Source organism: Candoia aspera, chromosome 1 (assembly GCF_035149785.1).
Source record: "Candoia aspera isolate rCanAsp1 chromosome 1, rCanAsp1.hap2, whole genome shotgun sequence".
Taxonomy (NCBI): domain Eukaryota; kingdom Metazoa; phylum Chordata; class Lepidosauria; order Squamata; family Boidae; genus Candoia; species Candoia aspera.
In genome coordinates, this window is record NC_086153.1 from 191,718,902 (window position 1) to 191,790,990 (window position 72,089).

The 72,089-nt window shown below is 40.0% G+C and overlaps 1 protein-coding gene across 2 annotated transcripts; it reads left to right on the forward strand.

The window, feature by feature from the left end:
- The first annotated feature begins 2,005 nt into the window (after positions 1 to 2,005).
- Positions 2,006 to 27,516, forward strand: SP3 (Sp3 transcription factor). Of its 2 annotated transcripts, XM_063318172.1 has the most exons (7): positions 2,006 to 2,132; positions 2,567 to 2,718; positions 2,954 to 3,055; positions 12,557 to 13,910; positions 24,818 to 25,010; positions 25,341 to 25,537; positions 25,784 to 27,516. In XM_063318172.1, exons 1-7 carry the CDS (start codon positions 2,126 to 2,128, stop codon positions 26,098 to 26,100), a joined length of 2,322 nt encoding a protein of 773 aa, XP_063174242.1. In that variant the 5' UTR covers positions 2,006 to 2,125; the 3' UTR covers positions 26,101 to 27,516. The 2 variants fall into 2 exon arrangements, with proteins under 2 accessions (XP_063174242.1, XP_063174241.1); XM_063318171.1 differs by lacking the exon at positions 2,006 to 2,132 and having other exon boundaries at positions 2,398 to 2,718.
- The last annotated feature ends 44,573 nt before the right edge of the window (positions 27,517 to 72,089 follow it).

Sequence of the window (72,089 nt, forward strand, 5' to 3'; positions counted from 1 at the left end):
TACAAAAAAGTGTATTGTTATCATCAATCTATTTCAAGGTTTCAGCTCTATCCACAAAAATCAGCCAAAAGAAAATTCAATCAGAATTTTATAGCTGCATAAACTGAAATGGTTCAAGAAGGCATTTAGATCAACACAAAAATTTGGCCAGCTACAAATGGACAATGGAAAAATAGAAATCTCTTCTATACTAAATATGCCTATCTCCCAGTTCTTATGGCAAAAAATAGCCAATACAGGTGATAAGGCACCCTTGTTATTTTCAATAAATGAACAGGACATATCCAATTTATTCCTGACACATAGTCCGTTAACTAGGTAAACTAATCTTATGTATACAGTACTATCAATATATCACTATGCCCTAATTTTACTGCATGGAAAATGTTGGCATTTCCTCAAACAAAAACATGCCTGCGGTGATCCTATGCATGTAAGAGAACAAAGGATGCAATATAAAAGCAACATAGCAGGAAATTAACACCTAAAAAAAGTGGGTCTTTCTTTCAAATTACAGGTTTAGAATTAGACTATGACCCATTTAATTCTGAGTAAACATGCACAAGGCCACACTGCAGATTGAGATTTCAGTGTTAACTCCAAGTGAAATTCAGCAAGATTAACTTAAAAAATGCCTAAAATGGATGTTGTGGTATATTTTGTAGAGTGGGAAATAATTGGGATCTCTATCAATCGAAAAAGACAATATAGATAGAAAAATGTAATTTCAACAAAGGTTCCATAAAACTGATTTTCACTTCACTGGAGAATTAGCCACAGATCAATTAGAACCAATGGTTATTCCTCCAGTTTTCTGTGAGGTGCAACTGCTTCCCAGAGGAACAATTCAGAAGTATTAATCCCAATGGAAGTTTTGCCATTCCATTTTAAAATGTGGATTAGGCCATTTGTTTTTTTAAGCTAGTTCTTTTAAATAAGCTAATTTTACTGTACGTGCTTTACTACACTCTTTACTCAGGCACCAAGATCTAACTGGGGGAACTGAAAATCTGAGAACTAAGGCGTTATTTTAAAAAGCAATGGCTAAAGGAGGATGGAAGGGCCAACACCGTTAGAGAACACGCAGAGAGAAACCGACCCCATGGGGCCTCAGTCAGAGGCAGATCGGCTTGAGCCCAAAATAAATTTTAACCGGGGGGGGGGGGGGCTGGGTTCGTGCGCGCCTCTGCGTGTCCCTTCCACCGCGCAATTGCTGCGCGGCCTCCACTTGTTCCCTTCGCCCTGGGTCCGCTGTCACGAGCCGTTAATGGGCAGCCGGGACGAGACGGGTTTCCAATCTCTCCCCACGCAAACTGAAAGCGGATGCGACCCGCCGAAGAGCCCGGCGCACCTGGCCCTTCCACAGGGCGAGGGAGAAATGAGCGGCGGACAGAGAAGCGCAGGGCCTCCGCCGTAACTGGACACTCGGCATCAACCCTACGGCCTGCTTCGGAGGAGAGCGGTCCCGCCGGTCCCGCTCGTGCCCATCTGGCGACCTCGCGCCGGGAGGCAGCCCAGGCCCGGCCTCGCTATCCCGCAACGCGGACACCTCTGAGCAGGCCGCGCTCATTGTCTCTCACACAAACCCTGGCAAACAGGAAGCCACCTCGGCAAGGGAGGAGGGGGGCACCCGCAGCGCAGGAGCGACAGCCCCGGCCAGCCAGTGACAGCGCAGAGCGCGGCGCGCCACAGCCAATGAGTTGGCGGGAGCGCCCTAAGAAGGCGGGAGTTCCGGGCTGGCGGGCAAGGCGGCGGTGGTGGCGGAGTCGGCCGGGCCCCCTCTTCCCTTGCTGCAAGCCCCACCTTTCGGCTTCCTCGCACCGTCAATCAAAATAGGGGAAAACCCCGGAGTGGGCTCCAGGCCGCCGCCACCACCTCCACCAGCAGCACCGCCGCCGCCGCCCGCGCGCACCATAAGCATGTCCCCGGCAGCAGCCGCGGCCGCCTCGCCTTAGTGGCAGCAGCAGCGGCGGCGGCGCAAGCGGGGCCTGCGCGCGCCGGAGGGAGAAAGCCAGCCGCCAGCCAGCCAGCGCTCTCTCGCTCTCCTTCCTTCCTTCCTTCCTGCCTCTCTCGCTCCCTCCCCGCCTGCCAAGTCGGCAGAAGGCGCCGCTGGCTCCTCCACGCCATGACGGGTACGTACGGGCCGCGGCGGCGGCTCCTGCTGCTGCTGCTGCTGCTCCCGGGTCCGGCGGGCGGGCGGGCGTCTGCTTGGGAGTGTGGCTCGAGCGGCACTGACTGAGCAGCAGCAGCAGGAGGAGCAGAGCCAGGGGGAGGAGGGAGAAGAGGGGCAGGGGCAGCGGCGGCGGCGGCAGCACGGAGGGAGGAGGAGGAGGAGGAGGAGGGCTGCGCTTGGCGGGCGGGAGGAGGAGAGCAGGGCGGGCTCCTCTGCGCGGGAGGGAGCGCTGGGGCGATGGGGAAGGGAGGGGGCAAGCGCTCCAGTCAGTGACTCTCCTCCCCTCCCCCTCCCCTCCCCCGCCGCCGACAACCGACCCACCCCCCCCACTCCCCGCTTCCCTCCGCCTTCCTCCTCTCCCCCCGCGCCTTGTCTTCCCCGTTATGCCCGCAGCTCCCGAGAAGCCCGTGAAACAAGAGGAAATGGCTGCCTTGGACGTGGACAGCAGCGGCGGCGGCGGCCCCCACGGCGACTATCTGCAGCACGGAAACGGGGCCTCGGCAACCACTTCGGCCGACGCCTCTGACGAGGCCGGAACTCCCCAGGTAAACGCGGAGCCGGGCGGCTGCCCGACGCCTCCTCCCTCCCCCGCGGCGCCTCCCCCCGTCCTGCCCGGTGACACGTCGCGAGCGCAGGACTCGCAGGCGCCCCCGCCGCCGCGCGCTGTCCAGAGGGAGGAGGGAGGGAGGGAAGAGGCGGCGAAGGCCGGCGGGCGGGCGGGCGCCCGACTAACCCCCTCCCGCTTGTCTGTCCTCCGTCCCCGGCCTGCCCGCCGCGTAGGACACCCAGCCGTCGCCGCTGGCGCTGTTGGCGGCTACCTGCAGCAAGATCGGGCCGCCGTCACCGGAGGAGGACGACGCCGCTTCTCCATCTGCCGGAGCGGTAAGTGCCCGCCCCGCCGCGCTCGCACGGCCTGCCGGGGGGGAGAGACGGCGCAGATCGCCCGCCCGCCCGGGGGGAGGGACGGGGAGACACCGCATCGTACTGCCCGCCCGCCCGGGGGAGGGACGATCGCAAGGCCGACCTGCCGGAGAGGGGTCCCCAGGCTCCCCTGCCTCTCCAGGAGGAGCCGGTCTCCCTGAGGGAGGAGGAGGCGGCGCTGGGACTTCCCCTCGCCTCTCGCCGCGGCGCCTTTCCCTGCTTCCCGGCGGGGGTGGGGGGCGGGCGGGAGAGAGGCGGGAAGACTGCGGGCTCTCCCCCTCCCCAGCAACTGGGAGGTAAACTGCTTTTTTGTCCCTGAAAGGCGAACAACCCCCTTTTCCCTCTTTCACCCTGGACGTCAGCTGTCATTCCCGGAACCCCACAATAAGACAAAATGAAGGCTGGGCTGAAAGACAGGATGCACTTTACGCGTAAAATGGCTGTTTGAAAAAAGGAGTCGGTACTCCCTAGCGGAAGCCAGCTGCTTTGAAGGCTGTTTCTGGGCTGGGTCACTGTGCATTGCAGATCGTGGAAAAAAAAAGATAAAGTAGTCAGAACTTCTTTCTTGGTGCATCCTCTTTCCGGTCTTTGGGGATTCCTTTGAGAGAGCTTTAGGTTATTAGGAACATCTGAAAGTCTTCTGGGAAAAAGTTTATTGTGTAGCCAACTTGAATGAGGAAAGGATTAAATATGATGGGTGAAATAACCTATGATCATTTCTTGGTGGATGGCTTGTTTAGTTCATGTTCTCAGAGTGCTTTAAGGAATTTAGCTGTATCAGAACAGCAGAAGTGGAGACTTCTTTTAATGTTGGAATCTTGTAGTGATTTCACTGATCCTGAATTAAAGTCTGCATCATTTTTTAGTTTTCTGATTCTCTTGTTAAATCTTATTTAAAGTTTATGTTCAATGGGGAGAATAATTGTATCTTCTATCAAACTTTGCAATCTTGTGTACAAGCCCCTGCACAAGCCCCATGGAATTTATTGGGACATTTGAATAAATATACACAGGAAGTATGATCCCATGTCAGTTTGTAACTCTAGCTTATATTTCCACACATGTGGAAAAAAGTTAGAATTCTAAAATATACAGCGTTTTGGAAGGAGTGTGACAATGCTATGTGCATATCATTTACATTCTGTTAAATTTTGAACACACTGAGCTGGAGGATTAAACACTAATAGTTGATCACAAGCATAACAATTCTATTATTTAAACCCATTTTCCCCCACTATATAAAGTATTTACAGAAAACCAGAAATAATTGTATAATAGCTTATGAAGTTATAATTAGTGTTATAATAGTTATAAAAGTTATTGCTTAGTGTTTCTTAATTTAGTTTATACACTTTTTGTAACTACCCTCTTGTGTGCTTATAAGTTACTTTCAACTTCACTAATTTAAAAACCACACCAATGGATTAATGTAGTAGCTTCAAGTAGCAGAAAATATTATCTTCTTAGCACAACAGAAAACTAATACATGCTTCCAAGTTTATCATTTCTCCACAGCTTCTGTGAGTTAATGCTAGAGCCTGGAATAGAGCCAGGTTTTTTTTACATGCTCATACATGTCCTTCCAAATATGACATAGTGTGGAAAACTAATACAGCAGCTTCAGATTTTTAGGCAGCTGAAGAATCTGAATTAAGATTCTTTGGCATGAGTGAAATTTTTCATCCCATAATGTGGTCTTGGCCTATGAAATTAGGTATGATTTTTAAAAGAGAAAAATGGGAATTTATTATGTGAAATATAGTCTGAGGCCCAAGAGGTAGGAACAGGTACGTGAGGCAAAACAATCAGGAAAAAATCAGAAAACCATTGGCAAGTTTGTAAAGTTATTTCTGTTTTTTTGTAAATAATTTATATAGTGGGGGAAAATCCTCCAGCTCAGTGTACTCAAAACTTAATAGAACGTAAAAGATACATACACAGCATTGTCACACTCCTTTCATAACACTAGATATTCTAGAATTCTAACTTTTTTTTTATTCTGCAAATACCTTCAGAATACAACAATTATTCTCAAACTTCATAGTGCACTTAGGTTTAAGTGATAGATACTATATTCCTATAATCAGTCATTGTGTATTGTTGTCTTTTGTTTCTTTCTGGTTACGCAAACCTTATTTCTAGCTTACAGTTTTTTGTCACAAATACGTCTCTATTCCCTGACCTAATGCCTATTTAGTCAGGCAAGGATCTCTATTGTTGCTAGGGTGCTTTTTTTTTTTGGTATGAGCTGTTCTCCTTCTGGTCATACACTCATTCTTTCCATCATACATTCATTTGCAGTACAGCTTGTTGTAAAATTAAATTGAACAACTGTCAGTTACTACCTTTTGGTTTGTTTCCCATTTCAGCTAAATTCTATAATTCTAATGAGGAGGCAAAGTTGTGTAAGCAATTTTAATGATAATGGTTGATAGAAACCATGAAGGGAGAAATGAAGTTTATCTCAGATCCTGATAATCTTTGTTTACCATTACATCTGAACTGATAAAAATATATGTCCCTGACTGAAAGAAGGGTAATAAAGTAGTCAATGCAAGTCTTTATGTTACAGTTTTGGGGATGTGTGAGTCTGAAGATAATCCATGGCAAGAGGCTCACCATGAAAATTTATGTTCTTGCCAAATATTTAAAATGTTATTAACCTTTGTCATTAGATTTATAACAGTCCCAAGATGACAGGTTGCCCCATTCTGTAGATGCTTGCTCAGTGCAAATAGTTAGTGAACAAAAGCATTGTTCATCCTGCCTGTTTTCAAACAGTTTTGTATTTCTTGGTCTCTACTGATTTATCTGGGGTATCATCACTATAATTGCTCTTTTCAGTGCTGAATTTAGGGGTAATTTCAGGGTCTGCCTGTAATAAGCTTAGAGGTGTTTGTGGGAAGGGTGAAATGATAATTAAGAGAGTTAGACAAGCTTCACTGATCTTATGTAATCTCAGCTAGTTAAAAAACATTTATTTATTTTAAAAATTATATGTCATCCTTCAAAACAAAAGTACTTGCAGGGTGGTGTGCAAAGCATTTTTTAAGGTACACAATATGTAAATCCAACTAAATACTAATTAAAACAGCCTCTGGGCAGCAGAAATAGGAATTTAGAGAAACAGGTGTTCAGTCTGCAGTGGACAGGTTTTCAGTCCAGTTAAACACTCAAGCTTCTGGATTCAGCTCTGGAGTTGTGTGCCTAGCTTTCATGATGGGTAGCAGTAGCCAGTGTTAGTGAACCCACTATGACTGATCCTGCAGATGTTGTACCTAATCATATTGATGTATGCCTTTCTTTAGACCCTGTTTTGACTATTATTAACTTGGCTAATTTAGAAAGCTAAGCAGGATTTGTCTTGGTTAGTACTTGGATGGGAGGCCATCTGGGAAATCTAGGGCTGCAGGCTGACTAAGGGGTCAAAAAAGCATCCCAGAAGAAGGCAGTGGCACACCACTTACATGTCATGCGAAAAAACTCTGTGGATGTGACCATGTAAGTCACCAAGAGCTGAGACCAACTTGAAGGTGACTTTATTTTTTAAAATACTTTTTGTGTGGGGTTTCCTTTGCAAGATGTCTGGAAACGAACAGCAAGAAGCATGTGACTTCCTTTCTAAAACAGCTGCACTGATTACTCATCTATATCTGCCTTTGTAGACATGCTTGGTCCACTGCTGAATTAGAGATTTATATTGGTTGCTTGCAGACAGTTTTGCTGATATATTTTTAATGGTGTTATTTTGTTTTTATCTCCATTTTTTAAAAAAATAATTTGGGGTCAGGTTGGAGTGTGTATGTGTGAGCTGTGGTGCATGGTATGTAGCATTCTTTTTGACAGTCATTTGGGAATTCAATAAAAAGGGTGATACCAATATAATATAATTAATATAATGCACACACATTTATAGCAGCTCAATTTAACTGTTTCTTTGTGTAATTATTACTAAGTATTAGAAAAATTAATAGTAATTTTTACTGTTAATTGCATTAGTTGTTTGCATTTTTTAAATCAAACCACTCTATATACTTTTTCCTATAATGGCTTTTGCTGCCTTTGTTATTTTTGTTGATTATATATATATATATATATAGTGTTATAACATAACCTAGCTTTCTGTCATACTTACAAGTAATTAATCTATTTCATTTTTTCTATTGCTTACTTCCTATACTGATACTTTTTCTTATCTATGCTCCCTCCCCCTTCTCCTCCTTCTAATTTCAACTCCACTTGAGGGAGGGTAGAATTTTGTACATTTTGAAATTGTGCGTGAGTTATTCATGCATCTGGGTCAGAGACCCTTAAGGGCTGGATGCAGGAGAACTGTAGAGTAAGCGAAAGCATCCCATCCTACAAGTGGAAGTTTGATTTCCCATTAATGTTATCAATAAGGGAAGGACAGTATATCATTTACATGGTCTAACCAATGTATTTACAATCTCCTTGCATTGTGATTTAGGATCACTTAATAAGATAGTGAAGTTCATTTGACCTTGATGGGATTTGCTTCTAATTAAATACATTTTGTTTGGGAGTTAAATCTAATAATGTTTACAGTACACTTTAATTCTGTGCACTTGTCCCAATTACATAGTGGCAATATGTGGCAATTTTAATTATGCATTCTTACAAAGAGACACTGGGTCACTGAAGATTGACTGCTTAAGTCTCTACTATGCCTTTGGAGTCATGATTCTGATATAAACATACCAGAATAAGTGACTATCAGAATAATGATTACTGGTATCTTGTGTAAGTTAAACAGCTGACTTAGGTTCTGACATAACAATTCATAACTCTTACCTGTGTTTTCTTAATGTGGCTAAAGCTCTTCGTTTGAAGTAGCTCCTCATGCCTTGATGATGTTCATTTTCAGAGACAAAGAGTTGATGTAAGATTGTTCAGTGTACTGTAGAATCATTTTGTTTAATATATTTTCCTTATGCCACAGTATTTCAAAGTACTTCTGCAAAATAAACACAAAAAGTGTTTTTGTTTATTTACATTAGGGCTCTTATTTCTTCTGGACAATTTAAGTTGTGCATGAATGGATAATTCTTCATTCTAAATCAGCTAAGCCAAAGCAGTTATTTTTATGCAAATGAAACTTTTATTGATCCAGCTCAGAATATATCAAAAATTGTATTTTGATATTGATTGGTTGAACAAGAATTAGAATTAATTATATTTTTTTGTTTGCATAAGTAATAGGAAACTAAGTAAAAAATGAAATCATTTTTCCTCTTACTGTGTGAGGAAAAAAAGATGCAGTTTTTATGAACCCAAGGCTCATTCTCTCATTTATGATAATTAAAAACAAACTGGATGGGGTGGAGTAGGGGCAGTATTCTCAGGGATGGGAGAGAACCGCTCAGATTCCCCTTTTCGGAAGAGATGGGCGGTGATAGAAATTTGAAAAATAAATAAAATAAACACCCCCCCACTTCCAAAAGGTATTGGGAGACTATGAATGGCATGGCAGTGATGTCACAAGAAAAGGAAGACTGTAATTTTCAGCCTTTTAGGAAGGGAAAATGGATGTTTTTTTCCAAAGTAAAAAAAAACAAACCCTCATGGAGCCAAAAAGGGAATGTTTTGGGCCTGGTGGACTTTGGATTGGCTAGTTACAATTAACATTGTGGTCTAAACCCTGGGTGGGTGATGTACATCTCGCAAGTTATCTGATTGCTGCCCCCCCTGCAGTCCCCAAAAGGGTAACCCCTTTGGGTGAGGTCCCCGGTGTGAGAGTATACTCCTGATAGTCCACTGATTGGAAGACTATAGTAGAGTCTCATACATGGTGTAGAATGCCCCTAACATGATCCCATATCCACTTGACAGCTTTCTGGGGAAATAGATTATTGGTTTCCTGCTGCTAGTAGTGAATAACAGCATGTGCCTGGTATACTGAACCAAGGTCACTAGAATGGAAGGAAGGTAATATGGCTTCTCTTTTCCTTCTAGCAGTCTTGCTTAGGACATTTGATGTGGTAATGGAATGCCCACATAAATATGATTGAGATGATTTCTGAACTGGGAGAAGGTATACTGAATGGATATAAGAACCTCCTAAAAACAAAGTCAATGACAAATAAAAGCAAGTGTGTACTGTATGTCATTTCTTGCCTTATGCATACACATTCTCACTTCTTACATGTAAACAATTCTAGCAAATCTTGTACATACATCACCACCTCTACAGGTAGAAACAAACACATTTTTTTTAAGAAAAAGGAAAATACCAAGTTTCAGAATTACTTTAATTTACATTATAAAAAACATTATAGCATAATAATTGCTACTGTGTTCTTTAACTGTGAGTGAACTAAAATGGTAGTTACTGGCTGGCAATAGCAGTTCTGCCATTTTGAGAAGGGAATAAAAAAGCTAAGTCACGATGCTGCTTTAGACCAATAGCTATGAAAAAAAGATACGGTGTTTTCATTTGTATATGAAGCACATTGTTAGGAAAGGCAAGCAGCTGCACGTGGAAGAAATTGGCAAAGGTTACCTGCATCTATAAGTAAAGTAGATACCCTTCTGGTTACAGAATGTGACATCTGGATTCAGCCCTATGTATACTGATACTTTTAACATATGAAGACCTTTTTATTTTGCTTTGCATTTCTGTGAACATTTTTGTTAAGGTAATTATACATTTCTCTTATATCCTTAGTTACCTATATCTGATGTGTCAAAATGCATCGTATTTATTAGTCTTTGACATACTTCCCTCTACTTTTTATTTTTGTTTTTGTTTTACTTCATAGTATTTTCCCTTGAACACAGAGTTAGAATCAACCATACAGTACAGTACATCAGTAATTCCCAACTTGAAGTAATCAAGGTTGCTCATAAGTCTCATTAAATACATACGTGCATGCATGCATGCATGCATGCATACACACACACACATACACACACACATTTTTGAGAGATCTCCAAATCAAGCAAGAATGCCAACAAAATTTCAGATGGGAACACCCATAAGTAACAAATTTAAATTAGTTTTTATTTAATTTTGGAGTTCCCTGGGGTGCCATCTGTGGGGACCATCTGTGTGATGGTGTGCACAAGTGCCACAATCCAACCCCCGGCATATTAGATGGTCCTGAAACACTTTAAAAGATGATGGAATGGATTGCATAAAGGAAAAGATTAAGAAGGGCTATTATTCTTGCCAGCAACTCTTTGAAACCAATAAGAATTTGTATCTCACACATGTAAGAGTTGTTTCCATTGTTTTTTGTTGCATGAACATAATGAGAAGTGTAGGGTTTTTTTTTTAACTACATTTATTACTACTGTGTGTTTTTTAAAAATCTTTTTCACATTCTGAAATGAAGTTTCAGGAAACACCTGGAAAATATGGCTAAAGATGTACAACCTTAGCGTGTCAGAAAAGTTAGAAGTAGTTAAAAACTTCTGCAGTAAGAAGATCATAAGAATCTTGGAAGATGTATATCTTAATAGAATCTGACCATAGAAAAAACATGATGCTGTACAACTCTGCTCCTGGTTGCTACATCTAAGAGGAAAGTCTTGTGTTACAAGGAAGTGCCTTTCAGGACTTAAAAGGAAAGAGAGACTGTCTCTTCAGTTTTTGAAATTGTGCACAGAGCGTGAGAGAGAGAGAGAGAGAGAGAAGCTCTGCTGTTGCTTATTCTTCTTTGGCTTTGTCTGTACATCAAATATTTTAAAAATAACCATGCAGGAAAATTCATGTAAAGGAGAAATGTAAGCACATTGTGATTCAGAAGAAGTATACACATGTAAGGCAAAGACTAGAAATCATGTATTATCTCCAAGGTTGGACATAGGTATTCTTTTTGGAGAGTTACTTAAGTGGGGAATGATTAATAGTGTGAACTGTAAGGAAGACGGTCTTTGAAAATTCAACTGTATTCTGTTTTCAAAATTTCTCCAAAACGCTTCTAATAGCTGAGTTACAGTGGCTGCATCTTTTGTACCTACCTTGCATTCTAATAAATGCAACAGCTAGTATTAAAAAGAAGCGAAGGAGCAGTGGTTTTATGTTAGATTTGTTCACTTTTTTTCATTGAGTTTTTTGAATGTCAGAAAAGTTAGGCTATTTGGTCGTATTATTTCCATAATTTGCAGAGCTGTATTTTGAGGGGAAAAGCAGCTAAAGTGATTTAAGATTTACAGTTGAGAGTAATAAACTGAAATATCTTGCCTTTCTATGACCTAAGTCAGGCTAACAGCACCACAGGAATGGGTGGAAAGTACTGTATTGCAGTCTTGCTGCTATTTGTGCAGTGTAGATTCTATCTGAAAATACAAGCATATAGTACCTACTTTGGTTCTCCTGTAGGTTCCTGAAGCATTTATATATTTCTTAATCTCCAAAATAAATCATCGCCACCTTTTAATGACCATGAGCATCTTTTCTTCATTATGCCTCTGTCTCAGAAATATTGATACTTTAAAAATGTGAAATTAATGTAAAGGTCAGCATTTCAATACTGACCTAATTTTTGCTAAGGATCTACATGTATAGGTGGATTTTCTCTCTAGAGCTAGTAAAATGGATTAATAAAGTCTGAACTGAAAGGGCTTTATAGATATTTGACACACCACAGATGTGGCTAAGAACCTTTGGGGAAGGCAGTATCCTAATGCACACATACAGAATTACTTGATCAGAATCATAGAGGAGATCTCTCCTGACTCTTACTGTAGGCAGTCATAATCTTGGCTTACTAAACCAAGATATGAATAAACTTTGGCCTGCACTTCTGGGCAAGTTGACAAACAAATAGGGTGTGTCCTACTAATGATAGTTTCCCTTTTATTTTAATTGAGAAATTATGATTAACAATTTCAGAACCTGACAGATTATCAAACTATCCACAAACTTTGGTTTAGTGTTTCAGAGCTGTTAATTATAGTTTTCCAGTTCAGCTAAAGCAGGTATTAATAGATAATAGACATTTTTCTAATTATGTTTGCTGACACATGTGGAAAAATGAAGGAACTGAATTGATGGGATAAACTTGTTTGCATCCTGGCATATCACGTCAAGATCTGATCCTTGTTCTTCAGTTATTCAAATATATGCATTTAAGTACACAATTTCTGAAATAGTTTCTTCTTAAAAGCCTACTGTTTAAACAAACTGAGTGTACTGAATTAATAGAAAAGCAGCAAAAATAATTTACTTTGTATAAATTGCTGCTTGCTTGTTATAGGTGCTATTCTACAATTAACATTTCCCAATCTAAATTCATGTAAGTAATTAATAGTTCTAAAGTAGTTAAAGCCAACAAAGATTTCTTTGTGCTAAGGCTGGTTGAAATCCATTTTTTCATTTAACTCTGTACCACATTAAGGTTGTACTAGTTAGCACGTTATGTGTATATCAGTAATGTATTGCTTGTATGTAGTTTGCATAGATGTTTTAATCTGGTTTTTGTTTTTGCTTTTCTTTAGACAGGAGATTTGGCCTCTGTACAGTTAGCAGGAACACCAAATAGATGGGAAGTGTTGTCTGCTACACCTACAACTATTAAAGATGAAGCTGGCAATATAGTACAAATCCCAGGGGCTGCCACAGTAACTTCAAGTGGACAATACGTTCTTCCCCTTCAGAGTCTGCAGAATCAGCAGATATTTTCTGTTGCACCTGCTTCGGATTCATCAAATGGTACTGTGTCCAATGTCCAGTATCAAGTAATACCCCAGATACAGACAGCTGATGGTCAGCAAGTTCAGCTTGGTTTTGCAGCCTCTTCTGATAATGGTAGTGTGAATCAAGAAACTGGTCAAATTCAGATCATTCCTGGCTCCAATCAAACCATTATTGCCTCTGGTACATCTTCTAGTAACATTCAGAATATTTTATCACAGACTGGCCAAGTCCAAGGGGTAACAATTGGTGGTTCATCTTTTCCTGGTCAAGCACAGGTAGTTGCTAATGTTCCCCTTGGACTGCCGGGAAACATTGCATTTGTTCCCATCAACAGTGTTGATCTAGATTCTCTGGGACTAAGTGGTTCTCAAACCATGACTGCAGGGATTAACGCTGATGGACACTTGATAAGTACTGCACAGGCAATGGATAGTTCGGACACTTCTGATAGGACTGCAGAACAGGTTTCTCCTGAAATGACAGAAACAACCACTGACACAGACTTATTTGTGCCAACATCGTCATCCTCACAACAACTGCCTGTAACCATAGACAGCACTAGTATATTAGAACAAAATTCAAACAGCTTGTCCACTACTAGTGGACAAGTCCATAGTTCAGATCTTCAGGGAAATTACATCCAAACATCTGTCTCGGATGAGACACAGGGCCCGAATATTCAGGTCTCAACAGCACAGCCTATTGTACAACATATACAGCTTCAAGAATCTCAACAAACGAGTCAAGCTCAAATTGTACAAGGTATTGCGCAACAGACAATCCATGGTGTGCAAGCCAGCCAAAGTATATCACAACAGGCTTTGCAGAATCTTCAACTTCAGTTGAATCCTGGAACTTTTTTAATCCAGGCACAGACAGTGACCCCATCTGGGCAAATAACTTGGCAAACATTTCAAGTCCAAGGAGTACAGAACTTGCAAAACTTGCAGCTGCAAAATGCTCCTGGCCAACAAATAACATTGACACCTGTGCAGACACTCACTCTTGGTCAAGTTGCAGCAGGTGGGGCCTTGACTTCGACTCCTGTTAGTCTAAGTACTGCTCAGTTGCCAAATCTACAAACAGTTACAATAAATTCCATAGACTCTGGAGGTATTCAGCTGCATCCTGGAGAAAATGCTGACAGTCCTGCAGGTATTTAAATTATTATAACTGTAAAAGTAATCTCTCTAATTGAATTATGGTAAAAGTTAATCATATTTTCTTATTATTGAAGCATGCAAAACTTTGTTTTATTTCAGCAGTCAAAATAGATTTCACTTCATACAGTGTAAAATTTTGACACTTCCTTGGTTAATTTGTGATTTGTCAAGTTCATCTTTTAAAAATTACATTTTCCAAATTTTTGATTCCAAAGAATTTTGATACCAAATTTAGACATACATGTTCCATTATTTCATCTCATTTTGATAAGTTTATAAAAGCAAGCTGTTAACAGCATAACTTGATTTTAGAACTGAAACACTATGAATTGGTTCTGGAACTGAAAAGAGTCCAGATGTGTTTTTCATTTCACCTCATTTCATGAAACCACACGGCAAATTTCTTTTGAAAACAAGTGGGGTTTCAAAAACAGTGCTCTGGTGTAGGGACTTTAGGAAAAGAAGTAATATGAATAATTTTATATGCACTGTGGGATGGGAAGAAAGTGAATAGACTTTTCTTCCCTTTCTCCCAATAATACAAACCAGTGTCATGCAGTGAAGCTCAGTGGTGGAAGACTTGGGCAGGCAGTAATAATTGTTACATGTAACAGATACTTGAAGTGTGCAATCTGCTTTGCTGGAGTTAGCTATTCTTTTAAATTTAAATTTAAATTTTACCCATGAAGTGGCTGCTAGTTATGGTGGCTATATATTGTATGTCCCCAGGATCAGAACTAGCACATTTCTGAATATATGTCATGCAGAATAAAAGTGGAAGTGGGCTGTTGCATTCATACCCTCCTTTTGAGCTATATTATTGGCTTCTGTGGCAAACAGGATGGTGGACTACATAGGCTTTTGATCCGATTCTTCTGCACTCTTTAAGATGGGATGGAATAATCTTTTTTGTCTTGAGGTTGCATGCAGCATACTTTTATTAGGGATTATGCATGCACACCTGACACTTTTCACTAGGAAAGAGGATATACATGGATCTGTTTCATCAGTGGTAGTAGTTTATCCTTCTAAAGAGGTAGCGCTAGAGCTTTCCCAGCAACCACCAATCACCTAGTTTGCTCCTACCGGTCTCCGGTTGAGCTGCTGGTGAACTGTAGAGAGCACTTTGGAAGAGAGGATGCTTTCTCCTAGCTTGATAGTCTTGCAAGACACTTCGGTCAAATCTTAAACCAGCACCTGTATATAGAAGTTGCAGTATAAGTCTGAATGGCAATTGTTGAACCTTGCATAGGCCATGACCTAATGCAGTGAAGCAGTCTGTAGTCGAAAAGGATTTGCTGTAAAGTCAAGAAAAAAGCAAACATGAAACTATTAGTGAGGTACAGATGAAAAAAAAATTCTGTCCCACCCTTTTCCAGATCGCCCTTTACTGAATTTTGCCCTTTACTGAATATTGTCTACTCTTTGAGTCTGCAACATTTGGTTTACCTCTTATGGAAGCAATAAAAGCAAATATGGGACTGCCTTGGGGAAGGGGGAAATGAGAGCTGTGAAATCCATCTTAAAATAAGGATGAACGATTTTTTCATATCCACCCTTATTTTAAGGGTGAACCATTTTTTTCATAGAAAAGTACATAAACTAGGATATTTTTCTTTTTTGAGAAGGTTACATGAAGAATGAGATAACCATCTTTGGCCAAGTTTCCTTAATACATTTTTTAGTGGCTTGACTCCTGATTAGTACTGATACAAAGATGATACCATCATGATTGTTGTTTTGCTTACTCCTTAGTCTTCCCTGTTAAAAGGATGGGAGTCCAAAGGGCAGGAGATGTTATATAATCTTTTCTGTCAATATATGACTTTGGGAAGTAATGGAGACTGTCCATCTTCTAAGTCCTATGGACCATTATTTAGAAGCCTGAAGCTGAAAGATGAGTGGTCTAGAAACAGGATTATTGATTAATCCCATTGATTAAAGAGCTTTCAAAAACATACTTTTTATAACTGAATTTTAGATTATCTAGGTTTCTAACCATAAGCATTTCTTTATTAGTTGTATTAATTTGCCTATCCACTTGAACATTCTACACCTACCTAAGAAAATCTGAGTGATATTTATTTACTTATTTATTTATTTTTAAAATTTCTGTTACCACCCATCTCTCTCAAAAGGGGGACTCTGGGTGGTTTACAATAAAATCAAAATTAAAAGCATATAAATTACAATATAACAGGCCAATAAATAAAGATAAAATAGATATAAAATCCAAGAGGTGAAGATCTTATTCATTGGGGAGAGATCTATGGTACTAGCTACCCCCAAGACGAACTGGTGCCCCTCCCACCCCAAGAAGGTGGCAGAACCAGGTTTTCAAGTTCTTCTGCAAGGCCAGGAGCGGGAATGAAGGGGCCTGTCTCACTTCCGGGGGCAGAATGTTCCAGAGGGCAGGTGCCACTGCAGAGAACGTCCACCTCCTGGACCCTGCCAGGTGGAATTTGTTGGCAGAGCGCTAGAAAGCCTTTGGCCCAGGAGAGATCAGAAAAGTCACATACCAGGCATTTCTATACAAATAATTTTATTTACAGAAAACAAACTTATTTAAAGGCTGTTTGCTGAGAGGAGAGATTTCTCTCAGCTGCATATTCTCTGCAAGCCTGCACAGAAGGGAAAATGAAACTAAAACAAGTTCAGGCAAGTTCCTCCCTTAGGCAATGCAACCATTAACACGTGAAAAGGGGACAATTAAATTCAACCTCTTCACCCGGCCAAAATGATTAGTTACCATAGCAACCTTAATCTGTAGTAGAAAACATACTAACAGAATTCCCTTTTTATACTACAGAATAAGATGCAAACAAATTTTCTTTGACAACTCTGTATGTCTTTCCATTCACAACATTGTAACATTATCTCCCCTTTGCTTTAACAGAAAGCTACCATCCTTCCTGTGTATTTCCAAACCTAGGTAATTTGTTACAGTTCCAAGGCTTTTTAATGTGAAATGGCTTTTCATGTAGGCTTCAAAATGAAGCCTTTGTTTTTCTGTTGGTGTGAACAGCAGCAAATCATCAACATAAATGAACAGATACATACAGCCTTGTTTGTCTTTCTTCATATATACACATGGATCTGCTTTTCCTTTTTCAAAACCAAAATTCTGCAGTTTTTCATCTAATTTTTGGTTCCAGGATCTAGCAGCTTGTTCTAACCCATAGATTGACTTCTGCAGTTCACAGACTAGATTCTCCCCTTTTTCATAGGCAGGGGGTTTCTGCATATATAATTTGTGGTCTAAATCACCATAGAGAAATGCAGTTTGAATGTCATAGCGGTGAACTGACATTCCTTTGAGTGCAGCAATTTTTAACAGTAATCTAATTGATTCCCCTTTAGTAACTGGTGCAAAAGTCTTGTCAAAGTCTAAATCCTTTGAGTGAACCCTTTTGCAACTAACCTTGCTTTATATTTTTGGATTTTGCCATCAGCATCCCTTTTCAGTTTGAAAACCCACCTACAACCTAGACAGCGTTTATTGGGAGGTAGATTTACCAGTTGCCATGTTTTATTTTCTTTCAAGGATGCTAACTCCTGTTGCATGGCAGAATGCCAATTTTGTGCAATCTCAGGTGGTAAAGCATTCACTTGTTCTAAAGACTCAGGTTCTGTGAATATGTGGAAAGCCTTTACTGTTTCAGCCTGAAAACGTGATGGAGGAACGCCTTTATTACTCCTCTGAGATCTGCGAGGTAATACAGGGCTTCAATTTTGACTCCTATCACTTTCCTGAGAAGCATCTGTCTCATGAGACAGATCTTCAGTTTGCTTTTCTGGTTTAATGTCCTCATCAGGCAAAAGATCACCATCAGCAAGTCCTTGCTGTTCTCTTGTGGTGGTCAGTTCAACTGGAGAGCTAGAATTTAATCTCCCCCCGTTTTGTTCAGCAAAAGAAGCGCTTTTGCTAATTATCAGTTTCTCTCCCACTATGAACCTGTAGCTCCTCTGGCTTTGTTCATAGCCAACAAAAATGGCTTTCTTTGTTGTGGGGCCTCCTTTCCTTCTCTGTTGTTTTGGAATATGAACCCAAGCAGTGCTACCAAACACTCTCAGATGGTTTACCTTTGGTTTCACACCATAAAACGAATGGAATGGAGTGTCCTGAATCACAGAGTTACACAATCTGTTTTGTACATAACAGGCAGTAGATATTGCCTCTCCCCAATACTTAAAAGATAAATGTGAATCTTTTAACATGCATTCCAACATTTTGCAAGCTTCTGCCCTTTCTTTCAGCAACACCATTTTGCTGAGGGGTGTAAGGGTTAGAAAGAATTTGTTCTATCCCCTTTTCGGCTAGGAACCTTTTGAATTTGTGAGAAAGGTATTCTCCTCCTCTATCACATTGGAGTGCAGATACAGGCCTAGGGAATTTTCCATTTGCCCATGTCACAAAACCTTTAAATTTCTCAAATGCCTCATCTTTATGTTTTAAGATGTAGATAAATGTGTATCTTGAGAAATCATCAGTGATGGTCATTGCATACCTTGCTTGTCCAAGACTTGGAGCAAAAGGACCAATAATGTCAGAGAGTACAATTTCCAAAGGTCTAGTTGTAACTCTGTCACTGTGCTTACTCACAGGAGCTTTTAGTCTTTTGCATTCTTTGCAAACTACACAATCTAAGTATTTGTCACAGGGTTTTATCTTTAGGTCAGCACACAGCTGTGGCATTTGTGCTATATACTTGAAATTAGCATGACCAAATCTCCTGTGCATCAGGTGTACACATTGGTCATGATATGGTGTGTTGCCAGCTGCAGCCTTGCAGCTTGGCTTCCTTGCATTTTGCACAATGTACAAGGAGTCTTTTAATATACCAGTAGCACACAATTTTCCATGTTTACGTATCTCACAACCATTTTTCTTAAATGTTATGACATACCCTGATGCAGCCAATTGTGCCACAGATAAAAGGGTTGATTGTAAATTTGGCACATACAACACACCTTTTACAGTTTCTCCCAAGCAGGATAAATGCAAGTCAGCTTGTCGCATAATTTTGGTCACAGACCCATCAGCCAAAGATACACTCTGTCTTTCAGTTTTAGACAGTGACACAAAAGAGCTTTTACAATTACATAAATGACAATTGGCCCCAGAATCTAACACCCATACATCAGAATTACCCTTCTCAGCAACCTGTGCAATTTGGATTGTCTGAAGAGCCTTCTTCTGTGTTGTCCTTGTGTTCTTCTTCTCTTGTCTTTCTACTCTTGGGTCTCAAGGCACAGTCTTTCTGCAAACGTCCAGCTGAACCACAAGTGAAGCATCGCTGGCTGGCTAGCGCTGTGACCTCAGCTTCCTTTCCCTTCTTTTCCCTTGTTTTCTGGTACTGCAGCTTTCCAGAAGAGATGGGGGATCTTTCCTCTCTTCTCCCATTCAGCGAGTAAGCGCTGTGTAACATACGATGGGGTGACGTCTGCTTCAGGCATAGCCTCCAGGGTACAAATCAGCGTGTCCCACGTTTCATTGAGTGAGGACAGGAGGATATAGGATTTTGTGAGAGGTGTAAATTCCATTCCTGTCTCCTGCAACTCAACAAACAGCTGCTGAATATAATGCAGGTGCTCAGGAAGGCTATCTCCTTCTGCGTGGGCTTTGTACAGCTTTTTTGTCAGGGTAACTTTACTCCCTGCTGTTGCCTTTACATACAAGTCTCTCAAAGCGTCCCAAAGTTGCTTTGCAGACTGCATACCTCACACGTGGACTAGCTGATTGTCCTCAACTCCCAGGATAATGGTGGCTCTAGCCCGCTCATCCTGTCTAAGCCATTCAGCACTGGGATTTTGGGGGGGTTGCTCACCAATTGGCAGCCAAAGATTCTCTCTGCGAAGATACATCTCCATCTTCAGGGCCCAATTCAAATAGTTGGTCTCTGATAGGCGCTCCAGAGGCATCACTGAGGGCTGGGAAGTAGCCATGGCTTCTTCCTTCTTTTGCAAATCACCTCAGCTGGCTTCTTTGTCCTGTAGACTGGCAGTTGCTGGAAAATCTCCAGGTGGCTCCAAAGAAAATCTTCACAGGTCTTTGCTGCCTGCCTTTAAATTGTGCATGAGGTGTGGAGCTGATCTCTCTATTCTCTCTGGGGTTTTACTGGGCTGCTTACTGGGCCCCTAACCTGTTGGCAGAGTGCTAGGAAAGGATTTGGCCCAGGAGAGATCAGAAAAGTCACACACCAGGCATTTCTATAAAAATAATTTTATTTACAGAAAACAAACATATTTAAAGGCTGTTTGCTGAGAGGAGAGATTTCTCTCAGCTGTGTATTCTCTGCAAGCCTACACAGAAGGGAAACTGAAACTAAAACAAGTTCAGACAAGTTCCTCCCTTAGGCAATGCAACCATTAACACGTGAAAGGGGGACAATTAAATTCAACCTCTTCACCAAAATGATTAGTTACCATAGTAACCTTAATCTGTAGTAGAAAACATATTAACAGAATTCCCTTACTGGTGGGGTTCATAGCATGCCCTCTCTGCATGACCAGGTCAGATGGGTCAATGTTAAGGGGATGAGACGGTCTCAGGTAACCTAGTCCCATACCATGTAGGGCTTTAAAGGTCATAACCAACACCTTGATTGGACCCGAAGCAAACTGGTACCCAGTGCAGCTCACGCAGCAGTGGTGTCACGTGTACCAATCTTGGGGCGCCAATAACTGCTTGCGCGGCTTCATTCTGGGCCAGCTGAAGCTTCCGGATGCTCTTCAAGGGTAGCCCCATGTAGAGCGCATTGTAATAGTGTATGTAGGAGATGGCCAGGGCATCGGAGGGCTTCTCGATCCAGGAAAGGGCATAACTGGAGCACAACACGAAGTTGCGCAAAGGCCCTTCTGGCCACGACTGCCACCTGCTCTTTGAGCAGGAGTTGTGAGTCCAGAAGGACCCCCAAGTTATGTACTGGGTCTGAATGGGGCAGTGCAACCCCATCCAGAACTAAAGATGATAACTTCCCCGATACAGAGGAGCCATCAACCCACAGCCACTCCGTCTTACCGGGGTTCAGTTGAAGCCTGTTGTTCCCCATCTAGGCCCCCACAGCCCTCAGGCACCTGGAGAGGGTGGTCATGGCATCACTTACTTTACCTGGGATAGAGATATACAATTGAGTATCATCAGCATACTGATCATACCTCATCCCGTGTTGATGGATGATCTCACCCAGAGGTTTCATGTAGATGTTGAATAGGAGAGGAGAGAGAACCGAACCCTGCGGCAGCCTGCAATGGAGGGGTCAAGGATCAGATCTCTCCTCTCCTATCACCACTGATTGGGACCGGCCCTGGAGGAAGGAGGTGAACCAACGTAAGACTACGCCATCCACCTCCAACTCCCTGAGCCGACCCAAAAGGATACCATGGCTGATGGTATCGAAAGCTGCTGAGAGGTCAAGAAGCGCCAGGATGGATGCACTCCCTCCATCCCGCTCTTGCCAGAGATCATCCATAAGTGCGACCAATGCAGTCTCTGTCCCATATCCTGGCCTAAAACCTGACTGAAAGGGGTCCAGATAATCAGTTCCCTCCAGAATCCTCTGGAGCTGCAACGCAACCACTTTCTCAACCACCTTTCCCAAAAAGGGAATGTGGGAGTCAGGGTGAAAATTGCCCATTATCGTATCAATATCCAGTTGTGACCATTGCTAATGGACAATTCCTCCTCTCCCTTGTAGCCGCTCTGTGTCCAGATCTGCTCTAGAACATTGTGGTTTATCTGCAACAGATTTGGGGCTAATGGGGAGAAGAGAGGATGAAAAATACCTTGCCTGGTATGGTGGATCTTTTTGATCAATACTGGTTGCAGTTGTGATGTTTATGTAACGTTGCTAAAAAATATACTTGAGCATTTTAATTATACCCCAAGAGAAACTGAAAGGCAAGAAAACAAAGAACTTGTGCAGTACTTGGAATGGTAGCTAGTGATTATTATTAATTAATAACTTTTTCTTATATTGACATATTAATATCATTTGTAATGCAACTTTTTCATGCTGGCTGAATGGGATTCTCACTGTTTGAATAGATTGCCTTCATCCTCCAAAATTTTATCAATCATGTTTGACAGCTGAAGGGACAAAATGAATTTTTGTGTGAAACAGTCCTGCAACAAACACTTTACATAATTGTTACACTTCAATTATACAAGATTCTCTTGTGATGATAAAATATATTTTCATTTTTAATGAAAATATATTTATATATTCAGTCATTTTGTATAAATCTATTCAGTTTTAATGAGTTAGGATTTATTAATGAAATAACCCAGGAAAGCACCTGAGATTTGTGTGAACTCTCTATATGTTTCTTATTACTTGAATTTTAATACTTTTATAGAGGAGCACTTGAAGATATATACGAATTAGCCAAATGTTTCCAGCCTTATTCATTTCAGAGTTATTTGAAAATATAAAAACATTCATATTTTATCATTTTGGGGAGAATGGGCTTACGGAGCAACTTGCCTTGTGAATCAAGATACTAAAGCAATCCTTCCGCAAGTGTTGCTTTGTTTAGCTAGCCTCGGTGCCTCGGTATTTCTGGATTTTCCATGGGATCCTGATTCATCAACAGATACTGCATGCTACTGCAGTACAGACAGAGAATTAGCATTCCTCTGCATGCGTCTGAAAGCGCAAATGATTCTCTGGTTTTCTGAAAAGTAATATTTGGGCAGGGAGAATTGAAACGGAATGGGTCTGTACCAGTATTCTTCAAGATAACCAACCTATGCCCACTCAGCTGGGGATAAATTCTGTTGAGCAGAATAGAAGTTGCTTCTGAGTAAAGACCTATAGGATTATACTGTGAACGATCTGCTGGTTTGAGTTAGTTACTCCTTCTGGCCTGGAGAGATTGCTCTTGTGATGAACACAGAGAAAAATGAGCAGATTTCAAGTTATAGGCACATTGTGTAAAATGACTGAAGGATTTGGTGGGGCAAACGCCCTCTAAATGATGTTCATCGGAAAAGTGCAGGAAGGCACTGAGGACTCCTGAAGGGATGTGTCTGCTCCTGTAGAACTGACTAAGTGGCCTCAGTGTATCTTCTTCTGCCACTCAGAGATGGAGTGGGTGGAAGGGAACACGTGTCCCCTCATCCATTTCCTACTGCTTTTTTTTTCTTTTTTAAGAGACAGAAGATAGAACTAGTGGTACACAGGAGCTGTAGCTGAGTGAAGTTGCTTTTGTCTTTGCTTTGTAGTTTGGGAGTCCCCTTTTACCCAAATTTGGAAGCTTAAGGTACAGTTTGAGAAGCACAATACAGCTAGCTTTGTACATGTTTCTGTTATATGGTGGTTCTTGTGCACCTTTGGAGTGAGATAATATTTTTTTGAAGGCATGTATCTTCTTCAGCATCAATCTTTAATGCCACTGATAAATTGTAGAGTAAGTTCTGTGGGGAAATTTCAATCTGTTGATGTGTATGTGTATGTGTGTTAAATATCTTCTTGAAAAATATTTTTGGTTCCTGTACTGAATATGAAATTTGTCCAGATTTTGAAGCAAGCATAATTTATCATGTGTTACCTAAACATATATCTGTGGCAACTGGGTTATCTTTTTTAGTTTTTACCAATTGTTCTTGCTACACTTTATAGATTTGCAATGTTAACTTTCTCCTCTTCTTACATGTTAAATGTTGGATTGCGGCAACTTAATAAGCAGGGGTATTAAATGTTGGGATAAATATAGTATAGTAAATATATATTTGATACTACTGATGAATATAGAGATGGATATTATTAGACAAAAATAGGCTAATCGTGGTAGTTCAAATGCTAAAACAGTACATAAATGTAATGTAGGTAAATACCTAGTGAATTTTTTTTTTAAATCCTTCTCTGCTTCTTTTGAAAGCTTGCACTTGACATCTAAGAATGTTTTTGTTCCTTCGGCATACTAGAATATTCTCTTTCCTTGGACTGGCTTTGCTGAGTCTGGGAAGAATGCTGCTTCCTTATATAGTGTGCCTACTTCCTTAAGGCTTCACAGTCCAGAGTAAATGGAAGAGCTAACACTCAACACTACATCAAGGCTGGCAAAGCGTTATGCTGAGCTTTCACGTAGCTCTGAAGATGCAGAGGGAAGGGCAGTTAAATAGTTGCGGCCAGCTAGAGCTGATACAAAGAGGAAGATACATTATGGGAAGCATAACGTATTTTTTTGAACAGATTTGCAGGCAAGCTTGAGAATTGCTACTTCTGTTCTGGTGCAGCCATCGGAGTTATACATGTAACTGCAGAACCTCTCAAGCAAATGTATTGTTATTGTGCTGGTTTGCAACTATCAATTAATTATTTGTTTTAATTTCTCAATCTCTGCAATTTATGACTGTTTCCATGTGTCAGTTAAACGCACTGATATCATTACATTGTATCAAACATCTCCTTGAGCTGTTTAGACAATTTCATGTCAGTTGAGCTCACAGCCCCAGAGAGTAATTTGCAGGTTTTTTTTTTAAATAAGCATTCTTGAAACATCATTTCCACCTTTTAAAAATCTTCCCTCTAGTTTCAGCAAAACACTTTTACATATTTCATTCACAAGTCCTTTTTTAAAAATAAAGATTACTTTCCCCCCTTCTAGCTAGAAAAATTGTTGCTTTTGTTTTTAGCATTTTTAATGGTGTTCTTAAAAACCTGCTTAGGCGATATGACACCCGAGGCTAGGCATGGATTTTTAATACAGAATAGCCACTGCAGTTCTTATAGCTATGAATAAAAGTTCATAAATTATCAACTGGCATTCAGAGATTAATACTAATGGATAGGATAGGATAAACTTTCAAGGCCTAAGACCATAATAGTTTGCTTTCTTATGTGTAGTGGGGCTGACTGTTGATCTGTAATTCCCCCACCCCCCACCCCCTTTTAGATATTAGGATTAAAGAAGAGGAGCCTGATCCAGAAGAATGGCAGCTCGGCGGTGATTCAACACTGAATACCAATGACCTGACACATTTGCGGGTGCAGGTTGTAGATGAGGAAGGGGACCAGCCACATCAAGAAGGAAAAAGATTGCGAAGAGTAGCTTGTACTTGCCCTAATTGTAAAGAAGGTGGTGGAAGGTATATACTTCTTGACTTATTGTGTTAGCAAATGTCCTTAAAATAAATGAGGCAAAAGTGAGAGTGCTCATTAATTTGAGCACCTGTAGCTGTGGGAAATCTGTGCTGCTTGTTCTTTCGATGCCAATGGGGAGATGACAGATTGAAGGATGTGGCATTAGATTCACCAGTGACAGCTCATGCTGCTCCTGAGCTAGTTAATGCCCTTGGTCCCTACATACCTATGCTGAGATATTTGAATACATTTCCTTAGAGTTCAGAAAAATATGCAACATGTTTTGATGATGTCAGTGTTTTGAGTAACGTTTGTTTCAACGTATGTTTTAACAGAGGCACCAATTTAGGGAAAAAGAAACAACACATCTGTCATATACCAGGGTGCGGAAAAGTCTATGGAAAGACATCACATCTGAGAGCCCATCTTCGCTGGCATTCTGGAGAGCGTCCATTTATTTGTACGTGGATGTTTTGCGGAAAGAGGTTTACCCGCAGTGATGAGCTACAGCGACACAGGAGAACACATACAGGTTACCAAATCTGTTTTTTACTTGTTTCCTTTGGCGCAGGAGGTAGGAAACTAAAGCACTGGTTAGTCTCAAAAAATGTCATTTAGCTCTCGCTTCTAATTTCTAAACATTTATAGCAATACTTATAAATAATATGTGATTTTCTATTTAAAGAAAAGGAAGAGCTGTCAGGGTTCCAAATTTCAGCTATGCTGAGGTTATGTGTGTGTTGGTGTGAAAGAAACTTCTGTTTTATATGTTGAACAGGTGAAAAGAAATTCGTCTGTCCGGAGTGTTCCAAGCGCTTCATGAGAAGTGATCATCTTGCCAAACACATTAAAACCCATCAGAATAAAAAAGCTATTCATGCCAGCAGTACAGTGCTCGCATCGGTCGAAGCAACACCGGAGGATACTTTGATTACTGCAGGCGGAACAACGCTTATCCTTGCGAATATTCAACAAGGTTCTGTTTCAGGGATAGGAACTGTTAATACATCTGGCACCAGCAATCAGGATATTCTTACCAACGCTGAAATACCTTTACAGCTTGTTACTGTTTCTGGAAATGAGACAATGGAATAAATATACACAAAATACCTATTAATTGTGGTTATTTTTATACAGTAGTGAGAAGAATATTGTTCCTAAGTTCTTAGATATCTTTTTATTGATGTGCAAAAATTTTTGGATTGACAGTAACTTGGTTATACATGACACTGAAATGCCTTACTTTGTATGATATTCCATAGTATATTAAAATGGTAAAATTGCATGAGTTTTGTAGGTACTTTTGGAATCTAGAAGAGATTAAATTTTACCAACTTGTATAAAAAGAAATTTAACAATGGAAATGGTAGTCTAATCAAATGCATCAATCCTTTGTGGTTTAGTGTAAAAATGAGAACACGTTGGTATTTATCTATTGTAAGATAAAAGTTGATTGGTGAAAAGAAATCATGTTATGATAAAAGAAATTTTGTAATTTTCTTGACTGGAATTTTTATTATGCATAACTGACAAATCAAGTTTCCAAGCAAATGTTTCATTGTATAGGCTTTACTTAGCTCATCAAGTTGTCATTTTGAAGCTAATTATTTTAATTAGGTTAACTATGTACAATATTTTAAGCATTACTCTTATAAGATTTTGAAAATTACATTTTAACATGGAGCTCTAGGGATAGTCACCTTTTAAATCCTGTTGAAAAGCCATGTTTAAAGTTTAATTTTGCCAAAATAATGTCTTGTTAATATTCTTTAAGTAACTTAATTTGGGCAATATAACTGATGTTTAAAATTATTCAAAGGCTTAAATAAAAAATAAGTTGCTGCATTTTGGGTGATGAAACAAAAATAAAGATACCCTTCTCTTGAATATTGGAGGACCAAAAATTAAGGGTGTCCACGTCAGTCGCAATTTTTATCTAACCTTGTCTCCAAATACATCTGTCTGCCAGGGCCTTAAAAGCCATCATGTAAATTATCAGTAAAAAAAGACGCATATGCACTCAGACACAGACACATATATACAAATGCAAATAATAGAAAATCATTTCCATAGGGACGGTGGTCCGTATTAATATTAGTCATAGTGGAATAAGGGTTTTACAGTGCTTTTTTCTGCCAAGCTTTGGTTAGTTGAGCTGCATTTAAATATCCACATCTTTCCTTTATGCTTCCCTTAAATTGTATGTATCCAGTACATTTAACTGATAAACATATATGTTTTTTATTAAGCTGATTTTTTTTATTTTTTAATTACTGTTTATATTTTCAACTATAAAAATAAATGTACACTCTTAATTTGCATAGCCGGTCTGTAAGTGCTCTACCCGTTTTACAAAAAAAGGACAATAATTGCAACAGTTCACTATTTACAAACATTTGGAAATCTGTTCATTTGTTCAAACCACCTCAAATTTAAAGGCTACCTTATTGTACGTTTAAAGTGTATTATAACAGTGTGGTAGTTAATAAAACACTATTTTTTTTTCCTTTTGACGTGGGATTTCTGGTTTTCTTGGCCTTTACTTGTTCTTTAAAAATGACAAGCAACTCATTGAAATTCATGGAGGCAGATGGTGTCCCTTTTCACCATTTCTCTGCACATCAAACCTTGGAATTTTCATTGTTGACCAATCAACCAGTATAATTCTTCCTTCATACTCCATTCAAGAAACATGCATAGTTCTCAAAGACAGGTGTATCTTTCCACTTTATTTTGACAGCTCTGATTGGATATATAGCCTTTGATTTGGATTTGTTTACCCACAATTTTGATGTAGGGGCCTGCACTTTGAAAGAAACAAAACACCCTGACAACCCTCTGCAGCCCCCATGAGGTCACTGTGGTATTAGAGAATGCAGGGAGGCTGGTGGCCCATCAGGGATCCCTTTGGCAGTACCACCCCATGCACCTGGCCTTCGTTTAGAGCAGTACCTAAGTGAAAATGGCAAACTTTGCTGAAGTCTTCACTGGTAGATTTTGGAGCCAGTAAAGATGCCAGTGGGCTTGCTTACTCTAAAGCTGTTCACCAAGCTGGGTTTGGCACTTTGCCTTCATATTGCTTGGAATGAACTACAAATGATTCATCATTCTTCACTTAAAAGACTGCTGATCGGTTGAGCTAATTTTATTGTCATCAACCCTAAGACAAGAAACATTCCACTTTTCTCCCGCAATCTCACTGGTTTTGTGTTTTATTCTATTTTTTTGCTGTATGTTGTCTGAATTGGATTCTGCAACCAATTTTATCAGACTTTTTTCTCCTTAGATTTGTTTTCCCAGGACCAAGTTAGTGCACTTTTTAAAAAGCCACAGTCTGTCTGAATTATGAGTATTAACAGGTGTGGATCTCTTTTTTTAGCAAAAGGAGTGTGTGGGTTGAGAGAAGTTAGACCCTCTTGCCTAGTGCTTGTTTCTAGGTCTTCCCACCTCCATGGTTGTTTATTATTTCCTTTTTTAAAAAGTATTTTAAAAAGCTATCTTGTAAACAGTATCCTCATATCATGGCTTCCAAGCTGGAAAATGATGCTTGAGGGAGGGGAGAAACTTCAGGCAAATTGAATTGGAACTTTCCAAAACTTGAGTTGAAGCTTTCCAACTTGAACAAGGCTAATGTTTGTATCTTCTGTCAATTCTTGGGATGGAGCAGAGTTTAGCAAAGAGACTGTTCTTTGTTTTGTCCTTTATATTTAGCCCATTTCTTTCCCTACTAGTGATTACTGTTACTTGTACTGTATTTCATATTATGGATCAGGTGCAATGTTTGATTTCTTTATAATCATAATGGAAAAACTGAGCAAAAGATACGGAATTGCTTGTTTGCTAATTTATGGTAGTGCCAGAGATGCAGGCAAGCCCACTGGAAGGTTCTCCTATAGCAGGAGGCATGCCATCTTGCATTACATCCAGTTCCTAAATGCTACTTGGTCCCTGGGGAATTACTTTAATTTTGTATTGTCAGTGTCCTCTTGTATCCCCATCAGAAATATTGCAAGAAACTTTGATGCACCTTGATTATTTGCCCACTTTCTTAGTAAATACACAATTTACCACTCCTGTACAGACCTTGTAATCAACCTTCTGGTAGATCATGAGTATGAACTCATTTTAATAAAGCATCAGGATAGAATTGAAAAAGGGTTATATGGGATGTATTTTCAAGAAGCTCTCCTGATTATTCAGACATACCAATGAGATACGTTGATTTCGCTATTTCCCATAGGACATCATCACGCATCACCTCTAATCTAGTTTTATCTATATATGAAACTGGTTTACATTCTGAGCTTTTCCCTTTACATTCAGGGTTGTGCAGTGAAGAACATGAGGGACCGGAAAGATCCCACCCTGCATCTTCTGAATGATCGTTTGTGGTTCAGCAATTACATTTCAGAGATTCTGAGGGGAGGGTTGCTGCCTCTCTATCTCACTATAATGTTTAGAGGACAGCCCTCTAAAAAGTGGTGACTGCAGGCCAACGAGTACTTGTGTCCTGATAAAGTGTGGCCCAGCATCCACCCAAAAAGATAGCTGAGTGGGAGATGCACAGTATATGCTTATGAGCACAGCAGCTTCCCCTTCTGTATTTAATCTTAAAAGAATTCATGCAAGCAATGGCCCCATTGCCATTTAACCTAAGGTTTCTTTCAGAGTTCCATGTTAGTGGAAGATAGGTTCTTACCCTTGTGTTATGCTTATGAGGTGCCTATCAGCTGCTTGTTCGCCCATGTCAGAAACTTGGAACGTTAATAGCTCTGATCTGGCAACGCTCAATTTATGCTTTTAGAAAGCAAATGGGCTATAATCAGTGATGTAAGGAGAGGTAAACAGTACCCAGAAATGAGTCACTAGGGATGATCAGCCCCATACCTTTATTTTCTCCTCAGTAGGTGATGGAGAAGGGTTGTGCTCTACTGTAGGACATCACAGAAGTGAGGTGAAGCATCGTGGAGAAAGGGGGCAGTTTGCCTCTGCTAAATAATGTCTCTTCTCCACTTTGCCCCAGAGTAATGGTGGTTCCCTAACACCTGAACTCAGCTAAGTAGCCAATTTGAGAATGACACTGAGAGCAAAAGAAATGGAAGGGTTGCAACATGGATTTTGCTCTGCTGAACGGCGGGAACATTTTTAAAATGTGTTAGTGTTTCCTGATTTCTACATAATGAAAGCAAAAGGATGGTGATTAGTCCATCATACAACTGTTTTCAATTTTTCTTCCCAAAACATAAGAACGAAATTGATGAGGTGCTGTGATTAATAATTACCCACACTGTGAGACATGGTGAAATTTACCATATCTTTTTGTATTAATTTTACATAGTAATGTGCCATAAATACACAATTATTTAACAGCTTGGGACAGCAGCAAAGAATAGCTTTCCTCCTGTATTTTTTTTTTATTTAGCTTGTTTGATATCTTCTTAAGGTACTAAAATGGCCTTTAAAAAAGAAAGGTCAATTAAGTCTAATATTTTAATTACTCATGCTATTATGTACTTAACTTACTCCAACTGAGCGCATGACAATATTACAAAGGTTTACTTAAAGTTTAAAAGCCCCAGCTACTCAATCGATAACATGCCATGAGGGAGCTGACTTTCCCTCTTTTTATTTGAAACACACACCCGTTCTAGGAACAGCAAGTCATGAATTTTCATACATACAAAACCTAACAGAGATCTATATTATAATGTGTTCTTCAGGAAGGGAAAGAGAGAAAAACCATTTGAAAGGTCCAGATGGAATCTTCATTGCCATAACTATCCTTTAAACCGGGGTGTCCACGGTAAGATGTGTGTTTGTGTATGTGTGTGAGTGTGTGTGTGTGAGAGAGAGAGAACAGTTTCAAAATGGCAACCTGGGCAATCAAACCCCTGCTCCTTTTTAAATATGTGTGATGTACAGTATATGATGCATGTTAAAAAAAAAGTGGGGCTTTGATCATCTGGTCACTCTTACCATTTTGATACTATTGATCTCGCTAGGGATGCCCCTGTCTCTATGAATAAGTAGTACTTAAATCATATTTACTGGGTTTTTATTTAACATTGGGAGAACTTACCCTGAAAGATAGCAGATAAATAAATGAAATTAATAAATAAATATTATAATGGGTTGCTGGAGATGTTCACTTTTGCCACATCTGAAAGTGCTTGCTGTCAAGCCATCAGTATGACTTAGTTTATATATCATGTTGAACTGTAATAAAATGTGCTTGGTTTTGGCTTAGTCTGTTGTATCCTTGTTAATTATGGTTTATTCAATAAATCATAGTTAAGCAAACCATGGGTCAGCACAATTTGGCCATAGGCTAGCCTTGGGAACTTTAGTTAACACTGAACAATTCACATCAAAATCTCAAAAGAAAAATTGTGATAGCCCAGTAGCAGATTCACTGTGCATGCATTTTCTAGGAACTTGACTTCACTCATCTCTCATTCTGGGTGTTGGGAAAAATGTTCACCTCAAGCTAATCTGCCCCTAGGAGGTGGCTTCTGTGGGGTCTATGAGCTATTACTGATACTCTATGAAAATATTTCTTTCTTTTCGATTTTGGACAGCCGTAGAATGGCTTGGGCAGAGACCATTTTTAAAGTGGCGATTGTATTCAGATGGCCAAAGCCACAGCTTGTAAGTTATTAGTAGCCTGTTCTCCAATAAAAGGAGGATAAATACAGTGTGGCAGATACTATCTTTTTAAAAAAAAAAAAATTTTATTGAAAGTTTTAAAAACAAGAGTAAAAATTAATACAGATTAAAATAGAGTAATAAGGAAAAAAGAAAGAAGAAATAAAAGAGAAAGCTAAAATGCAAAAAAAAAAAGTAGAAGAAAAAATAGAAAAGAAAGAAAAAGGATATAAAGTGGCTTCTGATCTTCTTTACAGCAGTTATAAGTGCAATTGTAGACTTGCCTCTTTCTCTAAAGTTACATCGTGGCTCTCTTCTTTCTCTAATCTATCCTATGTAATCATCAAAACCATAGATCATAAGTTCATTTTTTTCTGTTTTACACAAAAGGTCCATAAGGGGTTTCCAGTCAGCAATAAACGTAGATACTGTCTTTTCTCTAACCATACAGGTCAATTTGGCGATCTCAGCAAATTCTATCATCCTCACCAACCATTCCTCCATTGTAGGTATTGCCAAATGTTTCCATCTTTGTACATACAATAATCTTGCTGCAGTTATCATACAGTATATAAAAACAAGTTCCATGTCTTTTTTTCCAACTGTTTATCCATCGATCCTAAGAGGAAAAGTTCTGGGTTCAGTTGTATATTAATCTTTAAAATCCTCTGAATCAGTGTATGCATTTGAACCAAAATCTTGCTTTTTTGCATGTCCACCAAGCATGATAGAATGACCCTTCTTGTTCATGTTTCCAACATAGATTTGAAGTACTTTGATACATTCTAGATATTTTTTCTGGTGTCATATACCAACAGTACATCATTCTATAAAAGTTCTCTTTAAGATTATAATATAGTGTAAATTTCAATCCTTTCAACCACATATTTTCCCATGGTTCCATCTGTATATTATTACCAATAATAGGAAAACCATTGACAAATATGTCCCTGTGGACATTCTCTTCAAAAGACACTAGTTATACACCAAGCTAAGAAGATGTAAAACAAAGGTAACCAATGAGCTACCAGACTTCCATTATACATTTTGCTGGTGGTTGATTGGGCAGGGACAAAGGATTATAAATTAAGAAATTTAGATTTCTGACGTTGGTCTATGTCAGTTTTCATGCACAGGAAATAATTGATAAAGGTGCAACTATTGCCTTTTGTGGTGATCTTTATTAGAGCTGTGTGACTACACAATGTGAAGATAATTCAGCTGAATCTCTAAACTGAATTGGGTTTCTCACTGAAGTGACAACTGGAACAGTCAAATTAAATAGGATATTTCCTAATTGATCCAATGTGGACAAATTTAGATTTATTTCATATATGTGTTTGTACCATCTGATTCTATCTGCATCAAATGAAGTTATTTAGATTGGATTGGACCCCATTTGCACAGACTTAATGTTTACATTTGCAAACATGGCAATGGGAAATTAAAAATTACTGAAGTTCCTGCATACAACTTATTACTTCCATTGTGTGGTCATTTCCCCTACCCATTCAACAGCACAGCAATCTATGTTACTGGCTAGTAGATGAAATGCAACATTTCTACTTTATGTCAACTATATTAGTCTTCACCTCAGTCCCAAACTCTCCAAACCTTAAATAATCTTCACCCAAGATATCCCCTATGAGCCTCTCTCTAATTTAAGTTTTATTTTGTAGGTCCTTCTGTATATCCAACTAACTGGAGAGATTAGGTGGGTAGGAACATGAGATAAAGCTTTGGTGGTACTCAGTCAAACCTTCAATCAATTCTTTATTACAGTCATAAGACCAGCAGTCAGAAAAGAAATAAAACAAATAAAAATGGAGACATATAAGATTAAAAAGAAAAATAATAATAATACAGATTTTCCAAAAATTAGGAAAGGCAGACAGTACATATAAAAGTGCAGAATTGGGCAACCTAGAAGGATATATCTGAACAATGGTCAGACAGGAGAAGGGACAAATAGAAGTCATGTTCTGTGCCAGGAAATTTTTTCAAGATAGGATATATAGTGGTTGCCCAGAATTCCCAGTAGAGAGAGTAATGACAGAATATATGGGTCAATGATTCCACTGAGCTGTCCCTACAAGGACATATACATATGTTGGGTAAGAGGAATATTTTTGTAGTACCCCAACAAGCCAGCACAGGTAATGTGTCCAGCCTGGCCAACATGAAGACCTGGTGAAATGGCAGGACTTTGATAGAAAAAAGGTAGGAGACTGGAACATACCCATTTGAAAACATCCATGTGCTGCCAGACTGGAAAACAGACTTAAATTAATTTGAAAATCAATGTCCTATATGCACGGTTAAAGAAAACTTCTAGCATTATCAAAGCCTTGAGCACCTCAACGATACCATGAGCTAAACCGTGAAGGGCCACCCAAGACGGGAAGGTCATGACAGAGAGGTCAGACTAAATGCGATCCCTGGGGAAGGTAATGGCAACCCACCCCAGTATTCTTGCCGTGAAAACTCAATGGATCAGTACAACCAGAGATACGTCGGTATACCATCGGAAGATGAGACCCCAGGTCGGAAGATGGTCAAAATGCTACTGGGGAGGAACAGAGGATGAGTTCAACTAGCCCCAGACGTGATGACGCAGCTAGCTCAAAGCCGAAAGGATGGCTAGCGGCCGACGGTGCTGGTGGTGAACGGCAAATCTGATGTTCTAAGGATCAACACACCATTGGAACCTGGAATGTAAGATCTATGAGCCAGGGCAAATTGGATGTGGTTATTGGTGAGATGTTAAGTTAAAGATAGACATTTTGGGCATCAGTGAACTGAAATGGACTGGAATGGGCCACTTCACATCAAATGACCACCAGATCTACTACTGCGGACAAGAGGACCACAGAAGAAATGGAGTAGCCTTCATAATTAATAGTAAAGTGGCTAAAGCAGTGCTTGGATACAATCCAAAAAACGACAGAATGATCTCAGTTCGAATTCAGGGCAAGCCATCTAACATCACAGTGATCCAAATATACGCCCCAACCACAGATGCTGAAGAAGCTGAAGTAGAGCAGTTCTATGAGGATCTGCAGCACCTACTGGACGACACGCCTAAAAGAGATGTTATTTTCATCACAGGAGACTGGAATGCTAAGGTGGGCAGTCAAACGACACCTGGAATTACAGGTAAACATGGCCTGGGAGAACAAAACGAAGCAGGACATAGGCTGATAGAATTTTGCCAAGACAACTCACTCTGCATAACAAACACTCTCTTCCAACAACCTAAGAGACGGCTTTATACATGGACTTCACCAGATGGACAACACTGAAATCAGATTGACTACATCCTTTGCAGCCAAAGGTGGCGGACATCTATACAGTTGGTAAAAACAAGACCTGGAGCTGACTGTAGTTCAGATCACAAACTTCTTCTTGCACAATTTAGGATCAGACTAAAGAGATTAGGGAAGACCCACAGATCAGCTAGATGTGAGCTCACTAATATGCCTAAGGAATATGCAGTGGAGGTGAAGAATCAATTTAAGGGACTGGACTTAGTAGATAGGGTCCAGGAAGAACTATGGACAGAAGTTTGCAACATTGTTCAGGAGGTGGCAACAAAATACATCCCAAAGAAAGAGAAAACCAAGAAGGCAAAATGGCTGTCTGCTGAGACACTAGAAGTAGCCCAAGAAAGAAGGAAAGCAAAAGGCAACAGTGATAGGGGGAGATATGCCCAATTAAATGCAAAATTCCAGAGGTTAGCCAGAAGAGATAAGGAATTATTTTTAAACAAGCAATGCGCAGAAGTGGAAGAAGACAATAGAATAGGAAGGACAAGAGACCTCTTCCAGAAAATTAGAAACATCAGAGGTAAATTCCAGGCCAAAATGGGTATGATCAAAAACAAAGATGGCAAGGACCTAACAGAAGAAGAAGAGATCAAGAAAAGGTGGCAAGAATATACAGAAGACCTGTATAGGAAGGATAACAATATTGGGGATAGCTTTGACGGTGGGGTCAGTGAGCTAGAGCCAGACATCCTGAAGAGTGAGGTTGAATGGGCCTTAAGAAGCATTGCTAATAACAAGGCAGCAGGAGACGACGGCATCCCAGCTGAACTGTTCAAAATCTTGCAAGATGATTCTGTCAAGGTAATGCATGTTATATGCCAGCAAATTTGGAAAACACAAGAATGGCCATAGATTGGAAAAAATCAACTTATATCCCCATACCAAAAAAGGGAAACACTAAAGAATGTTCAAACTATCGAACAGTGGCACTCATTTCACATGCCAGTAAGGTAATGCTCAAGATCCTGCAAGGTAGACTTCAGCAATTCATGGAGCGAGAATTGCCAGATGTACAAGCTGGGTTTAGAAAAGGCAGAGGAACTAGGGACCAAATTGCCAATATCCGCTGGATAATGGAAAAAGCCAGGGAGTTTCAGAAAAACATCTGTTTCTGTTTTATTGACTATTCTAAAGCCTTTGACTGTGTGGACCATAACAAATTGTGGCAAGTTCTTAGTGGTATGGGGATACCAAGTCATCTTGTCTGCCTCCTGAGGAATCTGTACAACAACCAAGTAGCAATGGTAAGAACAGACCATGGAACAACGGACTGGTTTAAGATTGGGAAAGGAGTACGGCAGGGCTGTATACTCTCACCCTACCTATTCAATTTGTATGCAGAACACATCATGCGACATGCTGGGCTTGAGGAATCCAAGGCTGGAGTTAAAATCACTGGAAGAAACATGAACAATCTCAGATATGCAGATGATACCACTTTGATGGCTGAAAGCGAAGAGGAACTGAGGAGCCTTATGATGAAGGTGAAAGAAGAAAGTGCAAAAGCTGGCTTGCAGCTAAACCTGAAAAAAACCAACATTATGGCAACCAGCTTGATTGATAACTGGCACATAGAGGGAGAAAATGTAGAAGGAGTGAAAGACTTTGTATTTCTAGGTGCGAAGATTACTGCAGATGCTGACTGCAGTCAGGAAATCAGAAGACACTTAATCCTTGGGAGAAGAGCAATGACAAATCTCGATAAAATAGTCAAGAGCAGAGACATCACACTGACAACAAAGGTCCGCATAGTTAAAGCAATGGTGTTCCCCGTAATAACATATGGCTGCGAGAGCTGGACCATAAGGAAGGCTGAGAGAAGGAAGATCGATGCTTTGGAACTGTGGTGCTGGAGGAAAATTCTGAGAGTGCCTTGGACTGCAAGAAGATCAAACCAGTCCATCCCCCAGGAAATAAAGCCAGACTGCTCACTTGAGGGAATAATATTAAAGGCAAAACTGAAATACTTTGGCCACATCATGAGAAGACAGGACACCCTGGAGAAGATGCTGATGCTAGGGAGAGTGGAAGGCAAAAGGAAGAGGGGCCGACCAAGGGCAAGATGGATGGATGATATTCTAGAGGTGACGGACTCGTCCCTGCGGGATCTGCAGGTGTTGACGACCGACAGGAAGCTCTGGCGTGGGCTGGTCCATGAAGTCACGAAGAGTTGGAAGCGACTAAATGAATAAACAACAACAGTGGGCAGAGAATCCTAGGAAGTGAAGCTTACCAATAACTTTTTAAATCAAGATTGACTTAAAGTGATCTCCAGGAATCAGTGGGGCCAGACCCACATGACAAAGAAATAACTTAAGCCCAAGGTTAAAAAGAGGATACCAAGGATACCTCGCCCAGGGTTTTTCAAACATTTCCTGATTCACAAAATGCAAGCCATGGTGTCTTTTGCAGGAGAACGAGCCATTCCTTTTCTGCTATGAACACTCTGGCTGCACTTGAGTGTTTCCCCCCCACCCCCCAGACTCTCAGAGAACCCCATCAAGCTTAGGGTTCTGCAGAGTGCAATTTAAACAACCCTGTCTTAGCTCCAAGGACACTAAACCTGTCTCTAAGCAAAAGGCAGCATTTTTAATACCTCTAGGGACTGCAAGAATAGCTTCAAGGGACTCAGACTGAATCGCTTCAAGGATGCTGAAGTTTTTTAAAGTGCAAACTTGGGCACCATGGAGTAGCTGAGAGATGACCTTGGCTATGAAGTCCTTACAATCTTAGGATAACTGAATGAGTGACACTCTCCAGGAAAAAAAATGATCTCTCCAGGGCAATGGAATAGCACTCCAAAGTATGTATAAGCAAGCACCTGCTTGATGACATTCCCATTAATTTGCCAGTGATATGAACTGTATGATGATTTCATGCAAAATCTAGGACTTCAGTTTGCTGACTAGATTGTCCTCCAGACAAAAAGAAGCGAAAGCCCCCAGTGCCTTTCCCATTTCCACCAGGAGATGGACAGGTCCACCAGTTGCTCTGTATAGCCAGGGATGCAATGGGGGCGGGGGTCAAGTGCCCCAGGCACCACACTGGGAGTGTGCCAAAATGACAAGACAGTATTTGCATACTGAATGTTTTATTAATTTAATGTATAATAGAATAATAAAACTTGCTAACACCTCCCTCACCACCCCATGGGGGGGCGGGCATGGAATCCATGTTTGCCCCTGGTGACACAGACCCTAGTTGCGGGTGACCTGTGTATAGCTGGAACCACTTGGCCTAGTAACACAGGGGAGTCGTGAACTGGGACAGAGAAGGCCTGGATTACTGAACTGATACACAAATTGAATAAAATTGGAGCTGGAGTACACCACTGAACACACTTCTCTGAGAACTCCAAAGAGATATCCCTGGAGGGAACATCTGACTCTCAAAGTGATGTTAGAATGGAAGGACTGAAAAGTCAGCAGGGGCTATTGATCTGTTGAGGATCCCTTTTGTTTTCTTTCATAGCCTCTTCCTTGAAATTTGGACAAAAGAAGTTCTAAAATCAACCAAAGTGGGAAAAGGGAACCTGTAGGCTGGGAGGTAGATCTGTAAAACACAGTTTATATGTGCCCCTTTTTCGTTCCTCATGTTTTAAAGAGTTTTTCAAATCTATTAATATTAGCTTTGTTCTGTTTTTTAAAAGAACTGCTTTTCTCCTCTAAATTTCGCAGAGTGATATTTCATATTTTTACATTTTTTAGTAAACATCTAAATTCCAAGTCGCTGTAGGTGTCTTTTGGGCTGAATAAATAGATAAATATGTGTATGACTGCATCCTAACTTTCATCTGGAATCTGTCATTCAGCTGCTGACTTGAAATACTGGATGTGATTTTTTTTTTGACAACAGCCATCATTGGCATTTTCGCTTCTAGCAATGCAAAGTGCACGACACAATTAATAGTTTGATATGGGTGCTGTGAACTCTCTGGTGTACGCCTGTAAGAGTTTCCAGCAGGTTCACGTGATGGCTTAATAGCCAAGGTTAAGAGCTCAGTTTGACTTGAGTGACATGCATCTCTCATTAGTAAGCTGTGTCTGCCCCAAATCCTAACCCAAACCTCCTACTTTCTTTAAAATCTTCATGTCTGGCTTTTCCCTAATTGTAGGAATGTGGTTTTTTGTCCTCCAACTTTTCTTGAGTTCTTTGGTTTCAGATGCACAGTACTGATCCCAGATTTGTATTTTCTGGAAGAGTATGAATGGCCAAGTTCAGAAGGCCCCTCTGTTATTTTCATAAATAATAACACAATACTTAGAGAATAGGCAGTACACAGTCCAAAGCAACTGGCTCAAATTAAGGCTAACAAGAAGGCTTAGGGAGCTCAGCTGACATTCTCTCAATGGTAATTGATCCTCTTAATTGCTGTGTCTTTTGGGGGTGGGGAAGAGATAGGTGGGGTTAAATAGGTGGGATGGGTGAGATCGTTTTGCTTTTAAAGAAATGTTTTCAAAACTTGTCCCCCATTGTGAAGCTTTCCTGCCTCAGAATTGCATGACAGTGATGTCCTCTATCAGCAAGACATTTTCGGATGCCTCTGCTTCCTGGATCTGCTATGGAAAGAGAGAATGACTCATTGATGCTGTTCTACTGGACAGATATTTCCTTCTTCCCTTAGCCAGTCCATTGTTTTGGACCAGCAGAAGACAACACCTTGGATTCTTCCCCAAAGCTGTGCTGAACCTGGACCATGAAAGTCTTGTCTGCTTGAATACTGTTCTAGTAAAGGATCAGCCATCTTAAGGACCAGGATTTTCCATTGAACTGAAGGCTAAAGGAACCCTTCACACTCAGTAGGTGAGAACCAAAGTTTCCTGCTGGCTTTCCTGAACAGAAGCCAGCATTACCTCTGGATCAGTTAACCGGTAAGTGTTTAGAAATGGGAGGTCTGCTTGTATTTGGCCGCAACAGGAGCTAAGGGGTTGATAATCAAGCAGCATGTTAGAATATGGAGACATTTTGTCCGTCTAATATACGAAGTTGGAAGAATGATCAGAAATGGCACAGTCAGATAGTCTTGGGCTCTATGGAAGGTCTGAGCAGATAGCCACTGAGAAGGGAGCGAGACCTTGGCTGCTGAAATATCTCAAGAGCATGGAGAGGCTTTACAAAGAAGTTTCATTTCTAGTACAGTTTATGATTCTGATGCTTTCACTGTGACACATCTGTTGAAAGGTGAAAGCTATATTGTTACGGACCAACAGTGGGCTCCTCTGATACATTCATCATATGCTAGGGTTAGAGACGTATATGGGCATCTCAGAAGCCGTGTGTATGTATATAGCTAAATCACTAATAAGGAAAGTTATTGTAGTCATTTGCATTGAAACTACATATAAATAAAATGCACTGGCCATAATTTATATAAAGAAGCAGGTGTTATTTCTAAAAACAGTATAAATAATCCCGTCAACTAAGGGGGAAATTCTTACTAAATTCCTTAAACAGTTGAGAAATGTTCCTATTGACTAGAAAGCAACACATTTCAGCAATATGGTAAGAGGATTTGCCCTGCAAAAGGGATTTTAAATTTCTTATTTGACCGCAATGGATTCACTTTATACATGAGTCTGGTTTTGCCATCTGCTTTATAGCTCATTGTCCTTTTCTTTTTGAGTCTGGAAAATAGGAAATGCAAAGATTGTGGCACGAGCGTAAAATGTACCTCACAATTAAATCTGCACGGCCAGCCTTGTAATTTACATGCAACTCTCCTGCATTTAGAACAGTTACTGAACAGGTGTTTGTTGTTGTTGTTTATTCGTTTAGTCGCTTCTGACTCTTCGTGACTTCATGGACCAGCCCACGCCAGAGCTTCCTGTCGGTCGTCAACACCCCCAGCTCCCCCAGGGACGAGTCCGTCACCTCTAGAATATCATCCATCCATCTTGCCCTTGGTCGGCCCCTCTTCCTTTTGCCCTCCACTCTCCTTAGCATCAGCATCTTCTCCAGGGTGTCCTGTCTTCTCATTATGTGGCCAAAGTACTTCAGTTTTGCCTTTAATATCATTCCCCCAAGTGAGCAGTCTGGCTTTATTTCCTGGAGGATGGACCAGTTTGATCTTCTTGCAGTCCAAGGCACTCTCAGAATTTTCCTCGAACACCACAGTTCCAAAGCATCGATCTTCCTTCTCTCAGCCTTCCTTATGGTCCAGCTCTCGCAGCCATATGTTACTACGGGGAACACCATTGCTTTAACTAGGCGGACCTTTGTTGTCAGTGTGATGTCTCTGCTCTTAACTATTTTATCGAGATTTGTCATTGCTCTGAACAGGTGTTAAGGCTGATGATTCTTGTTTCATTTATTTAGAGGATCTTCTGTCTGTTAATTGGGAAGAAAAGGATAGTTACAGAATCATCCCAATCTAGCTGCAAACTGGAGTTGAAGAGTTCTGACATTGGTCGCTTGAGCAAAGTCTTGTTTCTACCATCCAGGTAATGTCAGATACTTCATTATGCTTCAGGTTGTTGAGCTTATTTAAAGATGTCTATGTGGGTTTTGCTTTTCTGCATTTTCACACTTAGTGGGACACAGGCTAACATTGATATGATCTGCTTGATACTTCTTAAATTATTTTGAGGTGTCAGTGGTATAAGAAAAGCTCATTATAAAGAATGCTGATAGAGCGGCCTCATCTTTTGAACCACCTTGCCAACATTTGCTGTATGTGCAAATACATATCATCAGCCAGCAAATATTTTGCTGAAGAGTTAAAATGTGGTTTGTTTGATTAAGTGGCTCAGCAAATGTAATACGTATATGAAGGAGAGGGAAAGGCAAGGTAAGGAGGAAGTAGTTTTGCACACAGCTCTCTTTTTATGCATCATTATTTAGTTGTGTATTTTACAAAGATGCTTTTTTTCTCATCCAGGTTTTCATGTGTTCATCACAAGCCCAAATCCCACAAACCCCAAACCCAAGAATCACTATGTGAGTTGGGCGGCTATACAAATGTGAATAAACAAACAAACAAACAAATAAATAAAATATTTGCTTATGTATCCACTGGCAAATTCAGTTGGATATTCTTTCCGGGAGTGCTGCATGGTGTCAAGAAACGAATTTAATATATATGCTGCAAGGCCATGTAACAAAGGGGATCTACCCACCCTCCCTCACCTTGATGGAGCATCTTCATGATGGCAGGCTAAAGGACTGGCCTTAGGAAGGATTCACAGAAGCTCTTCACATGTCTGAAGCAGAATTTACAAGAGCTTCCATGGGAGTCTGTGAGTTCTTGTCCCGCCTGAGGCATGAAACCTGGCTGAGTGACCTTGGGCCAGTCCCTCCCTCTCAGCCCAACTCACCTCACAGGGTTGCTGTTGTGGGGAAAAGAGGAGGAGGAAGGAGTATGAGGTATGCTCGCCGCCTTATTTATAAAAAAATAATAAAGGCGGGATAAAAATAAATAAATAAATAAATAAAAATAATATATGCAAAGTGGGTTCAGGACTACTTGGCAAGGGAAATTCTCCACCCAGTTACTATATGTATAACCACTGGCAGCGTAGGGTTTTGTTTTGCAGTTTGCTGAGGATGGGAGTTAGCCCCAATACCATCCTGCACATTTGCAAGGCCTGAAATAAATTGGTTAACTTCCTATTGTTTCTCTACGACATGACTAACTTCTCCAATTTTGCATCCAAGAATATCACTTTTTAGTGGGAACAGCTTATTCTAAATCCCTTTTTATTGTTATTATATAGAAGCAATGAGTGTTATTAGATAAGTTTGTGGTCTGCGTGAGAGACCATAAAAGTTCCTATACAATGCAGTAGCTCAGAAAATGGATTTCACTAGCAAATTGACCTAAAAATTCACGCTTTGTGCAATTTCCATTTTATTTATTAAACATTTACAATCTTAGTAATTTTTAATACATACTGGGAAAATACCCTTACTTAGTTACGTATTGTATACCCCGGTTTTCTAAACTAATAAGTACAACTTTTATTAGCCAGTCTGAACTTTCCAGAATAGCCATGGGTTACATTTGCATTTCCAAGACCTCTTCTGCAAGCAAAGTAATAAATATTGTGAAGAAAATCTGTGAAGAAATTCATGTTCAAACTGTGTGCAGGTTGCAATCTTAGAGTTTGGAACAGATTGAAAATCAACAAACTCTGCCCAATACTATACAGAGATAGGATTAGATGTTTCCCAAAAGACACCAAATAGTTGTTAGTTCCCCATTTTTGAAAATATAAAATCCAGCTGTTAAAGTCCCCTTTACAAGGACTCTTCACATACAGTACATACACTCACAGACATACCTACACTCATATGTTTAAACATATGTTTATGTATGTAGACAGAAACAAGGAGATCCAGGTTCTAGTCCTTCCTTAGGCATAGAAGTTAGCTGTCTTTCAGCCCTAGATGGAAAAGTTGAAAAGCATTTATCAATTAAGTGATATTATAGTCCGAACACTCTGAACCTTCAGTGACGAGGCTCTCATCCTGCAAAGGGCTGATTTGGGCTGATCAGCCCAACTCACCTCACAGGGTTGCTGTTGTGGGGAAGATAGGAGGAGGAAGGAGTATGAGGTATGTTCCCCGCCTTGAGGTATTTATAAAAATAATAAAGGTGGGATAGAAAATAAAATAAATAAACAAATAAATAAATAAATAAATAAAATAATGCATACATACACACATATGTGCATATAATATACCTGTCCAGGTACAGTTCAGCTCACAGAAATAACAAAACAGCTGTGTACCAAAAGGAAAATGATAAAATCGTTTTTAAAAAACCAGTCAAACATCCCAAGTCAGAAAAAGGCGGAATTTACAGAATAAGCAACAACACAAACAACTGGAGCAAAGACCAGACTCCAGACGATGAGCCCAGTGTTCTGTTACTATTAGTAGGTGGCAGTTTCCATCAGTCTGGGATGCCCTCCAGCTGTTTCAGATTTAAACTCTTATAATTGTCTGGTTGGTGTGGTTAGGGAATGCTGTTCCACAGAGAACAATGTGTTTTCAACATTAGAGTATCTTCTCTTGCCTTGTTTCTTAACTCACTACTTTTCTTGGCTCCCCACCTCCAGATGCACTGTCAGCTGTATCTTAGGATCTTATTGATTAATTTTGAGGATTTCTTCCCATTTTCAGCTTGTCTAATGCCTTATGCCCTTATATCCTCTTCTGCTTTGTTTTTTGTTTTTGTGCCTTCAAGTCAGTGTCTGCCTGCCTATCTATCTAGCTATTTAGCTATCTATCGATCAAATTTATACAGCCATCCATCTTCATACAAGATTCTGGGTAGCTCACAAACAATTAACAAACAGTATAAAAACAGCAAACCAATACAGTAGGTATAAGACTTTTAAAAAGACAATGTAAAACCATAAAACAAAATTCATAGCCAGATTTTGACTCCTGGCAACTGCCTGGACCAGGCCCTGCAGTTTCCTTGGCCAGGTTTTTCAGCAGTGGTTTGCCCTTGCCCGCTTCTTCCCAGGGCTGAGAGAGGGACTGGCCCAAGGTCACCCAGCCGGCCTCGTGCCCAAGGCGGGACTAGTATCCCCAGCCTGGTGCCTTAAGCACTACACCGAACTGGCTCTCTCTGCTTATGTCATCTAACACTTTCTCTGTAAGTGCTGTTAAAAAAAAAGCAACACAAAGACACCACTACTCCATAGAGGCCACCTCTTTATAGGTGAGAACAAATGTGCTATGGTGATTTCAGATATTAAAACGGGGTTGGAGAAACTTCTCTGCTCAGCTGTTGAGCTTGCGGACTTTGGGCTAGTCAACATCTCTCCACCCGACCTGTCTCTTCAGCTTGTTGCTTAGCAAATGGCATGAGGGAAAATCCCCACATGCACTGCCTTGAGTGCTGAGGGGAAAAGCAGGAGTTAAAATGGAATAAATAATAAACCGACTCCATTGGTCATTTGTAGCCTAACCTTATAGAAATGTCCTGTGCATACCCAGATCCTATGACAGGCTTATACAGTGTGTGATTCATTGCTCCAAATTCTTCTATGGGGGCCTGAAGCAAAGAGGCTCAATCTCTCTTCCTTTAACTTCCCATTTGGGGCAGCAAAAATGAATAAAGACAGGGCAAATTATACGGTTGGGCTTTAACTGGGGAGAGACTAAAATCTGGGGCCAGATGCTGGAATTCAGTATAAATGTTGATTATCATGGAAGAGAAGATGACTCTAAGCTACCTTGTTTAGCCTTCCTCAAAACCCTAGCTCTAATTTGCCATTCTGGGAGTCTGCCATTTTGCAAATGATGGCAACTGTACTCCAACAGGAGAGAAAATGCCGGGAGAAATTATGCTTTGGCGGCAGGATGGTGGTCTGCCTGATTATGGGCAGGAAGACCACAGTGGTTCAGTAAAAGTGCACTCAAAAAGGTTTGGAACACTGTGGAAGTGGTTGCAGTGGTCAAAAGACAAAACATCCAACAATACAGTACAAGATGCCAATGACAGGTCATGCTGGATTCAAAAAGTCCAGCCAGGGGAGCATCAAGAAGGGTCTTTGGGGGAAAAAAAATGTCATTCTTCCCTCTTAGGCAAACAGCCAGCCTGTTGCATCTCTCTCTCCAGAGACATGGAAAGGACTCAAGAAAATCTATACAGTGATGAAACCAGCTATGGAGGCTACTTGTATAGTCTTGAGCTTAAGCTGGTTAAGTAGCTTCTATAAAGAGATTCTGGTCACTCAACTGTCCTGGAAGCAGCAGATAACGAAGTGAGACTGGATTCTGATTTTTCAGGAAGTATTTCTTTCAATTTCAGAAGTTCAGTTTCAAGAGAAGCAGATAGGAAACCTGCTGAGAACTCTCTGGAGAGCAGGAGAGAGGGAACTTGTGGTCTTTGGGAATCATATATTTTGTCATGTGAAATGGTTGTCATGGGGATGGCATATTACTATATTGTTGTGTCAAGGTAAGCAACAGGTCGCTCTATCCCAAAAGACGGAAGGGTGTAGTGCTCCTCTATCGGGCTCCAGGTTCTCAAATAAATCAAAATCAACCCAAATCTCATGAGATTATGGTAATTAAGCCGACTGGCAAAATAAATTGGTTTAGTTACATTTGACTAAGAAGACTCCTCAGATTTGTGCCCAGATGCTTCCTCAAACAAATAGGATCAACTAATTGGAATCAATCACAAGTTCAGAGCTTCTCTCCATGGAAAAGAAGGAAGAATTCTTTCCAGCTGGTCAGTCATTACTTCTGCCTGTACTCTGACTCTTGCTCCAAGAACAGACAGTTTCAAAACAGCTGGCTAAAGCAAGGAACAGGCAGGGACTCTTTACATGATATCGTGAAATCCTTGGCTTGGAAATCCTGAAGGAGCCAGCAGTTGCTTGCAAAAAGAAATAAGCAAATAAAACCAGGAAGGCGTATGCTACTCTCTTTCTAGGTCCACAGAACCCAAAGGTTTCTCAAATAACAGAGGCTCTGTATCAGACACAAAGCTGCTGTTACCTTGGTTTCAAACAAATCACCTTAAATGTTTAAAAAGTATGAGATTCAGATAGGGAAGCATGCAGAGTTTTTCTAATTTGGTTTGCATTATATTTATTTATTTATTTTTAATGTAATTCGGTATACGTGTGTGTGTGTGTGTGTGTTTCTGTCATACCAGATCACTGATTCACCTAGTTTTTGACATGTCTAGTGAGATGAGTGGAGAGAGCTGGTCCATAGGATCGCCGAGAATCAGACCCGATTGAACGGATGGCATCATCACCAGGGAGGGAATAGGCAATTCACAAACACGGCATGAGACAGAGTGGAAGGGGAGAGGTGCACAGCCTGCAGTTCTGAGGTGGGTACTCTGAGGCACCCTGTAAAGTTATTACTTGCACTGTTTGTATGACCTAAGATGAAAACGATTATATAAATGACCCAAGAGAAGTCAGATTAATTATATTTAATTTTGATTAACTGTAGATTTAATTTCAATAAACGATTTGAGATCAAATTTTAGTTATGTAGTTGGTTAATTTACAAGTTACCTTACAAATTCAGCACCCCACTTCAAATCCAGTCCGGAAAGTGTGGGAAACCCCAGGATTAGCTCCAGAGATGAACTCAGAGTCCTTCTATGGATCAGATTAGTAGAAGGCAATTGCTGTCAATTTTGCCTTTTCCCTGTAGTCCCCAGTACCAATGGCCATACACTTCTGCAGGCACTCAGTCCCTCAGAGCAGTTTTATAGGGTGCTATTGGCAAAAACAGACTGGCAAAAACAGCCTCCCCCTCCAACAGTCTCCTCCATCTTTGCTCATGGTATCCAGTGTCTTGTAATGAAAGTGGGGAAGGAAGCTCCATTTAGCTATGAGTAATATCCACCAAATGATCTTGACATTTGTCTTATTTCCTTGAGCAGGACCCATTGCCCATCTGTCTTTGTCTATCCAGATGGGGGCGGGGGGATAGAAAGTTTCCTAGAAAAGTGTTTCCTACCCATAGTTCTTGAGTTTTATGCATGTACAATGTGCCTACTGTGGGCTCCAAAATTTCCCCCTTGTTGAATATTACAGAGTCTATGTAGCTTGCTTATACATTCTGTAGGCCAAAGGTTGACAATTTATTGTTGTGTGCTACATGCAGCTCATCACCCCCACTCCCCCCTGCTGCACACCCTGAGCTGTCTGAGACAGAGTCCTCGAAAGTGATGGCAGATTACTGATTGGAGAGGGGCTCAAGCACAGGAGCCCAACGTGCAACTGTAACTTACTCTGGGATGTTTTTAAACCACCACCACAAAACCCTCCTCAAAGGGTGAAAGGGGGTTTGCTTCACTCTCTCTGGTGATGTCTTTACATCCCCACTGCACCCCCTGCATCATCGTGGGCACCCTCCAGAAAGAAAACAAAGCAGTGGAGCCCCTGATTGCAAAATAAATGGCCCTCCACCATCAATCCGGGTTGCAGAAGGAGAAGAGAAACTGGGCTGCAGTCCAGCTTTATCTCAATCCAATAGGAAGCGGGGGCATATGTTCACCTTAAACTAAGAGTGGCTGAATAGTTTTTAAACAAAATTGACCTGATTCTCTTTCCTGCTGTTCTCACCGTTTTACAAAGCTCAAGGTATTTACTTGTATCTAGGCCCTTAATAATGCCACATTGCTACTTAGAAGAATACAGCCCCTCCAATCTTGTATGTCTCATAACTCCCCTTCCTGTGCCATCTGTCTGGCCTGGACCCATTCCAGATAGCACTGCTTCCCCAGTGGAACTGATGTCCTGCTACAGGAGTTTTGCAATCTTGTACTTGAAAGGCTAGGGAAAATTATACTTTACATGTCTCAGTTAGCAGGTTAGATGTTTTTTTGATAAAGCATTGAAATACTGACATCTGCCATTTGACATTGTGGTTTAATTCTGGCTAATGTGCACAAACTATTTAATTATACCTTCTTTGGTGGTCCAAGTTCTGCTTTGCCTTGCTGTTTTGTTTTGTTTTGTTTTGTTTTAAAAAGGGGTTGTATGGTCTACCAGTAAGTTACCTATTATGTTAGGATCTTTAGCCCCAAAATGCTATGATTGTCATGCTGGTTTATTCTTATAGGACAGATGACTGCAAATCAAGCAGTCTGATTTGAAATCTTAAAAAGAAACTTGAGATCATAAAAAAATCATTGCACTGACATAGAAATGGTAACTCAATTGAGAGATTTATGATCCAGATTTTCAAGTGTGGCACAATGAATTTCATTTCTGAGAGATGAAAACGATAAAGATGCAACGGATCCAAAGGCTACTTAGCCCACCGATAGTAGCAGAGTAGGAGCCACTGTATATTTTCTCATTTTGAAAAGATAAATTTTACATTTTCAAATGGAGTTGCCAATGAAAAAGAAATAGAAAAATAAAAATAGAAGAGGTGCCCTCTGGCAGACTTTCTAATAAAAAACCAAACACTATTTTTAGTTCCTTTTATTATAAATATATATAAGTGTATGCCTGTTACTCTCCTCATTATCTTTTTCTCTATTGTGTAGAGATGGACAGGCTAAAAGGTTTAGGGGTGGGTTCTACTTTTGACAAAAGAGAGTTGTACCTTTAAAGATGATTATTGCTACAATAGAGATATATATTCTCTCCCCCACCCCCACCTCGGATTCTTCTCCTTTGCACTGTCCACTGATTCCTCTAAATTTGTTGTTGCTTCCAAAAGCAACTATAAATACATACATTGGTTTAGAAAGCTACATTTCTGAAAATCTTCACTTCCTTGACTGTAAGGCTCTGCAAAGCTTCAACTTGATTTTATTAGAAGGCAATTGTCAGCCCTTCAAGGTAGGCAAGGTGAGGAAACAGGAGTCATTAGAGTCTTAGAATGTATTTTAATGTGGCTAGGGTTTTGTAACAGAACCTTGAAAGCCTGTCATAGCCACTTTCTACTTCAACTTATACCTAACACAATCAAGGTGGACTTGTTTTCAGTTTTTTTCATGCTTTCTACTTTCCTAGGACTCAAGTATCTCTTCTGTTACAGTTTGACATTCGTCTCCCTCTGCTCTGAGTCAATCCAACATTCCATCACAACCATTCAACTGAACCTTCCATTCAAACATCTGCAATGAACGGCATGGATTTTGAGTGATTGGCACATCTTGGATGGTGTTCAATATACTTTTTGTTTTATGAATAGTACAAAATTTCTGTAAGACTTGCTGCTCTCTCAGCTTTGGGAAATTAAAAAGAATGAATATTTTGAGATTTGGTCTTAAGAGAGAATTCTTTGTCAACTGAGTTTTAAACCCTCACTCCCCAAAGTCAAGCAACCCAGAAGAAACACACATGGAGGACATCATATTGAAGAAGTCAGATTTCGATATACCACATTCACTCAGCCTTATCCTAGACAATTGGCTAGTAAGCAGAGGCAGAATCAGCCCAAGGAGTCCAAAATGAAATAAATGCCTTACTATAGCCTTGATCACCTATTCTGCTAACATGGAAATATTGTAATATGCAGCAACAGATGACTAAGTTTCAGTGGCATGAATCTGATCCATTTTGGGGGTAGTTTTAAGGAAGGGAATGGGAAAGTTTACCTCTGGAAGCCCTCCCACTCTGACCCCCACTCTTGACCCCTCCCTAAAAATGAACAAAAGTCTTTTGGTTATATTTGAAATCCCACAATATAGATGACCTCTTCAGAAAGCTGGGAGGCTGAGTTGCAGCCTCTCAGATGTTGCCCTCTCCTTGACTGACCAACTTTTGAAGTGCTTTTCCAACTCTATTCTTCATTTGCTTTTCTGTTCAGAAAGAGATCCTATTTTTTAGGTATACGTATATATTTATTTCTCTTTTTTAAACGTTAGTGTAACTGCTATTAACTTTGATCTGCAAAATGTTAAAAAACAAAACAAAACACCCAACAAGGAATTCTGCTGAAGTATGGAAATAAAGAGTTCCTTACTGAGTCTATTTTTAACTTGAAAGAGATTTTTATATCAACTACTCACTTTCTCAAATTAGAAAAAAATGAGTTTGGGGTGTCTTGAAGGAAAGATTCTGTCTGATTACACAAAATATATTCAACAAATTAACAACTTTGATAACTGGTTGAGAAGCTTACTCAACTGTGTGTTTCAAAAGCCCAAGAGACTTGAAGCCAGCTTTCAAGAAAAATATATTTATAATGCATTAGATTCCAAATGAATGTTACTCTCATTCAAATAAAAAGGACAAATTAGTTATTATCAACTTACCTCCATTGGTTTCAGTGTGAGTGTGTGTGTGTGTGTGTGTACACAAACACACTCACACATTTTGTACTTTAAACTTTCAAATATCTCACATTCTCAATAGTTAGCTTCAATGTGCCTATGATGAGGGACTTTGGAACAGGCTTTTGAAAATTCAGGAATGCATTGTCTTTTGAATCACTCCAATTTACTGAATTGTTGCTATCCTAAAAACAAAAACAAAAAACAACCAGGTTTGTGAGACAAAACTTACTCTTGCAGATACTATGCGAGACACATTCAATTATATGTTTAATTATTTTCTTTAAATACTTTCCACCAATTAACCCATAGCCATCATTAAACTGTAATGTACCTGTAATTTCCATTAAAAAAAAAACCTGGAACTTCATTACTCCTTGAAGATGGTTGACTATCTTAGAGAGAAATTACATTTTTTAAATCAGAAACCCTTAATGGGTATTGTCTGAGTCAGGTAACTTCATTTGTTTGTTTAGTCTATTAGGCATACAACTTATCTCTTGTCACCTCTAGTTACCAATATTTTTCAGATTCCATTTCTGAGAAAACCAGATCAGGCACTCACAACTCCACAGTGAAAGGAGATGCAAATAACGCATTGAGCTTTTCTGCAGTTGCCTTATCTCCCTTAGCACAGCTTAATGCCACTGTTATCCAACTGTCCATTGGATTTCAAATTAGTCTCAAAGGTTTTTAGCCATTGGCTTCTCATCTCTTATTGCCTGTTTGTATTTCTTTTACTAAAGTTTATGTTCCTTTTCTTTTCCTTTTTATTTTTGCATCTAGAAACTTCTCTGTAAATTACTTGCAAATCATCCTGGCATCCTTTTTCAATTCCCTTTTTACAATCCTTTTTTTGGGGGTGGGTGGGGGGGACATTGTACTCTGGAAGTCAAATGTGGGGGCTTTAGAGTTTTTAAAATAATTTTTCTCTTATATGTATGGTGAATATAGCAGCATTCCTATTCTTTTTTAATACTCTTTTAGAATTAAACTGATTCTTCACTTAGGAAGCAGAACTCAGATTAACAGGTATAGAATGGTAGCATTTGACTTGGTCATGATACATATGAAAAAGAGTGCAATGGCATGTGGGAATGACCTTGGGAGACCAGGCAAAGAGTTGCAGCCAAGTTAATGGTCAGATAAAAGGCAACTTAGCCCGCAGCAGGAATGTATATGGGGCAAGCGGCTCAGAAGGGACCCTCCCTAGTTTCTTGGGCTGTAAAGGAGATGGGGGGGGGGAGAGAAATGTACTTTCAGACTTGCAAGAATATGTTAATGTAACCTTACAATAAAGTAGAAATAGCTCATCTGGCCATGTTTCCTGCTGGTCTACCTTGCAAGACAACAAAGAGCTTCAAACAGAGGTTGATTACAAAGTGAATAAGAACCAATAGCATGACATGGCTGCAAAAACAGCAAATGTAGTTCAAAAGTACAATGAAACCTCAATTTAATAGCAATTAAATACCATTTAGCAGACTTCAGATGCAGTGGATCCAATTTCTGTCAGAACATCCCTCTGAAATAAGACCACTGCATCTGAACTAGTATGGATGAGGCAGTTAAGTTTACATTACTTTTACATTACTTTTATATCCTTTGTGGCAATTTACATCATTTGTGTAATGATGCCATTAGGCAATAATGCTAATGATGTAAAACACCAGAAATGACTAATCTGTGATTTAATGTACATATGGGAGTAATGACTGAGCTGTTAAATTGAGATTTCACTGTATGGTTCCCAATTCATGGAAAATCATTGTTCTACTTGATTCTGCTTTGTTCAAACTTTACCTTGTGTACCATCTTCAGTTCACACTTCTGAATTCTGATTGTCTGGATGAGGTTCAGAAAAGGACAAGGAAAGTAATCCAGGGGACTAGAATTGAAGAATGATGTTTTTGTCTTTTGAATGGCTGTTGGGTTTTTTCTGAACCTTCTTTTTGATTACGCAATTCTTTGTTTTAATCTTTTATTTTTTATTGTTGTATGTTGAAAGCTACCCAGAGTCATAATAGATTGGGGCAGCCTGTAAATTCTCTAAATCAATCAGTCATAGGAAAAGAGACTGAAGGAGTTGAGAAGTTTAGCTTTGAGAAGTGAAGACCGGAAGTGTGCTGTTGGGTACAAAAGTCCGTAAATAACATTTTGCAGAACTATAAGAGCTCAATGTGATATTCATTTTATATATAAGAATAGTTTGAAACAGGATGATTTGCCCAAGATCATTCAGTGAGTTCATAGCTTCACAAGATTTAAGACTAGTTTGTCATATCTAAATTCAAAATTCTGTCTTGTAGATTGTATCCAGGGATTGTATCCATATTTTTAAACTTTTTCAAACAAAACCAGAAGCAAATAGAGCCATCACTTCTGAGCTATGAAGAAGAGATTTGGAGTATTAAAAGGGGGAAAATAACCCTAACCATGAAGCTTTCTACTCTTCAAGAGTTGCATAAGGTTGAACTGCACAAATCCCATTATGGTCAATGGGGGTTATTTAAGTCAGTTGGAACTGTATGGCTGGATCTTTTGCAAAACCTTTGAAAATATAAAGTCAAGTGACAATTTGCAATCTATATTTGGTTTCCTCCACTAGTATCAGAGAGCAGCATTATCTGAGAAAATTAGGAAAATACCTTACAAAATGGAAACGTTGATAGAAAAGAGAGATGGGAGGAAAGGAGATGGTTGAATCGATGAGTTAGGAAAGAATTGGCGACAGTATTCATAGGGTTTCAGAAAATACAATTTCATCAAAAGCTGAAGGAAAATGAAAAGGCAGACAGCAGGTGTAATTGTGGTGAGGAACGGTTTCCTGCTGAGACAAGAAAGATTTACCATCAGCTCTGTAAGAAAACATCCAAGTAAATACAATAAACATAGAAATAAATAGAAGAGAATCTCTGTAGCTCCCGGTTGAACTGTGGAGTCCTGGGTGCTCTCTGAGCTTGGTTGTTTGCTTGCAGACATTTCATTACCCGACTAGGTAACGTCTTCAGTGCTAGTTCTAGCACTAAACAGACTTGACGTACATACAGAAGAAGATGCAGAGCAATGGATGAATAGGAAGAAAGTAGGAAAAGAGAAGTGAGAAAATTACACCTTCATAGTGCTCTACAGGAACAGGGAAAGAAGACAAACAAGAGGATCAGGATACTTACAATGTAACCTGAAAAATATATTTATGAACAGATTGCAGAAAACAACAGAAACTGTATCAGAAATAGGTTGTCAGAGGACTGAAATCCCTGGTTCTTCTCCATCGTGGTCTCTATGCATCACACATACAAGTTCTGCAGCTGTGCTGAAGCTTCACTGGCATCTGTTATGGCTGAGAGTTGATAAAAAGAGCAGGGACATCCTTTCATATGCCTAGAAGTATTGCTCACACCTTCCACACTGTTCTTTTCTGATCTCCGCAGCAGTCCCCCCACCAGAAACTTCTCTATAAGATTTAGCTTATACTTATAGGGTATATCCGCAAAACCTTGTATCATCTTGGTTGCCCTCCTCTGAAACTGTTCTAACTTGTCAATATCCTCCTGGAAATCTCATCCAGGGCAAACTTGCTGTCAGTACTTTTTAATGCTCCCCATATAGGGGAGGTGAAGTGGGGCAGGGCTTGAGTTTCAGTTGCAGCCCCCATATTATAGAACAGCCTCCTTCTGGAGATTAGGTTGGTCCCCTCATTGCTGGCCTTCTGGAAACTGTTAAGGGCCAGGCTGTTCCAAAGGACCTTTGGGGAGGGAATGGCCAATATTGCACTTATTATTTTATGGCTGTTTCATGTTTTTTTGGTTTTTGTGTTTTCCTCATGCTTTGATATTTTTATGCTATAAACTGCTGGGAGTTCTTTCCTGACTTCTATTTAGAACTTAACACCTGGAGAGATTGCCTACTTTCTAACTGAAAACTATGATTATGAGAAAAGTTCAAAAGCAATTTCATCAGAGACTGGATGGACATGGTTACTGGAAGACATAAAGCTTCGATTCACCACAAGATGAATGGATTGTCCATCCATCCCTAATGCCAGTTGCCACCCCCCAGGATCACTTATCTCTTCCATAATTCTAGCCCCTTCAGTGCCTTGAAAACATGCTTGGACATCATTTTCTGGAAAAGGTTGCATCAGTTCAACTTCAAAACATTTATAGTAAGATGCAGGTTGTCCATCTGGTCCTGGTGTTTTCCCTATTTTAGTCTTATTTATTGCTTCATGAACTTCTCTTATTGTTGAAGGTCTGCTCATCATCTGCTTTTGCTTCTCTGTTATTTTTGGTAATTTTATTTTTCTTTAAATATTTATCCACTTTTTTTTCAGAAATGTGTTTACCCTTATCAAGTTTTGTATAGTATTGATGAAAAATCCTTTGCATATTTGCATTATCTGTTATAATAGCTTTCCCCTTTCTTTCCTCAATTTATATGCTAGCCATTTCCCTGGCTTATTTGCTACAAGAACTTTGCCTGCCCCTGTGCAACCAACAGTTGTGCTATGCAGACACTGGTCAGAATCCAAAGTCATGTATGTGGATGTCTTCCCACAAAATAGCAGCTCTTCCCTCCAAAGCCTAAGCAATTGAGATAGTGTTGAGGGACATGGGGGTGGGGAGTTATATCCTCCTTCTTCTACCTCCACCAGTAGGAAGAACTTAACTAGATTCTATCTGGTTACTTACAGAAAACAAAATATTTATCTGAAATGTTAGGTGAGCACTGAGGCTTTTGAATAGTCACTGCAGATATTTGCAGGACCACTTCTCCCTGAGGATATCTGCCTGTCCCACCAGATCAGATAGAGTGGGCATGCTCCAGGTCTGTTCCCTTAAATGTTGTCATCTAGTGGGACCTAGGAAGTGTGCCTTTTCCATGGCAGCCCCTGACCTGTGGAACACCCTTCCCCTTGAGATCTGGCATGTTCTCACCTTCTTAACCTTTTGGAAAGCCATAGAGAGCTGTCTTTTCCCCCAACTGCTGCTGTGAAGAGGGGAAGGCACAGCTGGAAGATAGTGATGTTGGTTGCATCAAAGGAAATTGGTTGTGGCACCAGGTTTTTGTTTCTGTTTTTATTATTTTTTTGCTTTTATCTTTTTATAAAGTTTGGTTTTATATAACTGTTGTGAGCTGCCCAAAGTTGTGGTTCAAAGATGAGCAGCCACACAAGTAAAACATTAAAATAAAATAATAAAATAAATATTTGCAAGATTAGCTGAGACAGACATGTAATATATTTCAGTGTTCTTATTAATCCAGATTGATAATTTTGTAGTGAATTAAAAAAAGACGAATAAAACCACTAAACAAGACTAACTGTATAAAACACACAACAGTTTGCTAGAAGGACAAACAGCAAGGAGATCCAGGTAAAAGGCATGAATTGATGCCAAAAATGGGAAGGTACAACAGAGATAAATAAAATATACCACAAAGATGCAATATAATAAAACACTGTAATTTGGGCTGTCAGCATGAGTGCGTAGAGAGTTCATAATAGTATTGAGTGAGTTGTTATGGGATATTTTGCTCCATTCCCCAGGAGAACCTACTGCTGTTTGTATTCAAATCCAGGAACTGTCCTATTGAGGAAAAGGATATCAAACCTCAGCTATAAACTTTTTGATCCCATCATTTGAATTTGTCCACAAAGCATTTGCATTTTGCTTTTTTGAATAGTGTTTCTTGACTTCATATTATTCGTACTACCCAAAGTTCATGGACTTTGGGAAGGACATGGGCCTGATGAATTGTTAGCGCTGTGGCCCTGGAACAGAAGACAACCTGCAGATTTTCCCTCTGTCTCTAAACTCAGAGTTAGAGTAAGTATGCATGATGTGGCATATGATGTCGGAGATACTTGCTATCATGAAAATGTTCATTTTGGCAAAGGGCTAGGGTAGTAATCAATAAACACTCTATGTTCCCAGTGAAAACCAGCTACTGGTCACCACAGATACAGCAGCAGTTCCTTTTCATGAACATTCACACCTGCAAATACAGTATACCTTTCCTACAGGAAGAAATTTCTTGGATGTATATAGTCATTTATTTTAGGAATATGGAGCAGAGCAAAATTATTTAAACACACACACACACACACATCTCCTGTGCCTTATTCCCAGACTAGGTCTCTTCTTCCCATGGTTGCTATTTATAAAAATGTAAAGAGCCCAGAGATATATTCATAATTCATACATCTTGTTTAGTTTAGCCCTTAGACTAAGTTTAGACCTTAGAGTAGGTCAGCCATGAATGTACAAGCCCTGCTGCAGAACTGTGTTTTAGAACCTGCGAAATGATTGTACAGAAATCAGCCAGTAAGTCTTCTTACATTACCAGTGCCAGTAATGATCCATTCTTTAAGACAGTGTGCAATATGGAGGGAGTACAAGAAGTGGTAGCAGTCATGTTGTTGTTTATTCGTTCAGTCGCTTCTGACTCTCCGTGACTTCATGGACCAGCTCACGCCAGAACTTCCTGTCGGTCGTCAACACCCCCAGCTCCCCCAGGGACGAGTCCGTCACCTCTAGAATATCATCCATCCACCTTGCCCTTGGTCGGCCCCTCTTCCTTTTGCCTTCCACTCTCCCTAGCATCAGCATCTTCTCCAGGCTGTCCTGTCTTCTCATTGTGTGGCCAAAGTATTTCAGTTTTGCCTTTAAAATCATTCCCTCAAATGAGCAGTCTGGCTTTATTTCCTGGAGGATGGACTGGTTTGATCTTCTTGCAGTCCAAGGCACTCTCAGAATTTTCCTCCAGCACCACAGTTCCAAAGCATCGATCTTCCTTCTCTCAGCCTTCCTTATGGTCCAGCTCTCGCAGCCATATGTTACTACGGGGAACACCATTGCTTTAACTATGCGGACCTTTGCTGTCAGTGTGATGTCTCTGCTCTTAACTATTTTATCGAGATTTGTCATTGCTCTTCTCCCAAGGATTAAGTGTCTTCTGATTTCCTGACTGCGGTCAGCATCTGCAGTAATCTTTGCACCTAGAAATACAAAGCCTTTCACTGCTTCTACGTTTTCTCCCTCTATTTGCCAGTTATCAATCAAGCTGGTTGCCAATAATCTTGGTTTTTTTCAGGTTTAGCTGCAAGCCAGCTTTTGCACTTTCTTCTTTCACCTTCATCATAAGGCTCCTCAGTTCCTCTTTGCTTTCAGCCATCAAAGTGGTATCATCTGCATATCTGAGATTGTTAATGTTTCTTCCAGCGATTTTAACTCCAGCCTTGGATTCCTCAAGCCCAGCATGTCGCATGATGTGTTCTGCGTACAAGTTGAATAGGTAGGGTGAGAGTATACAACCCTGCTGTACTCCTTTCCCAATCTTAAACCAGTCCGTTGTTCCATGGTCTGTTCTTACTGTTGCTACTTGGTCGTTGTACAGATTCCTCAGGAGGCAGACAAGATGACTTGGTATCCCCATACCACTAAGAACTTGCCACAATTTGTTCTGGTCCACACAGTCAAAGGCTTTAGGTAGCAGTCATGACTCCTAGCTATTCTCGCTGGTTATCTGGTGGAGACTGGCATTTGTGATGAGATCATCTCGCAAATCAAAGTTCTGTGCACAACACAGGTAAGTCATCCAATAAGAAGTAAGACACAAAGGTTTGATTTTATATCTGAATTGCCTGCTTTTATTTTAGCACTTAGGTAGTTGAAATAGTAGGCAAATAGATCATCAAAGAATCCAGTGGCTGGAACTAAAATGTTAAGGAATAGTCCAGTTTCTAACCTGCACATTAATTCCATATTTTCTTCTAACTATTATTTCATTAGTACCAAAAACCCTCGATAAGTTTCAGTTATGAATGCAGACTATTCTGTATTTCTAATGTTAAATTAATGCCAGCATTGTCTCTGGACTGTGAGTAATTCTAAACTGTATTTTTAAAACACTTTGAGAAATACTAAATAATTAAACATCTTCTTGTTCCTTTAATATTTTATTAAACCTCTGCCTCCATCTGATAAATGGAATGCAGGAATATAAATACATGAATTCAGTCGTAAAATGTAATCCCACTTAAAACCCAGGCATCATTTTTATCTGAATATTGTTTAAAACATAATACTTAAGTTACATTTTGGCAAAGTAAAATGTACAGTAAAAAATTATTATATCCATTTTTAGCTTTATCAACCCACCTAAAAATTGCAATTTTTAAAGTTGAGATGAGAACTGACGTATATGCTATTGTTCTTTTATTTTTTAATATAATCTCTTCAGAGGTTTTGCAGATATTTGGAAAACTTCTGGAGAGGCCTGTCATATACAGTATTCTCCTTTTTATCCAAATGTCCCTGTTCTTCTTTCAGGGTTTGATGAGGAAATTACCTGCTGCAACTAAATCTTTGACAATCAAACAGGAGAAGTAGGTAACAGCCTTTGGCATTCTAACTTATTACAGCACATTATTTACTTATTTATGGAGACATTCATTTTATTTTCTCCCTGATGAATAGCTGTTTTGCTAAGTCAAGATTAGTACTGCTTTGTGTTTAGATACAAACTGAAAAAGCATGCTTTAACCAGGTACTATTTCTTATATATGTCTGTGGTTGGCACTGGATCAAAGGACAATTAATATACATCTTTGATTCTACTCAATAATGTTTCCTTAGAATTGTGATGAAACACCCATTTACAATCTCATCTGTGGGGAACCACCATTTCACTGATTTGTAGAAATGGGAGAATCTCCAAGATTTACTTGGAGCTCTCCAGGGTCCTGCTAATTTTTAAAATTCTTGCTTTGCTCTTCTGTTCACAACTGGCTTACAACTCAGTCTTGAATAGGTTAATTTCTACTTAGAAACAATGATTCCAAATCCCACATTCTCCAGTAAATACTCAGAGGAGGAAAATCTATGCATTCCCAAAGATATCAAATGAATGAATTCTGGTTTTTAGTGAAGGTCCTTGCTCCTTTTGTGTTGACAAAACAATGACACAACTCTTAAAGTCTCATGCAGGACTCTTCACACAGCAGTAATATTCAAGAGCCATGAAAGTATTCGTATACCATTTAGAACAAACCACACAGTTGCTCATGTGTGGTTCAAAATTGGAGGGAATTCCTACATCTGAACCCTGAAAGGACAGACTCAATAGACAGAGAAGAACAATGAAAGACAGTTCCTCCAATCATACATTATCTATATATAAAGGAATTAGGAGAATTTCATCCCTGATATAAGCAGTTTACATTGTCTTCCATTCATGGTGCAACAGACATTACTCACATTAGCAGAATTCGAATAACTAGAGAGTATGATGCTTGCAAGATGTTTAATGATCAGAAATGACCTGAGATAAGGGATGTATAATTGCACTTTCAGAGACAGGCCTTCTAAGTTTCTTGAAGTTTTAATACAGAACAGAGTAAGGAAGAATTTCTATTAACAGAAGAGCTGAAGTTCAACTGGAGAACACTTACTTTGCATGTAGAAGTCCAGTATTTTGAAATGGAGTTACATAAAACTCCTGTCTGAAACCTTTGGGAGCCATGAACACTTAACATGGACATATTAACAAGCCAGATAGTGAGAAATGGTTTCCTGGTGTTTTTTTTTTTTTTTATGATGATGCAGTGGATAAATGGAGGCACCTTTGGCTTGGCTGAAGAAAAAGTGGATCAGCTGGCAAGTTTCCAGGGATGAAAGAATGAGCATAAAGATGAAAAATGACAGATAAAGAAAAGTGATGGCGGTCTTGGGACAGAGGGGTTAGGTAACTAGGGGACTAGGCCTGAAAAATCTGGTGAGTTCTCCCACCCCTGGTTTGAGAATATATGGCAAAGTTCTCAAATTTCCTTTCAAGGACATCCATCTTTAAAACTTCTTTCTTGGTTCATTGCATATCTATCGACAGGTATAGGCGTCTTTAAATAATTTTAATTTTGAAAGCTTCCATTTTTCCTACCATGGTGGTTTAAAATCCAGAATATGCAATAAATTGTTGTGTTATTTCCCCTCCTGTACTACGTATAGATGAGGGTTTAGCAAATATTTCAACAGAAATCTAGGATTCTTTTTTTAATAAAACTGGATTTTCAAATGACTGACTCCTTGATCCTGCATTTGGAAACAAACTTCATTTATTTCAGTGGAATTTAATGCTAAGCAAGTATGCTTAGATTTGCAGCCTAAGCCTGTTTCAGCGGGTAACTTTTGCATTCACCTCCAAAGGGAGCATCCTTGAATTTTATTGCTGGTTTTACTGTGGTGCATTGACAGTCCATCATCCTAACAGTTTCTGTTTATTTAAGTTAAGGAAAGGAGGCAAAGCACTTCATAAAAACATGCCGGTGGCTGCAGGCAATTTAAAATGGTCTCAGGAGTTATGAGAGAGGCTGCTGAACCACAGAACACATTTTAGGCACATCAGTCATCTGTAAGTATTGCTATCAAATTGTACAATAGGGCTTAAACCACTTCCCAAAGCACCTTCTACTGTGTCCTCAGAAATGGCATTGAAAGGAAAATCCTTTCTTTCTCTTCAGGATTCTGCAGGCAGAGGAAACTGTTTTGGTCTTCCAAAAGATGAAGAATGTTGGAATTGTAAGATAAACTTAACAAAGAAATTGATAGCTATGAGTGCAAGATCTACGTTTCCTTTGTGAATCACATCTCAGTCAACCGGTTCTCAGAAATGACAGTGGTGGATTATTTCAAGTTAATTTTAATAACAAGGTAATCCCAGAAGTTAATCTGTCCTTTACTATGATCTTTTAAATGACAACTCTGGGGAATTAGAACTGGGGGTTGTAGGTGGTGTCTGAGATGAATCTCAGTCTTGTGAGTTGCACTTACGATTCATAGGTTCCTTCAATAAAACCTAGGAAAGAGCAACTGGGTAGAAAGAGACCTCCAGACTGGTCAAAATAAGTATAAATAGTATTCTTAGGAGCTGACTTTTGCCATTTCTTCCCTCCTGTGTGTGTGTGTGTGTTTCAGAACCTCCAGGTAGAACTTCTGGTTCAGCAGCCTCTCATCTGTTCCCTCTAGAGCCGTGTTTCTCAACCTTGGCAACTTGAAGATGTGTGGACTTCAACTCCCAGAATTCTCCAGCCGGCATGCTTTCTGGGGAATTCTGGGAGTTGCAGTCCACACATCTTCAAGTTGCCAAGGTTGAGAAACACGGCTCTAGAATCTTGGAACCTTTCTTTCAATGTCCAACTTTTATTTGTCCAGGAACAATTCTTTCCAACTCATAAATTTATTTTGGTAGAAATGTGCTTTTTATCATTCTCATATTTGCTTTACATTTCCTTTTTATCCAGCATTTTATTTATCTAGCTATATTTTCCATTTATATCCTTTCCTCCAGAGAATCAAAGGGCCTCACTTTTGTCTTTCTTCTGGCCCCATTTTATCTTCACAACAGCCTGCTGAGAGCAGTTGAGAGAGATAATGACTGGCCCAAAGTCCTTAAGTAAATGTTATGGTCAAGTGAGTATCGGAACTGGAATCTCATCAGGCTTAGTCTAAAAATCTAACCAGTACAGCATGTTGGCTTCCTACCTGCAGTGCACGTGTGTATGCATTTGTGTGTCTGTGTGGCATTTGTGTATGTACGTTTGAGTGTGACTGTGAGTATAGTGGATATATCCTGTCCCCTAGTTCCATTCCAGAAAATGCCAGCATTCGTCATTGATTGGTGGGTTTTAGCAGTCTAAGAGATTTTCTTCTTAACTAATGCATATTCAAAAATGCAATATTCATAGTGAATTTTCAGCCATTACCTGCAAAGTAATCTATAGTCTTTTCCAGCTGAACAAATAGATAACTAGATTAGAACAATGGAAGCAGCATTGTCTTGTAACTTTGCTGCACGTGCTTTGCCCCCTTTGGGCATGCAGGCAGCATCACAACACCTGTAGACAAGGGGCAGGGATTATGTTGGATTCTCCTGTGGGGGAATTTCAGGGTAGTGATTGCTGGCTTCCCAGCCAACAGTGAAAGGTGGCAGTTTTGTGTACAGAGGGTCCCCCTTCACTTGTCAACCCGAAACCATGAAGTTCTGCTGCTGGGAAAGATGTTTCTCTTCTTGTAGGTGCTGAAAATCACACATTTTTAGAGGGTAGAACTCTCCTTAAAGACCATTGTGTGATTTGCAGGACCTAGAAGAAGAGAATACCACAGTGAAAGCAAACGCTTGTGCAAGAAACACTTGTTTCTTTGAGATCCCAGCCCAAATTATGTTAGTTCATGAGTCTAATTAGTGCTGAGGTAGGTTTATTTTTGTTTGACGGTGGGAATATCGGCCTCCTGGTAGATCTGCATTCGGTATTACATAAGGCCAATATTCCCATCTCTGAATACCCTCACCACCCACAGACACCCACCCAGAGTGAGGTCTCCAGTGCATGTTATACATACACAGCACAATTGGCCACGGGGTTCATAGCCCAGTGACCAAATGGGAGTGACAGTCATGCAGACTGGCCAGGCCAAGTGGAGCCCAGCTGATTGCCAACTTCTGAAGGATCCTTCTCTGTGTACTCTAGAATGTCTACATGGGAGGTCTTCTTTTGCAGTAGGTGGGAAAATACTATTTCCACCTAAAGCCAGACTCAGCTGCCTCAGTGGCAGGCTAGAAACATGATAGAGCTGTTGTGAGGACACATCCTCAACAAATATTTAGTGAAGATTTTTTGCACAACAGCAACTGGGATGAAGGATGAACCCTTTGTCTAGCTTATTCCTTCTTTGTCCAAGAATGCAAACCCCCCAAATTATATATTTCATGAGTATGACAGAGCATCAACATAGTTGATCATGAGAGCAAAGGCAGGCTGGATTACAGAACCAGGCATTCCAGAAAGCTAGCAGTGTGTGCAATGTTGGTGAATCTGGAAGGGACAGGAAGTGTTCAGGCAGAACCATGGGCACCCAAGGTGGGCTATAGCAGTGGCCATAGGGGACAACCCACCCTCTTGATTGCAACAGTTTTGGTACTGTGCACTCATGGCATAGGTTTGTGCCTGTTGAGAAAAATGAAAATTGTAATGCAAGTTAAATGTATATGTTGCAGAGGTGGTAGTGGTGATGGTGGTGGTGGTTAGGCAAGCGGAATATCTGTGTAGCCTCTGAACCAAGGATGCAGTTGAAGGTTTCTTCCAGAAAGAGATTTAGAATGGCTCATATGGAAAGCAAGGACATTTTGAAGGCCATTCCGGGAGCATAACCAAATCATTTACATCTTCTCCGTAGCTCTCAGCTATCCTCAGGAGAGCGAAATGCCTTGAGGTTTTAAAACATCCAAATGTATTCAAAGCTGCCATGCAATTGTATTCCCAAAGAGAAACTCTTTACAAGGTAAATAAAAGTGATTCTTTATGAAAGATGTGTGTGAATATAAAGAAATGGAAGAAAATTGACATAACTGCAGTAATCTGTTTGTGTCTTCAAATATCCTAAAGCAAAAGCAAAGAGTGCACAGCTATTTTTCCTAATTATTTTGTCAGCTGGATGGTTGTTATATTGCAGTTTGTACTTAATCTTGTATTTCAGTCTTACTGCACGCATTTAGGTTTCTTTGAATACAATGGGCCCTCTTTTCTCTGTTGAATTAGTTTGCGGTCCTGTTGACAGCCAAATAGCAGTGTTCAAGTTACAAAGAGGGCGGAGGACCAAGCACTTCCACTACATTTTGGGTCTTCATATATCTTTTCTCTAAAGGTGCTGAAGAACAGAATGTGGGGAGGGGCAAGGGCCCTCTTGTCCTCTCACACTCCTTCAATAAAAGCACCAGGAAGAATATATTTCTCCAACCCCAAATTCACACCAAGTGGGAGACCTAGAAGATTTAGAAAAACTCACGTAGAAATGTCAATCTTAGCTTCAGACATCTTGTCATTTTTCCCTGCCTTAAGTTGAATTTCTCCCATTTCAAAATCAGTTTCAGGTTTTAAAAAAATACATTAACACCATTCATATTTCCACAGGCCTTTCTCCTAACATACTCATGCCATTTTGCCTCATGTAGCATATGTCTGTAGAATTGTTTTCATGACCGTATGGGGTTTTGTGTAAACTTGTCCCCTAATATGTACATTTCTGTACATTTTTTAGAACTGAAAAGTGCATTACCAAAATAGAAGGAGTGCATATTTTGAACGATAACTGAGGTTTGTTTCAGGTAGCAATTCAAAATAACCAAACTAGGTATTTCACATTAAAAACTAAACCAAACCTGCATTTGTCACAAACCTTCAGGCCATTTAATGCTGAAAGATGGCATCTAGAGCATGTCCCAATTTGAGAAGGCTGAATTAGGACCTCACCTCATTGTAAGTGTTGAATCCAAGTGTATTTTCCAAAACTTCTGGAAGATGAAGATACCAGCAGTAGACTTGTCTTTCAGCTCTGTTTTTCCCCGCTGTAAAATCTAGAGCAGCCTTCCTAACCTGAAAGCCTCTAGATAAGCTGGTTCAGCAATTCTTGAAACTGGGAATTCTGGGAGTTGTAATTCTGGGAGACCTCTGCAGTTCTCACAGTATAGAGCAGCTTTCCTAGCCCATCTGGGGAAAGCTGCTCTATATTGTGAGAACTGCAGAGGTCACCACACCTCTCCAGTTGTGAATGGCAGCAGTATATTGAAGGCTGCTGAGTCACCTTGCTTATATTTGGCTGGCAAAGGAAGGGATATGAAGCCCTTAATGTTTGTTAGGTAGTTAAAGTTTACTACAGTCATAAACCAGCATCACATTACTTAAATGTATTCAGCTATCGAAGGATGCCAGCCCTTCACAATAAGTCAGGAAACAGACACAGCAAGGACTGCAGGAATGTACAAAATGAGTAAGCATACCCAGTAGAAATGTATACATTAACAATATAAATAATAAAAGGAGTAAAAGATATAAAAACTTACAAATAAATCCTAAACAAATAAAATTCCCACAGTGCTATAAACCTAAATCATATAAAGACATCAGTCAGAAACAGGATAGCAAAAGTATGAATTGGAAACAGTTAACTAATGTTTCTGTATTGCCTTTTATCTCACCTTTTGTGTTATCTCCAAACAGGAAAGACTATCAAATATAAGAGCCATGGGGGACTGCATCAAGAGGTCCCATTCCCAACATCTCCTGCCCTGTTCCTAATCCTGATGTGTCAAACAGCAACATCTGAAATGCATTCTTTTCCTGAGTAAAACCATGTCACATAAAACTCAGCCTATAAAGCTGGTTTGAAATTCTCAGTTGTGTGGGATTCAACTCTGCTTCAAGCTAATGTAAATTCAGATTTCATTCAGAGCTCCCTGCTTATCTTAGGAGAATGTGGCCAGCACCCTCAGTGACACTGTAGTGGCTCCAATGTCCATAGCCTCCATTCACTTAACATGTCTTAATAATGCCTGTACAAGGTTAGACAATAACATCACATGGGAGTATCGACTATATTCCAGACTGTAATTCATGATATTGTGCTGTCTGGCTGGAAGAAGTGAATGACAGTTTCTGACTGAAGTCAACTTGTAAGTGTAGGATCCACCAACCCATCCAAGAGTCTCTTGCATATGTGATGCCCCTCTACCCATACTGGTTTTTCAGTTCATGCTAACATAATAAAACAAATCCACTGATTCTTTTGTTTCAAATATTATTATTTAAATTTATACAGCTCTGCCCCTTCTATTGAAGGATGCCAGCCCTCCACAATAAGTCAGGAAACAGACACATCAAGGACTGCAGGAATATGCTTTATTGTTGTAGGATATAGTAACAGATCATGGAGAAAATCTATCTCTGAGGCCACTAAGAGTCAACACCGACTTGACGTCACATCATCCATCCATCAATAATAACAGAACCTTGAAAGCCCGTTATACAAAACAGAATCAAGGTGGGGTTATTTTGACTTTCTTTGTCACACCCCCTCCTTTCCTAGGACTGAGTTGTCATTTACTGTCTCTTAATGGCTCTTCTGATGGCTCTTGCAAAACTCTGTCAAGGCCATCTTTGCACTCCTCTTCAAAAGGAATGATTCAGCCTTTGGTCACAAGGAATCTAAGGATACTGTACCTTGATAAATGATTCAGTATATGATTCAGAAAATGCTTTCATTAACCCACCCCAATAGTTCTGAATCCTCCTGCTCTTCTTCCTTTTCTTCCTCCAGAGAAAGAAAAAGAATTTTTAGTATTTTGCCATTTTAAATTTAATTTCCAGGCAACATAGCCAAATATGAAAGGTGGAAGGAAAGAGGAGAAGAGGCCAAACCGCAGGCAGCAGATCTTTTAAGTTTGGAAAGAGTGAGCTTGTGGTTCATCCCAGTTCATCACATACTTTGGCATGTCCAGCGTGCAAGGTTTCTGGACCTCCCCATACCCATGAACTGACCAGGCAATTTGTGCCGTCAACAGAAGGAGAACTGTTCCTTTGCCAAGAAAAGCCCTCCTTTATTTGGAAGTGGCTCATTAGCAGGAATAGGGAAATCTAGGTCAGAAAGGACAGTTTAAAACCCTGCAGCTCATTTTCTTTATCAGTTTCTTCAACCCAATTAAAACCAGCTCTAAGCAGAACTGCTTTTTAAGGAATGGAAAGCATCCAACCAACATATCAATTACATGATTTCAGATGAGCTGTTTACTAAATGGTCCCTTCTGTAGCCTACTGAAAATACCAAGACCCACTCCCTTATTGAAAGGGCAGCTCAACTTTAATGGCAAAGAAATGACTTTTCTATCTTTCTTGGATCCCACCTGCACTGAGAATTTTACTGATATCTTGGACTTCCAGTGGGAATATGGAAGACTGAGCAGCTGTGCCCATGAGCTCCGTGGGCAGAACTGGCATTGTGGCAGTTTCTTTGGGCTCAGGCTGGTTTCTCCTGTATCCCAGAGCATTTTTCCAGATTAAGGAAAACGCTTGGAATCAACCCATTTGTCCTCCCGATGGTGAGTTGCAGCCAGGAGATCGTGGACAGCATGCGCGATCAATGGGTAAGACTTCGCCAGGAGGCTGGGATTTCACCATTTCCAAGCTGCACTGCAGCCCTTAAAGGGACATTAAGTCCAGCCACCCCATATCTAAAGCACCCTTTTTAAAAAAAAAGTATTTGTACCCTAAGAGAGGCTTTCTACATTAAGGAGAAACGATCTCTCTTGGTGCTTATCATTATTTTTGTGATTAATTTAAAAAAAAATAAAGCTTTAGATTTTGCTTTCCATCCAATATTAAGGAGGGTTGAGAGGATGTTATCGTCTCCCTGTTATTATTTTTGTTCTAATTTTGAAAATTTTGACACTTTTCCTACACATTGAATCTGCTGTTCTGAACTTTTACTTTCCTGCCACTACGTTCTCTGGGAACTGTCTGTTACCTTATCTTAACTCAGTATGGAAATTTTCCATTGACTCTCATTTTTGACAGCTAAGTATCTAGGGGGTGCCATTACTTACTGCTTCAGAAATGGAGGATCTTAGCCAGGCTTTCTCTGACTGTTGCCGAGACATCAGAGCAGATATTAAGCAGATTCTTTCTGATTCCTGCCAAGTTATTCTGCAAGACATTCAGAGCATTGTGGAAAATATTTTTATTTATTTATTATTCACATTTCTATCACCGCCCATCTCCCACTAAAAGGGGGACTCTGGGCAGTTTACAATAAAATTCACCTTAAAACCTCAACATCATAAAATCACCATGTCAACAGCTACAATACTAAAATAATAAATAAATATAAATATAGAATCCAAGTGGGAGATTTCCATTCCATAGGGAGAACTCTACATCACCAGCCACCCCCAGGAAGAGCTATTGCTCTTCCCATCCCAGGCAAGGCGGCAGAACCAGGTCTTCAAACCCTTCTGGAAGGTCGAGAGCAAAGGGGCCTGCCTCACCTCAGGGGGTAGAATGTTCTACAGGGCAGGCACTACTGCAGAGAATGCCCACCTCCTGGACCCCACCAGATGAAATTCTCTTACAGACGGGGTCTGCAACATGCCCTCTCTGCATGATCGGGTAGGGCGGGTTGATGTTATAGGGATGAGATGATCCCTCAGGTAGCCTGGCTCCAAATATGTGGTTTGAAATGTGCCATCTGGTTGGGGATGATGTGGATGAACTTGAAGAATCTAATGGCGATGGAATTAGCTTTCCTAAGACTGAGATTCAGGCTTTTGTTGAAATTCTGGATGAAATGGGCAATGCTGAGATGAAGAACTTAAATGGAGAAATACAGCTACAAGACATGAGTGAATTTGACTTTCTGATGGAATATTATGGAGAAGAAGGGGTTATTATATATGGGAGGTTTTCTGGAGAGAAGTCTGTGTTTGTGAGCGGAGCAGCTGGGCTGTTTGATTTTTTTTAAGAAAATAGCTCTGTATCTATTATGGGGATATGTAGATGTCTTGGTCTATTTTGAAGTGGGTTAAGGGACTAAAAATATTTATTTGGATGGTCTTATGGTTTTGGATGACTTTACTTATTGTTAATGATTGGGATTATGATTAAGGTTTTTTCTTATTCATGTTTTTTGTATTATTAATTATAATGGTAGACAATTTACATGCCTTTTTATTTTTGATTTTTATTATAATAGGAATGTATAGAATAGTAGTAGGAAGGGAATAATTAAGTAATTGTTACTTTAGGGGGGGAAGTTGATTAGGTGATTTATATATTTTCTTTTCTATCAATATAAAGGGAGGGAGCAACGTTACTTAGTGATTTTTACAATGTGCTAAGGGGTTGATTTGTAGATATAATGTGATTTTGGTTTAATATAGACTAAGGGATTGACTATGGGAAATTGTTATATATCCTTGATGTTTAAAGTTGGAAGTCACTTCTTTTTGTAATCTAAAATTTTTTCTCTTGTGTTTTTACACTTTTTAGTTCTCTTTTTTCTTTTTGCAGTTTTTGTTTTTCTGTATCTTTTATCTTTTTCTGAAATTTAATAAAATTCTTTAAAAAAAAGATTTTTTCTGATATCTTGGAAGATGTAACCCAAAACAGTTACCTGTTCGCATCAAATCAAAACCGAGTCGCCAGGCTTCTTGACAAGTATCAGTATTTATCAGAAATAATCACAAAGTTGCTTATTATCTTTTCTTTGACCACCGACCCTCCATTTCATTGAGTTGAGTTGACTTTTGTTTTGTTTTGTTGCTGGCTATGTCTTTTTTTTTTAAAAACATCTTTTGGCAGTTTCCAGTGCAAGACTCAATCAGATGGTTGTTTTTTCTTGCTAAGAGGGTTTTAAAAGTTAAAAAAGAAAGGAAATGGAAGAAGAACAAAGGGAGGATTACAACTGGAAAGCAGAAATTGCATGAACAAGGCAGAATGATTGTATAATCTACAATGGCTGGATACATGCAACACACTAAACTTCAGGTCCTCAACCTCACCCCAGATCTCAATATGCCTACAATCACCTCTTCTGGTGTCCTCTGAGTTCCCTGTCCTGCCTAATTTTTTAAAATTTAATTTTAAAAGAAATGGGAAACAGGCAAGCCATAAAACCAAACACAAGTCTTTATCATCATCTCTCCCCCACCTTCAAAAATCCACTGGGCCCAAGTGATTCCTGTATGCTTCCTTATAAAAACCTTGGGCAACTGTAGCCCACAACTTTGGTTGAGAGGGTGCTTGCCTGTGCAAAAAAGGATGAAAGTAAGTGGGGGAGCAGGGTGTCTTCTGAGGAAGATGGAGATAAAACAGCTGGCAGGAAGGGAGGCAGGATTCTGGTAAATCCATGCTTTGAAACTGATTATTTCCCCCATGGCAGCTACCTTGATCCTTTCCTTATATGGGTTTATCACAATGTTTGGTATCCCTTAAGAATTCATGCATTAGGAATGAGGACTGTGTCTCTCCTTGTATCTTTTCCTTCTTCTCCTTCTCCTTGGGGATAATGACCATCTACTATACATTCAGTCACTCACAATAAATTTATTTATGTAGATTATGTATATCCTGCCTTTCCCCCCAAAGCTCAAAGCAGCATACAGAGCACCCCCCTCAACTATTTTTTCTCTGCAACAGCAACATTTTGTAATAGGTTGGGCTGTGAGAGAATGGCTGTGTCGAAGTCACCTAGTCAAGGATGGACTTGAACCAATAAATCACAGATCCCAGTGTCTGCAAAAATATCCACAAGAGCAGCAAAGCAGCTTTTCAAATCTGTATGGATTGTTCTTAAAGAAGGAAGTCAAATATCAAAAGAGAATGTTCCTGCAACAGTAGGCTTCTGTCATTATCCTAATGCAAACAGCCCCTAAGAATGGGATCCATTGTTTTGTCCATCCCACAAGCTTCCCACAACTCCTTGGCACTATTTCTCTCTCCTGCCCTACCTCCAACAACTTATCGCCACCCAAGACACTTTGGTTGGGGTCACCAAGAGTCCTCTGATCACAAGGATCACTCAGATGTGAAGACAGCCCTATCTTTTTCTGAATCCACTACTTTTCTTCCATCACTTCTGCACCATGATATTTTTTACAAGCAATGTTTTTTTTCTTTCTTTTTTGGTGCAGGTGACCAACATCACGGAGGGTTTTAAGTCAGGGCAGAGAAGGTTAACACGGTCTCCTCTGTCTCATGTAAATTGTACCATATCCCAAATTGTCCCAATCCATCTCAGAATGCAGACTTCATCCATCCAGTTAATCTCCTTATTAGGCAACAGTACAGATTTTTGTGTGGGTTTGGTACTGCACATTAACTAATATTATGATTTTCAATATTATTGAATGTTGTGTTGATCATAAGCTTCCCACTCACTTGTCTAATTCACTTACCTCCTGAACATGGCATCATTTTTTTTCTCCTTCAGATGTGTTCTTTCTGTTTCTATTTAATTGCACCTTGCCATGGCAACAGTATTTCGTATTATCTGAATAGTCATCTCTGAAATTGCATGACAACAGATTCTCTGGGAGAAATCTTGAATGGTGAACAAGATTTGCAGTGTGGCCTCTCGGTGTTTATTTTCTAATAAATTAAGCCATCTCTCTGTTTTGTGAGTTTTTTGGGGAGTAACCAAGAGGTTAATTTGCCTGCTAACTGTTGGATCAGGGTCCTGCTTCCTGATCAGATATGAACATCTTCCCACAGCATAAATTAAAGCACCAGCCCAATTCTCACCATAGTTTTATTTTCACTTTTAGCAGGATGTGACCAGATGGATACACTGGAGGAAACAAGCCAAGAAACAGTGTGCAGAGTGTGCTCAGTCATTGTTAATGTTCAGGAATATCAAAGCAACTTTAAGAAATGCAGGGATGGATGGATGGATGGATGGATGGATGATAAAATCGGCTTTATGAAGCAGTTCATTCTCTACGGATGATTTCTCTGTGCTGAAGAGTGGGAATTACATGCAGGCTATGAACTTCAGAAATACTCTTCA

Excerpts from the sequence above, each read along its gene's own strand:
- SP3 (XM_063318171.1), top strand. The coding sequence starts at position 2,557 with ATGCCCGCAGCTCCCGAGAAGCCCGTGAAACAAGAGGAAATGGCTGCC. Across the intron at positions 2,719-2,953 it reads ACGAGGCCGGAACTCCCCAG|GACACCCAGCCGTCGCCGCT; the intron begins GTAAACGCGGAG and ends CCCGCCGCGTAG. Across the intron at positions 25,538-25,783 it reads ACACAGGAGAACACATACAG|GTGAAAAGAAATTCGTCTGT; the intron begins GTTACCAAATCT and ends TATGTTGAACAG.